The sequence below is a fragment of the Malania oleifera genome, chromosome 2 (assembly GCF_029873635.1).
Source record: "Malania oleifera isolate guangnan ecotype guangnan chromosome 2, ASM2987363v1, whole genome shotgun sequence".
In the NCBI taxonomy this organism is placed as follows: Eukaryota; Viridiplantae; Streptophyta; class Magnoliopsida; order Santalales; family Ximeniaceae; genus Malania; species Malania oleifera.
The window spans coordinates 146,681,925-146,754,013 of record NC_080418.1 but is presented as its reverse complement, the minus strand read 5'-3'; the positions used below and the strand labels follow the sequence as shown (position 1 = coordinate 146,754,013).

Below are 72,089 nucleotides of genomic sequence, written 5' to 3'. Positions count from 1 at the left end.
TATGATTTTTCTGGAGTGATGATTTTAGGAAAGCCATAGTAAACTATCGACAAGTCATGTGTTTAGATAGTAGGATTTGATTGGGGTCGGGTTCAGGGGGGATTGATAATAGGGAATCTGAAGTTCTAGCTGAGTAGAAAAAGTTAGGTTTGTATGGGAAATAGGATTTGGAAACGGCATTTTGTATATTGTAAGATGGACCCAGGAGGTAGTAGCGCTCATGTTAGTGGGGACGATGGTGCTGGGCCTTCTGACGTAGGAGATGCGGACTCAAATGCTGTGCTACGCAGTGTGGCTCAGTAAGTTATGGCTGAGATAGTATGGAGCTCTAGAGAGCAGGGAGGTCCATCTCCAGCTTAGGGATGTGCCATAGAGAAATTTATGAAGATGAACCCGCCAGTGTTCTCTAGAGCAGCTGACCCTACAGTTGCTGAGAACTAGGTGCAAGAGGTGGAGAAGATTCTGACAATACTTCACTGCATCGACGAGCAGAGAGTCTTATATGCTACGTATAGGCTGGCGAGGGAGGCTGAGAGATGGTGGTCAGCCACCATATTATTGGAGGAACAGAGGGCAATTCTAGTGCCGATGACCTGGGCGCGGTTCAGGGATGTGTTCTTTGATAGATACTATCCCGTCTCAGTCAGAGAGGCTCGAGTACAAGAGTTCCTGAGTCTGCCCCAGGGATCATTGACTGTCCAGCAGTACACGACAAGATTTATTGAGCTGTTGCGTGTCTGCCCCTATATTGTCCCAGATGAAGTGAAGAAGGCCAGAATGTTTGAGAGAAACTTGAGGTGAGATATTTATAAGCAGGTGGTAGTATTGAGGATCTAGGATTTCTTAGAGTTGGTTGTCAGGGTTATTATAGTAGAGGAAAGTTTGCTGAGGGAGATGGAAGCACAGAGTCAGAAGAAGAGGACTGCGCCCTTGAGTTTCCAGGTGGGTTCCAGTTGAGGCCCTTGGAGAGGAGGTAGATCTGGCGGAGGTCAGAGACAGATGGTAGAGCATGGGGGATTTCAGAGTGAACAATTTCCTACCATATGTCCTAGATGTGGATGGAGACACCCTGGTGAGTGACAGCTGGGGGAGAATGTCTGTTATCTCTGTGGAAGGCTCGATCATATGGCTCGATCCTGTCAAATGCCACCAAGTTATGTGTCAGCTCCTAGACCATTTCGAGGTGGATATCAGAGGCCCTGCGGAGGTCAGCAGAGGAATATTACGCCGGTGAGGGTCTATGCATTGACGCCGAGACTACAAGAGACGTGTAACGACCCGAATTTAAAATGATATTTAAATAATAAAAGAAAAGGGAATGGGAACCGGAAGCAGAAGGAGGCAGTCGACTTCGTTGACGACATTGCATTCTAGAAGGAATAACGGAAAAAGGGGATCATCAAGGCTTTGTTAATTAATACAAGGGATTCATCGATGAAGGCTTAAGAAGATTCATTGACGAACACAGGGGACTCATCGACGAAGAAATACCGAGAGGGGTTTTTGAGCCGACTGAATTTGGTCGATGAAGATTGAATTTCATTGATGAAATTAATGAGAATTCGTAGACGAAGGACGTGGCTCATCGACTAATCCTGTTATATAAATACAAAAAATCCAGATTTTTAACTTACAGAGGAAGCCACCTTTTTTTTTCTCTCTCTCTCTCTCTCTCTCTCTCTCTCTCTCTCTCTCTCCCTTCGGTTCTCCCTCTTTCTTTCGTCGATTTTGGGTTAGATCTTCACCGGATTGACAATCCAAAGTCACCACGACGCTCTTGGGGAAGTTCTCTCCAAATCTGCTGGAGCGGATCATTGGAGAAAGTTAGGTGGAAACCATCCCAAATCCAGGGTAAGGCCTTTTACTCAATATTTGGATTTGTGACAGTTGAGAAAAGTATTATACGCTTAGAAATACTAAACTTTAATACTGGAAGTTTTCATTTCTAGGGGTGTTAAATTAGGAACGTTGGAAATCATCCCTAAGTTAAGGTAAGGCTTTTTAAGCTGAATTTGACTTAACGGTAGTTATAAGAATTGTTATGCACATAGAAATATTGAAGTTTAATACTGGGGGTTTGCATTTTTAGGGTGTTAAGTTGGGAACCCTGCGGGTGCGGGGTAGAATTTTCTTAAGGGCTTTTCAGGAATCAGGTAAGGGAATAAACTAAACTAGTTATTTTTTAGAAAATGTATGTATATATATAGTATATGATTTTGGAAAGTATATATATATATGAGTTATATTTGGGAAAATACTGTTTAAATGATGTTATGTTGAATACGTGGAAAATATGTTCAGTGTGGCATGAGTATAAAATATTGGAAATACTATTTTCTAGGAATGTGAATGATACAGATTTTTATGATGGAAAACCAGCGTATGGGTCGAGGTTTTTATATGTTTTGCCGATGTATGGGCCGTCCTATGTGACTGTGCTTTGCCAGCGTACGGGCTGTGCGATGTTTTGCCAGCGTACGGGCCGAGTTATGATAAAATATATAATACCGACGTATGGGCCGATGATTTTCTTGATACACGTATATGCAAAATGATATGATTAATGTGAGAATAAATGATATGAAATATCTATGTATCACAGTTTTAGTATATGCTATATGATATCATAACCTGGTTGGCTTGGTCTAGGCTAGCACTTACACGGTACCGTTGCTATGTGTCCATGGTCTTCGTGATCATGATATCTGTGTTAACGCCGCAGTACGGAGTGGTCTAAGATTGGATGGTTGATAAGGTTATTAAAGAAGTGTGTTATGATTGCCCCTGGTGTACAGACCAGGTCTGGCACACCCATCGGACCTACAGACTACTGTTTGACTTGATAGTGGTCGGCCAACCATTGTCAGGTCCCGCCTTCGGGCCACATAATCCAGTCATGTGGGGGTAATACATGACAATAGCCAGCTAACCTACCAGGATGGTTTTTATGTTATTATTACTATATGAGATGAGATATGTTTATGAAAATGCAATACGTTCTGCCATGATTTGATATATTCATGTTTTCCCATATTTGACAAAACAGTTATTGAATATGTACAACACAGAATACTCATGTTGCCACCCACTAATATTAGTTTATTTCCCTTATTGAGAGGTGTCACACCCCTTAATCTTATAAACTTTTCAGGATCCCCTGATAGGAGAACGGGAAAAGCCCCGTTGACTTAGTGCTGGGTATCTGCCCTTTTTGAAGGGTAAGTTTCTTTTTGTAGGGATAATTAGATTTTGTGGGAAATGTCCCTAGATTTATTTTGGGATGTATATATGGAAATACTATGGACTATAGCAACTCTGGTATATTTTAATATATGGTATAGAGATGTACATTATTGTATGTTTTTTGCTGCAAGGGCTTCTGCTGTATGTTATGATATATCCCTGGTACCCACGGGTCCAGGTGGTTTGTGACCTGCCGAACTGGAATATGGGAAATGTGCAATTGATATTATTATTATTATTATAAAAAAAAATGAGGAAAAATGAGCAGGTCATGATAAGACGTGGTCACAAGTACCATTATTGCTTTATCATATAAAGTTATTATTTTATTTGATACAGGTGCCACTTACTCCTTTATATCGGTGGGATATGTAAGAATGATTGGTGTGTAGAGACATATCCATTAAATGTAGAACTATCTGTGGGTACGCCAATGGGTTCTGTAGTAAGATGCAGGAGGGTGCTTCGGAATTTTCTAGTAAGTATTTAGGAGAGGGTGTTGTTAGCTGATCTTGTAGTCCTTGATATACAGGGGTTTGATGTGATACTGGACATGGATTGGCTAGCAAGTCACCATGCCAGTATAGATTGCCACCAGAAGGAAGTGATTTTCATATCCCCGGGTGCGCAGGAATATAGATTTGTGGGTTCACGCGTTCATGCCTCACCACAGCTAGTGTCGGCTATTCAGGTGAGGAGACTGCTACAAGGTGGTTGCTAGGGGTATGTTGCATACATAAAAGAGTTGCCAAAAGAAGAATTAAAACATGCTGACGTACCAGTAGTGAAAGAATTTTCCGACGTCTTTTTGGAGGAATTGCCTGGTTGACCACCAGATCGGAAGATCAAGTTTACTGTAGATCTATTGCCAGGGTCAGCACTGGTATCTAAAGCACCGTACCGTATGGCTCTAGTTGAGTTGAAAGAATTGAAAGATCAGTTACAGGAATTGCTGGATCAAGGTTTCATTAGGCCTAGTGTGTCACCTTAGGGTGCGCCAGTTCTGTTTGTGAAAAAGAAAGATGGGACCATGAGGTTGTGTATCGATTATAAGGAAATAAACAAACTGAAAGTCAAGAATAAATATCCTCTCCCTAGGATCGATGATTTATTTGATTAGTTGCAGGGGACCCAGGTTTACTCTAAAATTGACCTGCGATCAGGTTACCATCAGGTGAAAGTTAAAGCAAAAGATATTTCGAAGACCGTGTTCCGTACCAGATATAGGCATTACGAGTTTTTAGTGATGCCATTTGGATTGACTAATGCACCTACAGTATTTATGGACTAAATGAATCGAGTGTTCCATCAATATTTGGACCAGTTTGTGGTTGTGTTCATTGATGATATACTGGTCTACTCGAGGGGTTTTGAGGAACACGAGCATTATTTGAGGCTGGTATTGCAGATATTGAGGGAAAGAAAATTGTATGCAAAATTCAAGAAATGTGTGTTCTGGTTAAGGAAGGTTACTTTTCTCGACCATGTGGAATATTGATCTGAGTAAAATAGAAACAGTGGTGAGTTGGGAAAGGCCAGGTAATGTTCAGGAAGTCAAGAGTTTTCTGAGGTTAGCAGGTTATTACTAGTGCTTTGTAGATGGTTTCTCTAGGTTGTCGGGTCCATTAACACGATTTATGAGGAAGAATGTCAAATTTGATTGGACTGATGATTGTAAGCAGAGTTTTCAGGAGTTAAAGTGGCGGTTAGTTTCAGCTCTGGTATTAGCTGTCCCATCAGAGAAGGACGAATTTGTAATATACTATGATGCCTCTTTGAAGGGACTTGGATGCGTGTTGATGCAGCAGGACAGGGTTATTGCTTATGTGTCTAGACAACTTAAAGAATATGAGAATAATTATCCTGTGCATGATTTGGAGTTAGCTGTAGTAGTCTACGCTTTAAAGATCTGGAGGCATTATTTATATGGTGGAAAGTGCGAGATTTTCATAGATTACAAGAGCCTGAAGTATTTCTTTACTCAGAAGGAACTAAATATGAGGCAAAGAAGGTGGCTTGAACTCATTAAAGATTATGACTGCACTATTAGTTACCACCTAGGGAAAGCGAATGTGGTAGCTGATGCTCTGAGCAGGAAATCAGTAGGACCCGTACTGGCAGCTATGGAAATTCAGCACTTAATTTTGATAGATTTGGAGCAGCTCAATATAGAGTTAATAGAGGAGAGTCCTCAGACAGTCATTGTCAGTCTAGCAGTTCAGCCTACACTATACAGAAGGATTAAAACAGCTTAGGGTGATGACGAGGAATTGACAGAAGTAATGACAAGAGTACGGGATGGTCAGGGTGAGAAGTTCAGCATATCAAATGACGGAGCCCTGCGTTTCCATACTAGGCTATGTGTTCCTACAGACACCGAGATCCGAAGAACTATATTGGAGGAGTCTCACAGATCCCTATACACGATTCATCCCAGCAGCGCTAAAATGTATAGGGATCTGCGAGAGTATTTCAGGTGGAGTGGAATGAAGAGGGAGATAGCTAAATTTGTGCAGCAATGCTTGATGTGCCAGCAGGTTAAGGCTGCGCACCAGAGACCGGCAGGGTAGTTACAACCATTATTCATTCTAGAGTGGAAATGGGACCACATTTCGATGGATTTCATTACGGGGTATCAGTGCAACAGGGACTAAATGCGATTTAGGTGGTTGTTGATCGTCTAACAAAGACAACTCATTTAATCCCTATTCAAGTCAGTTATTCCATAGACAGATTGACATAAAAATACATTCAGAAGATAGTTCGCGTCCATGGAGTACCAGTGTCTATAGTCTCGGACCGGGATCCTCGGTTCACTTCACGATTTTGGAAGAGTTTTTAGGAGGCTATGGGTATGCAATTAGCATTCAGCACTGCTTTTCACCCCCAGATGGATGGATAAATCGAGAGGACGATCTAGATAGTAGAGGATATGCTTCATGCTTGTGTGCTTGATTTTGGGGGGAGTTAGACCCAGTTTATGCCGTTAGTCGAGTTTGCTTACAATAACATCTATTAGGCTAGCATTGACATGACACCCTACGAGGCATTATATAGTAGGAGATGTCGTTCTCCTCTCTTTAAGGATGAGGTAGGTGAGAGGTGAGTGTTGGGTCCAAAGATTGTACAGCAGACGTGTGATAAAGTCTAACTAATTAAAGAAAGAATCAGCACCGCGTAGAGTCAGCAGAAAAGCTACGCAGACACTCACTTTGGGAAGAAGGGCAAGTTGAGCCCTAGGTATATTGGCCTTTTTGAGATACTAGAGAGAGTATGGTCAATTGCCTATAGGCTAGCTTTTCTGCTAGCTCTGGCTAGAATTCATGACGCGTTTCATGTTGCTATGTTAAGGAAATACGTCCTAGACCCATCCCACATTATTAGCTATGCAGAAATAGAGCTAAAAGAATCATTAGCTTATGAAGAGGCGCTAGTACAAATTTTAGATAGAAAGACTCAAACACTGCACACTAAAGAAATTCAATTAGTAAAAGTTCTATGGGAAAATCATACTACAGAAGAAGCTTCATGGGAACTCGAGGATGAAATCAGATGGAAATACCCGCAATTGTTCCAAGGGGTTTAAAGGTGACAGGTAAAGTATAAGTAGATAGAGAAAGTTTCTTTTGCAGGTACATGTAACGATTTAGCTAGTAGGTAGTCTTTCGATTTTATATATGTAATCTCCTAGAACATAGTATGTAACCATGGTATTCTTCCACCATAAGTGAGGGAAAATAATAAAATAAGTAGACCATTTGCCTTTATAGGATGATAGATGGTAATACAGAAAGTAAATTTCGAGTACAAAATTTTATAAGGAGAGGAGAATGTAATAACCCAGAAGATTTACATAGGGCCTCATCGACGAAGCTACACCTCGTCGAAGAGAAAATATCGAGAGGGGGTTTTTGAATGTTTGAAATTCATCGACGATGAGAGATGGTTTGTCGATGAACTTTGTTCAGGACTCGTCGACGAGGTTACGTGTCTAGTCGATGAATTCGGCTTTATAAATAGTGAAAACTCATATTTTTGACAGAATTTCAGCGCAAATCACGTCTCTCTCTCTCTCTCTCTCTCTAAAATGCACCCCTCTCCTTCTCTCTTCTATCCTGGCCCCGTCTTTCACTGGATTGACGATCTGAAACTACCACGATACTCCTGAAGAAGTTCTCTACAAGTCTGCTAGAGCAGATCGTCGGTGGAAGTGATTTGAAATTCTTTCCAAATTTAGGGTAAGATGTTTTATTTAGAATATGCTTTCCTTGTAGTTATAGGAAAAGTTTTATACAGGATTATACTGATGTTTTGTTCTGGGGAATGTTATTTTCAGGATGTTGAGTGGAGAACCCTACGGGTATAGGACCAGAGTATTGTAGGCGCTTTTCAGAGATAAGGTAAGGGAAATATGCTATGCTAGGAGTTTTACAATATTAGTAGAGATTTTATGTATACTAGTTTATTATCCAGCTTTTACAGAATAAGAGTTTTCAACGTTTGTGTGGCCTGAGTAGATATTTATTTAATATAGAACTTATATAGCTTTTTACAGCATATCATACTATACAGTATTTATAGATAAATATTGATGTATATCACAGTATATTTCAAAACAATTTATTATATATATTTATCTAGATCAGTATACATATACATAAGTTTATTCAAAATTAGTACGTTATAGTTTTTATACAGATCAGTTTATACAGTATTTACAGTATGCCATGTTTTTCCTAAATGCTATAACACCTAGAGTATATAGACAGATTAAACAAATAGATGACATAGACAGATTATATAGTATAGCATCAAGATGCTACAGTTATTCAGATATTACAGTATTTACAGTACATAATTATAGTGTTATGGTTATTTTGGAAACATAATGAAAACAACGAAGATAATATATATATGTATGTATTTATATAGTATCAGATTCTTGTGAAAATATTACAAATAAATACAGTTTACAGAGTACGGTACCATTGCTAATACAGATAGAGTGCAACCACATATCTCAAATAGTGTGTGAGTACCGTCAACCGTGCTCGGAGAGTTTGCAGTTCCCCAGTTCGCCGAGTTGAGGGGGCTGGTTTGACGAGGAAGTAGCCAGTCCCGCGCCTAGGAGAGTATGCAGTTTGGTTGGGTTATAGTAGTGTAGAGTATAGTGACTTATCTGGAGGGCCGACCAGATTAAGTCCCGCCTACGGGCCACACAACCATGTCATGAGGGGTCAAATCATGACATAGAGAGTCCTAGGGAAAGAGCATAATTATGTATACATGTACAATTTTTCAACTTATGTTAAATATAGTATGATATTAACAATATGAATGATAGAAAATTCAGATGATACAGTTATATTTTAAGCTACTATAAATGTGATAAATGTGTTTTACTGATCTATCAGATTATACAGTTTTTAAATATTATAACTATACAACTTGGTTGCCACACACTAGTAATAGCATATTTCCACTTACTGAGCGTCGACTCACCCAATTATTCTAACTTTTTCAGGTAAGCCAGCTAGGCGATCGGATCAGGCTCGCGGATAGAGAGTCCCTTTATTGCTCTGTATTTAGGGTAAGTTGGTACAAGGAGATTTGAATTTTGGGGAGGTGGTACTGGTACATGTAAATATAAAATGGAAGAATTTTTGGATTTTGGCATTGTACGTATATTTATGGTAATGTGATTTATGTTTTCTTCGCTGCATAGGTGTGCCCATTGCATATAGATATCAAGGTAATATATCGTTGTACACATATATAAAAAAAATATAATAAAATTTAGGTCATTAGAGTCTGCATCTCATACAAATAACATATATTCTAACAGCATTACTATCCATTCATGCCACACATTTTAGCAGAAAAAGTTCATACATTGCCTGTAAAATAAGTCAACCAACATTTAACATTTATATACTAAAAATATATATTCATTTCATACATAATTATCGTGGAAATATTTTCCACTTTCATCACTTCATTTTCACATATATGTAGCTAATTAGGCAACCTTAACTTCAGAAAATATAATTTACATGGTTGACATTTTATACATATATAACAAAGTCCATTTTTACTTAATTCATAAAAAAAAAAAACCTGATTTAATATATATAATTTCCCCTTTACCTAAACCCTCAAACTACACCAACAGGTGTCCCAAATTGACGCTTGTGATGCTCACCCAGACCCTAGTTTAGTTAAATAAATCGCAAATAAACTACTATTTCTACATTTTCTCAACTTATAAACCTTAAATAACTTATAAAACCCCAAAACTAAGAACCTAGACCCTTACCTCAACTTTGGAGCGTTTCTTGAAAAGCTCAATTTAAGAAACTGATCCGCTAGATGTGTAGAGAATCTTCCCTAGAACACCGTAGGGAGTTCCGTTTAGCGATTCTAGCTAAATCTGGGCCAGATTCTTAGAGAGAAGGGAGAGAGAACGATTTTTAGAGAAAGAAATGAAGAAAACTGATTTCTTCACAATGAAGCTTCCTTATCCCTTTTTATACACGCTATTGCCATGTGGATTCGTCGACGAGAAGGTAGGGTTCGTCGACGAACCACTGAAGGATCTTTGTCAATGAGAGGATGCATTCATCGACAAAATTCAGAGTGCAATTACTGCGTTGAGATTTCTTTGTCGACAACGGACTGGAGTTCGTCAACAATCTCTAAAGGAACACTTGTCGACAAAGACAGAACATTCATTGACGAGACCTACGATTCCTCCAATTAAAAATATTTCCTAATTATTTTATCATTAAAATTTTCCAAATCATTACTTTCTCCCCTCCTTAAAGAAATTTCTTCCTCAAAATTTTTTACCTACCAATCATCCTTTCACATCATTGGAATTCATTAACTCATATAGTTCAATATATTTATCACTATATACTTTTGCATCATCAATTATATAACCATCATATAAACTTCCTATTCGTCCATAACTAAATTAATTTATAATTTCCTTAATTATAAACCCATACCTGCTTCTCTGATGGCATCCTCCTCAGCATGAAGTGTATACAGTCGGGGTGGAGCACCTCTTTCAAGTGGTACTTGCTGTTTTCCCCGATCTTGGTTTTGAACAGAAACCATAGGCAATGGTTCCTAACAGTTTTTCTTGATATGCCCTGGTTTACCGCACCTGAAACAATTCAGAATCGCACCTGAAACAATTCAGAGTGTCAAACCAGCATTCGCCCCTATGCCTTTTCTTATATTTCTAGCATATGAAGTCCACTGCCTCTTTCCCTTTCTTCCCTGATCCCTGACTGACCTTGGTCGAAAAACTAAATGGTGCAGTCCTCTTCTTCTGCTTTGAAAGCTCTGAGCTACTCTGGATACTTTTTTCTAGTACCGAAACCTTATCAACTAATTCAGAGAAAGTATGAACCTGAAATCCCACCACCAGCTCATATATTTTGCACCTCAGGCCTTTCTCAAATTTCCTGGCCTTCCATGCCTCGTTCGAAATCAGAAATTATGCGAAGCGTGATAGCTCCACAAATTTCACTGCATATTGTGCAACGGTCATCTCCCCTTGGGACAGATTAGTAAACTCCTTAATCTTTTCCTCCTTAATAGATAAAGGAAAATACTTGTCAAAGAACAACTCCTTGAATCTCTCCCAAGTAAGAGCTATCTTTTCCACCCTCTGGTCCTCTAGCAACTTTGCAGAAAGCCACCAGCGTTTTGCCTCTCCAGTCTTCTTGAATGTAGCATAATGGACCCTCTGCTCGTCCGTGCAGTCGAGTACAACCATAAGCTTCTCTATCTCTTGTATCCAATTCTCTGCAACCACTGGATCAGGTCCTTCTACATAAGCTGGAGGGTTCATCCTTATAAACTCTTTTATGCTGCAGCCCTGACCTATAGGTGGACAGTTTTGTTCTTTAGGTTCTTTCATCATCTCTGCCCTAACCTGGTGAGTTATACCTTACAACACCTTGGAGGCATCAACTTCTTCTTCACTGGAAGTATCTGAACCTTCCCTTCCTTTAGCCTCTATATTCTTATCCCCAGAGTCCATCCTGAAAATAGGACATAAAAGAGATAAGAATTCAATATCATAACTCCAACCCACAATTATATAATTTAAATCCAATAAAAATCCAAAATATCCATATAAGGACCAGTCTCACAATTCATAAACAAAAACATCTAAGGCTTACCGTGGCTTTTTTGAGGCCATCAATTGGTTTAGAAAAATCACAGGAAATTGTCCCAAAAAACAAATCTTATACTTACCTACACCAAACCTACTTCTCAATACCTAACCTATTCATTTAGTATCCCTATCCAAACTGTTTCCTATACTTTGGTATAAATTATTTCCTAAGTTATCAAAATCCCAAAATCATTACTCTGATACCAAAATGTAACGCCCCGAACCCTTAAACCCGGTCCAGTGCATTGTTCCTGAAAATCTTGATATTCCATAAACAAATAAATACATTTGCAGTGGAAAACATAACTATTATCCTCAATCATAATAATAAATACCATAGTTTACTAATTCTATCCATAGCCTATAACAAAAATTTATCACCTGCATTCTCATATATACATATCTCCAAAACATTTTAGTATTCACAACACTAGTATGTTTCACAACCATCCATACCACAGAAGACTTAAAACATAAAAACATAAAACATAATTTGTATACATCCCATAATTATCATCAAAATGTTTATACCCTTTTCTCTTTCTATAACCCCAAAAAATGCTATTAACCTCGAGCCTCTCTAAGCTCGTTTACGTGGTGGTCCTAAAAAGATAAATTTGTAATCAGGTAAGGCACATCTCAGTAAGGAAAAGAAACAGTATATATTAAAACAGTGTGTGGTCAACATGAGATTATAATCAACATTTTAATATCATTTGCAAAACCAATAACATATATTCTGAAATCATTTTCTTGTTCCTGATCAAACACATGCAAAATATTTACCCACGAGACTACCCAAGGATAGGGTTGATTACCCGCCTAAACAAGTAGCATCCCTTTGCTCTAGTACATTAGGCAACCCAAAGGTCACCACTGAAGCATACCAGGGCACTCACCTTACTCAGTAAGACCTCAAGTGATAAATTAATCTCGTACTCACATAATTCATACAAAGTTTATCAGCGAAAACCCCCAAGAATAAGGAAATCTACCTGTCTATACAAGTAGTTTCCCTCTGCCCTAGCACGTTATGCAGCCTAGTGCCACATCTGATACAAACAGGGCACTTGCCTTTCTCACCAAGCCCTCAGGTGAAGAGTTTGCCCTGCCTTAAAGTAACATGTTCTACTAACATAAATACTTGATAATATCATAATACATTATTCTATTTGTTGTTATTCAATCATCCATATCTATTCATGTTCATAACTTTAGCATTTCTTGGTATATCACTTTATGTAACCTTTAAAATTTTACATCATTCTCATTTCACGTTTCATATCCATTTCATTTACATTTCTATTTCATTCATTTTCATTTCATTCGTTCGTACTACAACTCCTTTTAGTTGTACATCGGTTAGTCCACATAGATATGCACTAGAATTTGCTAACACAACTCCTTTTAGCTGTCATCAATTGATTACGCGTCAAAACTGCGTAATTAGGCATCTTAACCCGGGTTTTATGGTTTATATTTTTAATTAAATGTCCAAAATTGTCCAATATTTTAATAAAGTGCCAAAATCATCATTCTTGAACTTTATTGAATTATTTATGAAGTTTTGGTAATTTTTTGTTGCAGGAAAATTCCCGAAAACCAAAACCGACACCTGTTTGTATTTCATGCATAACTTTTCCGTCTGAACTCCGATCGAGACGATTCAAAATCTTAGAGAAATAGGAATGTATTATCTACAACTTTTGTGTTTTGAATTTTATGAGAAATGGGCTCCAGAAGAGTCATATTTGCGATGAATAGAGAATGAAAAAAATGAAAAAAAAATATAACAATATGGGTAAACCCTTTCCAAACGGGTTGGGTCGTGGCTTCACGGATCCTAGGGCAGCAGTCTACCTCTCCTATTTAATCCTCCCCTCTTCTCCTACGCAGGGTGTGCCTCCGGCACCCTTCTCTCTCCCTCAAACTCCTCCTTCTCTTCTTCCCCTTTCTCTTCTTGCTTTTCCCTTTGTTCTGTTTTTGTTTCTCTTATTACTCTTCCCTATTCTCGGCTCTTTCTCCCTATGTTCCTCTATTCTTTCCATTAATCTCTCCCTACTCTTCTCCTTTAAATTACTCTGCTCCCTTTCAGCCCTCTCCCTAGCAGTCATAACTTCTCGCAATTCTAGTACCGCAGCACCCCTTTGTTCCAGACCCGAGCCACAAAGCTAGCAGCTTGCAGCGGCATACCAGCTCCTCCAACCACAAGCCACTTCCATACCAGTTCCAGCTTCGCCTCTGCAAGTCTCCCCCTGGTTCTCAGTTGAACTCCACAGCATAACAGAGCACAACCAATCGAGCTTCTCTGTCTCAGCCACCAACAAACCAGCCCTACAGCCCATCTCTGCCTCTCCTTACAACACCACCACGACCGCCTCCTACAACATTAGAATAGCTCCGGCCAGTGTCCAACAGTAGCAGTCCATACCAGCCACCATCTTTAGTCCACAAGCCTCCTGTTTCGGCAACTCCGGCTACACCAAAATCCACTCTTGGCCACAGCACATTCCAGCACTCCCCAAGTAGTCCCATCTCCGGCAGCTTCCTTCATGAGCCTCCAGTCAACCAGCAACCTTCTTCTTCAGTAGAAAACCACCAACCTGAGGCTCCCATGCATAGCAACAATCTCCATGGCTGAATTCTGCTCTCTCTCTCTCTCTCTCTCCCTCTCTCTCTCTCTCTCTCTCTCTCTCTCTCTCTCTCTCTCTCTTTACTTTCATCTTTTGCTTTATTATTATTATTTAAGTGACAATGTTTTTGTAGGGTTTATCTTAAAGTTTTATTTTTTTTTTTACTTCCTTATTTATTTCTTGCAAACAAATAATTATTTAAGTATTGTTAATTTGGAGTTGTTTTTTTTTATTAAAGATTGAGTTTCGAATTCCTCTTGGGTTATTGTTAGTAGGTTTTATTTATTTATTTTTTGTAGGGTTTTAATTGTTTTAATCTTAGTTTAATTGGAATTTGAATTTTTAACCCGTTTTCGTTCATGGTTTAATTATTAAAGGTTTAATTTTGGTTCGAACTCTTATTTAGTTAAAAATTCGATTTTTATTACGCGTGTGTGTGTTGGGTTTAGCTTCCATTGTCTGTTTTTAATTTCATGTTCTAGATTTCCATTTTTAATTAACGCATGTCCCAAGGTTTCCTTAAGTAGGCTAGGGTTTCCATTGTTTGCTTCTTAGTTCCATGTATGTTAGTTTTAGGGTTTCACTTTGCGTGTTATTTTAATTAGTTTAAATAAATCTCAACAACTTTGAAAATCTTAAATCTGAACTAAGTTTAGTGCATTTTTAATTTCGATTGGAAGAACATAAAATCTAAGATTAAACGCATTCCTTGAGGAGACGATCTAGCCCTTGGGCTTAATATTACATGACAGAACTCCTATACTTGGGATAGCTTTCGAACTGCTCATTTTTTCGAATGAGTCAAGTTTTTGGCGCCGTTGCCGGGGAATGTCGTTCTTAGTCTCAAATTTGCTTTTTTCCCATCATTTTTTTTAGTTTTATGAAAAAAAAAATAGAAAACAAAAACAGAAAAAATTTTGAGTTTTGAAATATTACTGGACCTGCACTGCGCATGATAATGGATTTTTTGCAGCTTGAATATGCCACTGCATCATCTTCCGCTGTTTTGCCTTATGACGAGCTTAATTTCATGATGCAGCACGGGAGGACGTCATTGCTACCCGAGTTCTACCGGTCGGAATCTGAGTGCTCTTATCAGCACCTAACAGAGTTTGAGTTAACCTGCAACATGTTTTTCTCTCATGCTAGAACTGACGAATCTACTAGACTGAATTTATTTCTTGCTACTTTGCAGGATAGGGCACTGATCTGGTTTCATTCCTTGAGACCTCACTCTATCATTAATTGGGTTGATATGGAGCGTGAATTCATGCATGCATTTTGTCCCTCACAGAAAACTTAATTTTTGTAGGAACAGATTCTTAATTTGTGCAGCAGGATGACGAGACATTTTGGGCTTGCTGGGAGCGATTCAAGGATCTACTAAGAACTTGTCCACATCACGGGTTTGACTCATGGAGGTTAGCTGATTATTTTTATATTGCTCTTACCCCTGATTGTAAGTGTTTCGTCCAGACTATGTCTAATGGAGAGCCCGTTAGCGAGGATCCAGATCAGGTATTATCATTCTTTGATTACTTAGCTGACAATGTCCCACAGTGCAATACACGATACACTCAGGCACCCATGACTGCACACCCTACCAGCACAATTAGTGGAGGAGATGTATACAAGCCACCAAACTGCCCAAACAACCATCCGCCTCAATATCAACCACAACAGATCTCTCTGAGCTGTACGTCGTCAGACCTTTTTGAGGATAGCATAACACAGATGGCGAACATGCTCCAACAATTCATGCAAACTTATGTCGATCATAATAATGAATTGCGGGACACCATTAATGCAATAAGCATGCAGTTGGACATCTTAGAAAACGAAGAATTGCTTGTGGAACCTCAGCCTAGTCCTCAAGAGTACCAGCAGCCACACCAACAAATACATGATCTCTTTAAGGTAGCAAAGGCCACCACTACTTCGAGAAGCAAGAAAGAATTTCCCCAACCTAAGATGCTCATCATCGAACAACCAGTTGTCCCAGCACTAGAAGTCATGGCTGAACCAGAAGAGGTTAAAGAAAAATCAGAGGAAACGGGGCCACAAGTGGAGCAGTTAGTTGATGAGGAGACTGATACTCATACGGCAGTACCAACCTGTGGTACCTCATACTCCGAGCTCAGAAATCATGAAACCGTCACTCCTGCCTGAATCAAATGTTAAGGAGCCTAATGTGGAGGCAGACTCCTGCAGTGGTATGATAATGTGTACACCCGACAAAGAGGGTGACCAGTCTGGTGAGCATATAATTTTCAAAGAACTAGGTAAAACCTTTAATGTTAATGCTTTTGAAGAACTACAGGTAATTGCTCCAATAACTTCCCATCACATGTTAGTTCGTAAAGAAGCACATTTCTTGGACACAATGTTGAATAAAGACCCTTTCTTGTCCACACATGAGGGTCGACCTGCACACGTATTGTTTGGTATTTTGACACGCATTTATTCATTTGAGGCTGATTTTCGTGCAGGTATGAAGACTGATCAATTCTGGCGGCTCAAATTTGGAGAACCGCTGATGCAATTTATAGACCTGCGGCCACCAGACGAAATTCCCCCTGAGCCTCCGCCAGACAATTGTGATGTTTTTTTTTTTTTCCCTTTATTTTCCTTTTATTTTATCTTATTTTATTTTTAGTTAGTTTTCAGGACCATTTTCTCGTAGTTCGATTTTTGTTATTTCGCCACTCAGGTACACTTTACTTTTCCCGTGCACAGTCCTTTCTATTTCCCTTATGCTTTCACATTGAGGACAATATTCCACTTTAGTTGGGGGGGGGGATGAGCATTCGCATGTAACACTGTGCACGTATATGTACCGGGTTTTATATTTCAAAAACAAAAAAAATCAAAAATACAAAAAAAAATCAAAAATACAAAAAAAAAAAAATCAAAAAGAAAGAGAGAAAGAAAGTGGAGCACTAAGGAATTACACTACACTATGCCATGCTTAACACTGTGTATACCTTTCACATACTTGTGCATAACTTACGAATTACATACTTGAGTCAATCATACCTAGTTTCTCTCTATATGATCTTATGACTCAATGAAGAATCGATTGGTAGTACATTCGTGTTAATTTGGCTATATAATTTCCTGTATTTACACGACATCTCATGAGACTAAATAAACATATTCACGTGATTCATTGCACTTAGGGTTTCCTTGTGAGCACTGAGAGAACACCCGCGGCGACTATGACACCTTTGTGAGATATTCTTGCGCTATTATCGTCCTTTTGAGCGTTAATATCAAATTAGAGTTCATAGAACTCAATTCTCTTTTTCTGGATGATTCCTTGTATACTAGTCTCTGTCTTTGATTTGCTAGCCTAGAGGTGACACCTAGTGGGGAGATAGAAACCTAGGTCTTGTAGCCTACTCAAGATGTGAAGGCTGAGCCACCCCTAGAGATAGACTTAATTCATGAACTCCTATTCGAGCTTAATTCCCATTGATGGTATGAAGATTAAAAAAGAAGTGTTATGATTGTCCTAATTGATCAAGAAAAGACAGAAAATAAAGAATGCGCAAAATAAAGAATAAGCAATACACATGCGCATGAATGAGATGTCAGTGCCGGTCCACGTACATATCACAAAAAGTCAAGGACACGACACATGTTTTTCCACGTATTAAGATTCTTCAAGTGGTTAATGCCTCAGATGTATTCACGATAAGTTTATGAATGAGTTGATCTAGGGTGGTCTCAGTTGGACATGGCGAGTAGGTGAGAAGATGCTAGGGTGAAGGACCCGACACCTCATAGATAGGCTAGATCCTTTCTAGACTAGTCCACTCCATATACTTAGTGTTGTTCCTTTTAATATGTGGGATGCTTGATCACGACACTCCTCCTCACATATGATGAGTGAACCCATTTTCTTTGAGTGTTCTTAAGGGTATACCAATTAAGCCGAGTCAAAGCGACCGTTCTGTAGGTGTCCACTAGTGTCCTAGGTGTACTGAGTCACACACATCACACACACCTCGAGAGTTTACCTGTTATACTCGAACTTATATGATTGCATTAACTCTGAATGTGCCACTGATTAACTTCATGCGAGTATACTGCTCTCAAATCACCTATAAACAATGAAACTTGCATAAGTGACGTGCTCTGGAGTTGTGTGTACTAAATATGAACAAGCCTGTGTGAAATTCAGTTATGTTCTTGTATGTGAAGTGGTATAGTTATGTCGCATGTGGATTGATTTCATGATCACCGGAGTATATAGTTGTAGACACCACCCTGTGATTCATTCACGTCATTTGCTAGAGACTAGCAAAACGTTAGTTGGGGGGTGTGATTACGCGTCAAAACTGCGTAATTAGGCATCTTAACCCGGGTTTTATGGTTTATGTAAAGACCCAAAAATTTAAAAGGATTAAAATAATTTGGAAAAAATAAATAAACAAAATAACAGATAAATAAATAAAAGGAATGACGTGAAAAAATTAAAAAAAAATTAAAATTAAAGAAATTAAATTAAATTAAGATAAATTAAATAATTAAATAATTAGTTATAAAATTAAATATTTTTACATTGGATTTAAAAAAAAAACTAATTGAAATAAGAGAAATATATATATATATATATATATAATAATAATAATAAGGATAAGATAAGATTTATATATATATAAAGTAACTGCCACTGACAGGAAGATAAGAAGGAAGAAAAAAGAAAGAAGAAGAAGAAGAAGAAAGAAGAAGGAGGAAGAAAGAAGAAAGAGTCAGCAGACGCCCCCCCCCCCCCCTCTCTCTACAATTTCTTGCGGGCAGCACGCGTAGCCTCTCCTTCTCCGTCTTTCTTCTTCTCTCAATTACTCGGCGAGTTTGCGACGGATTGGGAAACGAAAGGTGCCGTTGGAATCCTGGTTCCGCTGCCGACATTTCTACTAGAGCAGATTTTTCATGAGAACAGCTTAGGCACTGCTCCTGGGGAACAGTAGTTTTTCCCCATTTTCTCAATTTCGCCGTTAATATGTGGTTAAATCGACGAACGGACACCACCAAGGGGTCCTAGTCATCGTCATCGTCATTGTGACGTATGTAATTTTCCAATTGGGGTTTTCTAGGCCCTACTCCAAAGCGAGAGTGGGATTTGGGAAAATTTGGCAATTTTGCTAAATTTAAGGGTATATTTATTTATTTAGGAATTATGACCCTAAGAAATATTTAAATAATATTTTATTCAAGAATAATTTATTGGAATTAGGAATTTAATTTCAGGGTCCGGGTGAGTACCGCAGGTATTTCTCGGAGTCCCTGTTGGCGTAGTTCAAGAAATCAGGTAAGGGAAAAAATATATATATTAAATCAGAATTTTTATGAATTTAATGAAAAAATAAATTGTTTTATATGTATGTATATATGTTTCGATATGGGTAAAATGTCAACTGTTTAAATTATATTGTTTCCAAGTTTAGGGTTGTTTATTAGATATGTATATGCGAAAATGAACTGATGAAAGTGCGAAATATTTTTAGAATAATTAAGTAAGAAATGAAAGGTATTTTCAGCATATAAACATTAAATGTTGGTTGGCTTATTTTATAGGCATTGTATGAATTTTATTGTTAAATTGTGTGGCATGAGTAAAATAGAATTTTGTGTGGAATTATGATATATATATATATATATATATATATATATGTACGAGATGCAAGATATACAGAAAATGAAATGAGCATGAAAATGATATATGAAATTGTTGCATGTGAGTGTTAATGCAATTATGGAATCAATCATGGCTAAAAAGATGCCGAAGCTAACAAACCACGGCTGAAAAGATGCCGACCATGGCTGAAAGGATGCCGAAGCTAACCAATCACGGCTGAAAGGATGCTGAAGCTAACCAATCACGGTTGAAAAGATGCCGACCACAGCTGAAAGGATGCCGAAGCTAACCAATCACGGCTGAAAAGATGCCGACCACGGCTGAAAGGATGCCAAAGCTAACCAACCACGGCTGGAAAGATGCCGAGTATTTATGAATTAAAATAAAAATGAGTATGAAATGAAAATGAAATGAAAAAGGAAATGAATGGAATGAAAATGAAATGTGCAATGTGAACAATGTAAAATAAGAAAGAGTCACTTAAAGTGAAATGCAATGCAATGTTAAGCCATGAATATGAACATATGTGTATGCTTGAATAATGATAGAAAAGAATGATGTATTATGATATTAGAAGTACGTATGTATGTAGAACATGTTACGATTGGGCGAGGCGTACCTTTCGCCTGAGGGCTTGCTGAGTAAGGCGAGTGCACTAGTAGCTACAGATGTGGCAGTAGCCACATAACGTACTAGGGCAAAGGGAACTTACTTGTATGGGCGGGTAGAATTCCCTATCCTTAGGGCCTTTGCTGATAAACTATTGTTGAATGCATGAGTACAAGATTAATTTATCACATGAGGGCTTACTGAGTAAGGTGAGTGCCCTGATATGCTTAAATTGTGACCTTTGGGTTGCCAAATGTATCAGAGTAGAGGGGTGCTACTTGTATGGGCGGGTAATCACCCCTATCCTCGGGAAATCTCGTGGGTTAAACATTTGCTTGTGTTTGATTAGGATCAGGGAATGCTTTTGAAAATTATGTTAAGGATTTTCAAATGTTAAATATTATGTTATTTATAAACTCATGTTGGCCACACACTACTTTAATATATGGTTTCTTCCCTTATTGAGATGTGTCTCACCCGAATATAAATGTATTTTTTTCCAGGATTTCCTCGAGATCGAGCTTTCAGAGCTCGAGGTTTTTATAGCGTTATTGGGGAATATAAAAAGAAAATGGTATATTTCTATGTTAATTATGAGATGCAAAAATTTATGTTTTACGTCCTTATATTTTAAATCTGTGGAGAAAAGAAAGTTTGTGAACATATTGAATTATTTTGAGAGTTATGTAGATTTATGGAAATACAGGTGTTGGATGATTTAATATAGATTATAGTTAGAATTAGTAAACTCTGGTATTATGTTATATGGAGGTTATGATCATGTTTTTCCGTTGCGTATATTTTGGAATATGATTTATGAGGATGTGATCAAGTATAACGTGCCGGACCCGGGTTTAAGGGTTCGGGGCGTTTCATTTGGTATCAGAGCAATGTCCAGCCGGAAATGTGATTAATTTCACATCGCCTGGATATGGAAATGTTAGCGTATTAGGTTAGAGATGATTTATACCAGAGTATAGGAAACAGTTAGGATAAGGATGCTAAATGGATGGATTAGGTTAGGTGTTGAGAAGTAGGCATGGTGTAGAAAAGAATAGGATTTTTTCTTATAGCTTGGAGGCAGAAATCCCTTGGCGGACTTCTGTGATTTTCTGATTCATTCGAAAGTTTTAGAAAACCACGGTAAATCCATCGACGGTGATGTTTCTTAGCCGTGAGACGGGTCCTTATATGGAGAACTTGGATGTGTATTAGATTTAAAGTATATAATTGTGTTGTTGAGATTATGGTGTGCGATATGGTGAATTGTAGAATTATGGAATGAAAGATCGGGTAACAAATTTCGAGGACGAAATTTCTTAAGGAGGGAAGAATGTAAACCCGGGTTTAAGGGTTCGGGGTGTTTCATTATATTTTTAATTAAATATCCAAAATTATTCAATATTTTAATAAAGTTCCAAAATCATCATTCTTGAACTTTATTGCATTATTTATGAAGCTTTGGTAATTTTTTGTTGCAGGAAAATTCCCGAAAACCAAAACCGACACCTGTTTGTATTTCATGCATAACTTTTCCGTCTGAACTCCGATCGAGACGATTCAAAATCTTAGAGAAATAGGAATGTATTATCTACAACTTTTGTGTTTTTAATTTTATGAGAAATGGGCTCCAGAAGAGTCATATTTGCGATGAATAGAGAATGAAAAAAATGAAAAAAAAAAATATAACAATATGGGTAAACCTTTTCCAAACGGGTTGGGTCGTGGCTTCACGGATCCTAGGGCAGCAGTCTACCTCTCCTATTTAATCCTCCCCTCTTCTCCTACGCAGGGTGTGCCTCCGGCACCCTTCTCTCTCCCTCAAACTCCTCCTTCTCTTCTTCCCCTTTCTCTTCTTGCTTTTCCCTTTGTTCTGTTTTTGTTTCTCTTATTACTCTTCCCTATTCTCGGCTCTTTCTCCCTATGTTCCTCTATTCTTTCCATTAATCTCTCCCTACTCTTCTCCTTTAAATTACTCTGCTCCCTTTCAGCCCTCTCCCTAGCAGTCATAACTTCTCGCAATTCTAGTACCGCAGCACCCCTCTGTTCCAGACCCGAGCCACAAAGCCAGCAGCTTGCAGTGGCATACCAGCTCCTCCGACCACAAGCCACTTTTATACCAGTTCCAGCTTCGCCTCTTCAAGTCTGCCCCTGGTTCTCAGTTGAACTCCACAGTAGAAAAGAGCACAACCAGCCGAGCTTCTCTGTTTCGGCCACCAACAAACCAGCCCTATAGCCCATCTCTGCCTCTCCTTACGGCACCACCACGACCGCCTCCTGCAACATCAGAATAGCTTCGGCCAGTGTCCAGCAGTAGCAGTCCATACCAGCCACCATCTTCAGTCCACAAGCCTCCTATTTCGACAACTCCTGCTACACCAAAGTCCACTCTTGGCCACAGCACATTCCAGCACTCCCCGAGTAGTCCCATCTTCGGCAGCTTCCTTCACGAGCCTCCAGTCAACCAGCAACCTTCTTCTTCAATGGCAAACCACCAACACGAGGCTCCCATGCATAGCAGCAATCTCCATGGCTGAATTCTGCTCTCTCTCTCTCTCTCTCTCCCCCTCTCTCTCTCTTTACTTTCATCTTTTGCTTTATTATTATTATTTAAGTGACAATGTTTTTGTAGGGTTTATCTTAAAGTTTTGATTTTTTTTTTACTTCCTTATTTCTTTCTTGCAAACAAATAATTATTTAAGTATTGTTAACATTTCATTAACAGTGCATTTTTTACATAGTCTGCATCTCATACAAATATCATATATTCTAACAGCATTACTATCCACTCATGCCACACATTTTAGCAGAAAAGTTCATACATTGCCTGTAAAATAAGCCAACCAACATTTAACGTTTATATACTAAAAATATACATTCATTTCTTACATAATTATCCTGGAAATATTTTCCACTTTCATCACTTCATTTTCAAACATATGTAGCTAATTAGGCAACCCTAAGTTCAGAAAATATAATTTACATGGTTGGCATTTTATACATGTATAACAAAGTCCATTTTTACTTAATTCATAAAAAAAACCTGATGTAATATATATAATTTCCCCCTTACCTGAACCCTTAAACCACACGAACAGGTGTCCCAAACTGAAGCCGGTGATGCTCACCTGGACCTTGGTTCAAAAAACCCTAGTTTAGTTAAATAAATCCTAAATAAACTACTATTTCTACATTTTCTCAACTCATAAACCTTAAATAACTTATAAAAACCCAAAACTAAGATCCAAGACCCTTACCTCAACTTTGGAGTGTTTCCCAAAAAGCCCAGTTTAAGAAATTGATCCAATAGATGTGTAGAGAATCTTCCCTAGAACACCATAGCGACTTTCGTTTAGCGATTCAGGTTGAATCCAGGATGGATTCTTAAAGAGAAGGGAGAGAGAACGATTTTTAGAGAGCAAAACAATGAAAAACTTATTTCTTCACAATGAAGCTTCCTCATCCCTTTTTATACATGCTATTGTCACGTGGATTCGTCGGCGAGAAGGCAGGGTTCGTTGACAAACAACTGAAGGATCTTCGTCGATGAGAGGATGTGTTCGTTGATGAAATTCGGAGTGCAATTACTACATTGGGATTTCTTCATCGATGAGGGATTGGAGTTCGTTGACGATCTCTAGAGGAACACTCGTCGACAAAGACAGAACATTCGTCGACAAGACCTGCGATTTCTCCTTTTAAAAATTTTTCCTAATTAATTTATCATTAAAATTTTTTCGAGTCATTATAAGCATGGCGTGGAGAAAGATCCTCAGGGCAGCCATGAGTTACAGACATGGGTGTATGGGTTACCGAGGCTACTCATGTGTTAGATATAGAAATGGAAATGGAAAATGGAAAAGAAATGGAAATGAAATGAAAATGAGAAATGAAATTGCATGAGCAAATAAATAATTAAAGCGAAGTAAGACACACTGCCTGAGGGCTTACTGAGTTAGGTGAGTGCTCTGATAAGTATCAGTTGTAACTGAACCCGGGTTAATCAGGCTAGACTACAAACGATTTCAAGGCAGAGGGAAGCTACTTGTATGGGCGGGCAAGTTTCCCATTTCTCAGGAACTTCGCAGGTAAACTTGGATTATGAATGAATGATTTCTAAAATGGAAGTAAAAGCTTATGAAAACTTGTGTTGTATATCTATATGATTATGATTATGGAAATGATATATTTTCTCAGAAGATACTATCACTGATATGTTATATGCTATGAAACAATGAATCTCATAATGCTACACACTGTAAATAATTTATTCTATCTTACTGAGATGTGTCTCACCCAGTCATTTAAATATTTCATAAAACCGAGATCGAGTTGGTGATAAAGCTCCCAGATAGAGTGGAGTTGGTACCTTGACATACATGGTAAATGTGTAAAATAGGGATGAATGATTCCCCTAGAGTTTTGTTAATTTGGGATGTACGTTGATGTATAAAATTATGGATGGTTGACACTATGGTATGTGTATTCACTATGATGTATGTGTATATATTTATTGAATTCTGCTGATAGGAATACTGGTATGATCGTTTTATTCGGTACCCACCCTAGGCCGGGTTATGTTTAAATGGTATCAGGGTAGTGACATGGCCGATATGTTATTTATGTTAATATATGGGAAAAAATGGTATGAAAAATTGGGGCGTCACATTTAAACCCGATGAAACAAAAAGCATATCACAACCACTACTCCATGAGTCTCCTTTTTTCACTACATTTGCAAATTTTGACGAACCCTCTTGATTTTCTACATTTCCCTTCTTCCACTCCGGAAATTCTGATTTTATGTGCCCAATTTTCCTGCACATAAAACATCGAATGTCCTTCCTCCTCTTGGGCTACAATTGAGTTTTATTATTACATGATCTGCTCCACGAGTTGCCTCTCCCATGATCCTGATTACCCTTTGCCACGAGCCTTTCACCTTGTGAACTCTCGTCAATGGCCTTCTTCCTCTAACGGAACCCCAACAATGCACTCATGATATCCTCCAACTCTAGTGTTTCTTTCCCCCACATCAAAGTCGTAACCAAATTCTTATATGTAAGAGATGTCAGTAGGTAAATCAATAGCATCAATGTCTTGTCTTCGTGCTCAAACTTCACATCAACCCGCTTCAGATTGGTGATATGATTCAATATGTTGATGTGTTGATTCAGATCCGAACCCTTTGCCATCTTAAGCCCATAAAGTCTTTTCTTAAGATACAACTTGTTCAATAAAGACTTGAATATATACCGGCTCTCTAGTTTCAGCTAAACTGATGCAGGTGATTCCTCATCCATGATGTGATACATCATGTCATTGGCCAGACAAAGCCTGATAGTAGAAACAACCTTCGCTTTCAACTCCTGTCATCTATGCCTACTAAATTCTTTCCATATAGTTCCTTCACTATACCTTGTTGCACCAACATATCCTTAACCCTCCCCTGCCAAAGTCTAAAATTTCTCGTTCCATCAAGCTTACCAATCTTGAACTTTGTACAAGAAATCCAAGCCATTGCAACCAACAACTCTGATACTAATTGTTGATACAAATGCACAGTAGAAACCTCGCACAACTCAAAACAATCCGAAACAAGTAATGCAAGCACTAAATGATGAATATATGGAAATTAACACAACTACAAAGGGAATAAAATCAAACAATAAGAACACACGACACAAGAAATTACGTGGTTTGGAAATTTGCCTATGTCTATGGAAGCAAGCTGTTGATTTTCACTATCTCATCAAATAAGGGTTACAAATATAGTTTATATACTAACCTTATGCATACATAAGACTAAGACTACATCTAAAGCACTCCTCTAGCAATTCCTAGAGGAAAATCCTCAGAAATCTCCTAATCTACTGATCTCCCGATTCAAAATCTGTGACTTGTGCCTAACAAAACCATCAACAGTTTTAGAGAAACCATCGATGGTTTTCCTTCTGTAGCCTCCTTCCTTGTTCTTTGCATCACTATGCTTCCCCGGTGCATGCATTCCACACGAATATGAGCTACATATCCAACATCTTTATAGAGAATTCTAGTGTATTAGTTAGGATTTTGATTATTTCAATGCATCTAGCAACAACATATAACAAGCATAGTTCATTAAATGTATTAATAAGCTAATATTTTAACATATTTATAATGAGATGCATTGTCACATTTGTTATTCCTTAATGGGTGCTAAATAATGTCTGGAAACATGCTTCTAATAAAAGTAAACTAATTTCTAATGAATGTGTTTATATAATGTTTTGGTGACAATATTATCCCACTATTTGTTCTAGTAATCTATACATTCAAAAATCATTCTCTCCTAAATATTTTTTGTATAAATATTGTGTAACTTAGAGAGTTTAGAATGGTCTAAAGGGAAATTGTAGAGGATAGTTAATTTCTACAAATTACATTTGAGAACACATTTTGAAATGATAATTCTTAGTCCCATTTGTCATTCTTGATTGAAAACATGCATAACACAATGAACTCACATTAGCTAGGTTGAGGTTAGAAATAACCTAAACTATTAATTTGACCTTTAATGCATTAACTATGTACTCAATTTGATCAAATCAAGGAGAATTAGGGGGTTTTTTTTTAAGTGAGGAGAAAACATTAAACTACCATATATAAAGTGGGAAATATAATTAATCGTGTGAGAATCATATATCATTATCCATGAAGCAAATTGAGTAATTATTATGTGTTATAAAATGATGCAAAAATTAATAATAAAATAAATCAAGATAACATAAAAATAAATGTAAATGAGATTGAATTTTTACGTGGTTTGAATTTGCCTACTTCACGGGCGGATGAGATCAGAACTTCACTATTTAGGAGGAATTACAATATAAATCTCATTATGTACAAAATATTTCTCATCAACCAAAATATTTCTCATCAACCTTTCCTCTCATTATTTTCTAACATGTCTCTTACTTACCTTCTGCACACAATTTCTTCTACGTCTTTCTTGTGTGTATTACTTTTCTTTCCTATAGCTCCTCCTTATATATATATATAGCAAAGGAAGGAGTGTGCATGATAGGATGGCATGGATTTTTCAAATGGGAGCAGGTGAGAGTTGATGAGAGATGGAGACATGAGGAGATGGGGGCAGGTGAAGATAAAAGAGAGAGAGAGAGAGAGAGAGAGAGAGAGAGAGAGAGAGAGAGAGAGAGAGAGAGAGAGAGAGAGAGAGACGACCGGTGAGGGAGATGAGATTAAGAGAGGGAGATAGGTGAGTGAGGGTGACATTCACTCCGCTCATTCATAACACTCCCCCTTGGCTGTCACTCATATGTTAACTCATCTGCTAAAATCTTTAAGATGCTTCATTCTAATGATGTGAACCAATTTCTTGAATATTGTAGTCGGCAAAGCTTTAGTAAATAAATGAGTAACCTGGGCAAAAAATAATAAAATAAATAAATAAATAAATATTAATTATTAATGAATGAATGAATTAAATATTATTAAAGAAATTAATTAAATTAGGAAATTTGAGGGTTATGTGTATATATATGTTTATATATATATATATATATATATAAGTATATAATAATGGATAAAGTAAATAAAAAAAAAAGAAAGAAAAAAAAAATTGGAAGCTTAATGTTTGAGCTTTTGGGAGAGTAACAGAACAGAAAGGAAAAAAAAACTCTTAGGCTCTCACGCTCACTCTCTCCCTCCTTACGCTCTCCACTTCCTCTCTCTAAAATTTCTCAGCAAATATTCGGCCGATCGAAAATCAAAGAATACCACTGGACTCTATTCTTCGCTACCGACATTTCTACCAGAGTGGATTTGTCGTAGGAGCGACATAGACATATCTCCTGGGGTAAGAAAAATTCTCACTCTTATATTAATTTTTCTTAAATTTTAAGCCAAATTGATGATTGGACACTACCACGAGAATCTAGGGATGATTCTCTCCAAGTCTAACAGAGCGGATTTCTTGTGGGGTCGTTGTAGGCATAGCCACAAAACTATGATAAATGGGTTATTTAGAGATTAATTGTTATTTAATTCTTGTAGATTAGGAAATATTAAAATAGTATTTTATTGGGGTTGATTGATTGAATCAGGATTCGAGTGAGCGTCGTGGGTATAATTTTGGGAACCCTGTAGACGTAGTTCAAGAAATCAAGTAAGGGGGAATAAAATTATATCCGTATTTTATTAAGGTAAACCGGTTATTTACGAGCATATGAAACCTAGTATTTACCTATATGATTTTTAAAACAGCCTGAGTACTGGAAAATGATGGTTTTGTTTAAGGTTATATTTGGGATAATTGCGTATGACATTAAATCCATGTGGCATGAGAACAAATTTTCCTAGTGAATTGAATATGAATTCCTATGGAATTTGAGTTTGCTTGTGGGGGATGTGTGGAATGATTATTACGTGATGAATGAATTGTTATGTTTGACTCCTATGTAGAAATGTATTGATCTGTTGGACTCCTATGTGGAAATGTATTGATCTGTTGGATTACTGTGTTGGAATGTATTGATTTATTGGATTACTATGTGGGAATGTATTGATCTGTTGGATTCCTATGTGGAAATGCATTGATGCGTCAGTGTGAATTGACTAGTGTGGTTATTCGTATGCATCTTAATATAACGTTGACATGAGGAGGTTGTTATATTATCTAGATATAAATCATGATATGACGTTGGTAGGTCGAGGAGCTCGTCATATTGTCATTTATATGGGGTAGGAAATTGGAAGGTCGAGGATCTTGTTCTACTGATGTACTACAGGTAGGTCATGGGGATTGGATACTGGTGAAAAGTGGTGCATGTGTGGGCCATGTGTCGCGGAAGCCAGAGTGGTGCTTGTGTGGGCCACGTTATATCCTGTGTGGATGATGGCGCATGTGTGGGCCATGTTACATATCCTGTGTGGATGGTGGCACCTATGTGGGTAATGTTATGTACCCTGTGTGGATAGTGGTGCTTATATGGGCCACGTGTAGATAAGAAGTATGTAGGTGCCTATGTGGGCCATGTACTGATATGTACGCAATTGCTTTGTGTGAGCCACATATTGAGGACATTGGAAGATGAAGTATAAGTTGCATGATTCTTGTGTGGATGTGTTGTGCGCATGTGAATTTAATTAAAACATAATAGAATGGTATAGCATATTGTGAATGCATGTGTGTGCATGCGGTAAGATAAACATACTGTCGTGGGCTTGCTGAGAAAGGAGAGTACTCTGATAGGTAGTTTCTTGGCATCAGTGCAAAGGGATGCTACTTGTATGGGCGGGTAGACATCTCGATCCTCGGAAACCTTCACCTTTAAAAGAAATATATAAAGATGTGTATACTGGCGGCGAGGTAATTCTTCACCTGAGGGCTTACTGAGTAAGGTGAGTTCTTTGGTAGGTGTCTTTTAGGTACCAGAGTAGAGGGAAACTACTTGTATGGGTGGGTAATCTTTCCTATCCTCAGGGACTTTCGCCTGCATAAAAATTATGTACTTGTACATATTTGATGTGTATATGATATCAAATGTTAGTGATGTTATTAATGATGCGTTTCTCTCAACTGTTATTGATATTATATGAGAAACAGTTTATTCCGATATATATATATATATATATATGTATGTATGTATGTATGTATGTATGTATGTATATATTAAAACTCATCCGCCACACACTGTTATAATTTATTCCACCCTTACTGAGAAGTGTCTCACCCTAGTGGATTATCAACTTATTAAGTTCTTCTGGAGATCGGGCTTGAAGGCCTGGGTTGGGACTGTTTTTGGTAGTTTTCTTTTTGGGGTATTGTGAGATACTGGTAAATATACAGATATATTTGTACAAGGTTATGTTTTAAATGCTGGTTGTAGATACAGATATTTGGGTGTTGTAGTGTTCAATTTTTGGATGTGATATAGAACTCTAGTATTTATTTGGGTTATTTATTTATATTTCGCTGCGTGTATATTAATTATGGTATCAGAGACGGGGATTGAATAGCATGGCACGCAGGTCCCACCTAGCAGGCTCGAGGCGTCACAATAAATCTGCTAGCTAGATTGTCACTTGAACTGATATGCTCAACTTCTATATCATCATTCTTCCGAAGTTCATGTGTATAGAAGAATTTTGGAGAGATATGCTTCATTCTGTCACCCTTTATGTGTCATCCTCTCAGTTGAGCTATACATGTGGCTTTGTCTACATATAAAATTGTTGGAATATCCTTGATTGATTAAAGACCGCAAATTTCTTAGATATGAGAAATCATTGATCTGAGTCATGCGCATTCTTTACTATCTTCATGAATAGTTAGTATTTTAGAATGATTGGAGGATGTTGTTGTAATTGTTTACTTTACTCTCAAATAGCATTGAATGTGTTTAATTTCATTCTAGTGTCGCCGAGTAGATTTTTCTATAAATCACTTGTATAGAGAAGGGAATAAAGTGGCAGATACTTTGGCTTGATAAGGTGCTATGGGAAGGAATAGTTTGTTTACAAATAGTAGTCAACTTCCCAAAGTTATCAAAGGTTTGTATAAACTGGATAAGATAGGTATGACTTATATGAGGTTTGTTTAGTTGGTTTCCTTTTGCTTGGTTTGATGCATGGGGTGTTTTATTGGTTGTTATGTTCTTGTTTAGCTTTGTTTGAATTTGTAGTCCTATTTTGGTTGGATGTTAGTGTTGTTTTTTTTTTTGGGAGGCCTTTAATTTTTTCTATTTGTAATCTCCTAATACTTGTCTTATAACCACGGTATTCCTCCGCCAAAAGTGAGGGTATATCAATAAATAAATGGAGGTGCCGCCCTCCTTTAAAAAAAAAAAAAAAAAGAGTAGGAGCAGGGCTATATCTTGCTAGTATATTTATAGCAAATGCAATGTCGGGTCTAGTACAATTTGTCAGATACATCAAATAGCTGATAGCACTTAAATATGGTACTTCAGGACTAAGTAATTCCTCCCCCTTATCATGAGACTTAAATATGGTACTTCAAGACCAAGTAATTCCTCCCCCTCATCATGAGGTTGAAATTTGATCTTTCGTAACATCAGTGATCGCACCATCATTGGAGATCCCAAAGGATGAACTTTATCCATATAAAAATACCTTTTCAGTATATTCAGATGGATGAACAAGAATTCCGCCATTTGCATGTTAGGCCAAGACAATATTTCGTCTTTGCTAAATCTTTCATCTTATATTCCACCATTAAATAATTAAAAATTTTAGTGAGCTCTTCAAGAGTCTCAACTAAATTCAAATCATCAACATAAATCTCAATTATAGCAAATCTGGATTCTGATAAAAAATGCATGGACAAATTGGATCATTTATGAATCCTTCTTTCATAAGAAACTCACTTAATCAATTGTACCACATACGTCTAGATTGCTTTAATCCATATAAGGAACGTTGGGGTTTGACTAAATATAAATTACTGGATTTTGCTTCAAGCAATTCAAATCCTTCAGGGATTTTCATATAAATTTCATTATCCAACGATCCATATAAGTATGTTGTTACTATGGCCATAAGACGCATTGTAATGTCCTGCTATTTAAATGGGGTTTTTTTTTTTATACTATTGGATTAAACCCAATCATCAACCTAAGCAGTGAGAAGTAGAAATCAAATAAACATAACCATATATAATTATATACAATACCAGAGTACTAAATTATTTCCCAAAATATACATATATAACTGTTCCCCAGAAATATCCTCAATTGGCTAGGGCTATACAAAAATACTCCCAAAAAATACTTATTCTAATATCAGGGCAATACTGAGGCCCCTCTATCCACGAGCCTGATCTGCTCGCTTACTTGGATCACTTGAATAAATGTTAAAGTAATTGGGATGAGGCAACGCTCAGTAAGACGAAATATGCTATTTCTAGTGTGTGACAAATGAGTTACAATACTATGAAAATTTGTTTCTATATAATCATGTATAAATAGATTTATGAATAATATACAAATAACAGAAACCACCACCAATTCCATATTGCTTAACATATTTGTAATTTTAGGTTACTAGTTAAAATACTTCTAATGTACATAAGTATATTCTCTGTCTTTACAAATCTGTATATACATAATAATAACTAAAAACTTCCCTGTGGATAACTGCGTGTCATGATTTAACCCCTTATGACAGGATTGTGCAGCCTGTAGGCGGGATCTACCCTGACTGGCCGACCAGGGTAAACCACTATACTCCCTCGGTCTGATCTACCCTCCTTAACCTATATCTGATGGGGAGCCTATCCACGTCAGGCCACTATATGATCGACCTACTACCACATATTATCTCAATAGGTGGTTGCACTTTGTAAACTGTATGTAGCTACGGTACCATGCTTTGTAACTGTATGGTCCAACAGGGTCTGATACTATATAATACATCTCTATATACAACTATCTGATTTACCATGATTCTAAAATAACTGTCTTAACCATGACTATGAAATAAACTATACTGTGTCAACTGTATTTCTGAACTGAACTGTAATCCGTAAGTCATGGTACTGGAAACTGTATAAACATGATACTGAAAACTACATAATCATGGTACTAAAAACTACATAATCATGGTATTCTGTAATTACAATAAAACATATTTACTGAATTTTTATTTTGTAAAACATGTCCTGAAAATACTGTAAAACATGTTTCTTTACTATATCCATATTCTCAAGCCACACAGTAATTTTAAGCATATTATACATAAATGATAAATTGTATAAATTTCTATCGTGAATAACCATTTGATAAAAACGTATAGTTTATACTGAAACGTAGTAAAATTGCCTAACATAGCATATTTCCTTTACCTGACTCCTGCTAAAATCCCCTACTGAGACAGGTCCTACACCCACAGGGTTTCCTACTTGACACCCTGAAAATAATTTTCGCCAGAACAAAATGTCACTATTTCTACTTCTACAGCATTTTCTATAACTGCTAAAAAGCCTAATTCCGAATGAAAGACCTTACCTTGGATTTGGGATGAATTCCAACTTTGCCCCATTGACGACCTGCTCCGGCAGACTTGAAGAGAACTCCACCAAAAGCATCGTGGTGGCCTCAGATCATCGATTTGGCAACTGACGGGGCCAAAATAGAAGAGAGAAGAGGGAAGGGCCGTAGGAGAGAGAGAGGAGAGGGTTTGTGGCCGAATTTCTGCGATTGAAATCAGTTTAGGGCTATTTATACTGCGAGATTCGTCGACGAGCCACGTGACCTCGTCAACGAGTCCTTCAATAATTTCGTTGACGAACTTCCTCCATCGTCGACGAATTTCAGTTTGTCCCAAAAACCCTTCTCTGTATCTTCTCATCGATGAGGCGTAGCTTCGTCGACGAGGTCCCTTTATGCACTCGTCGACGAACTTCCTGTGTTTGTCGACAAGGCCCTATGGAAAATCTTTCGGTTTATTCCATCCAAAATGCAATGTCGTCGACGAACGCTTCGCATTCATTGACGAAGCCTACTGCCTTTTTCTGTTTTTGTTTCCATTTCCCTCTCTCTTAATTATTTAAATACCATTATTTTTTGGGTCGTTACACGCATGCTTAGTCGTTCAGCGATTGTTAGTCCAATTAGGAATCTAAAAGTGATTCCATCCATTATAGGAGAATATGTCTCCTCATAATCAATTCCAAATTTTTTCAAGAAACCTTGTGCCACAAGGCTTGCTTTATATCAAGTAATTTAATTATTTTCATTTCTCTTGCGCACAAATACCCATTTGTACCCAACAGGCTGGACATCTTCTGGTGTCCAGATTTCAAGTCCAAAAACTTCTCTTTTTGATAAAGAGTTTAATTCTGATGTGATAGCCTTTTTCCATTTTGTCTAATCACTTCTATATCGATATTCATTGAAAGATTTAGATTTAGGATTCTCATTACTTCTGGTAATGTTATTACTTCTGGTAATGTGATTACTTCTCGTAATGCTATTACTTCTGGTAATGCCATGATTACTTCTGGTAATGCCATTATTACTTCTAGTAAATGTTAGTACCAGATCCTCATTACTTCTGGTAATTTAGTTCAAGATCCTTATTACTTCTAGTAACATCAGTAGCTACTACATATGCAAATGTATTGTTCACAACAACTTTATTTCTATCCCACATTTATCCTATGTAATGAATTGAAATCTCATTATTATTATTATTTCTCGGTACCTGCCCCTTTTCAAGAGATGTCTCTTCAGGAGGAGTTTGCTCTTTAGGATAAGGTTCCTCTTTAAGAGGTGGTTCCTCTTCTAGAGGTTTCATAATAGAAATTTCATTTTCAGGAGAAATAGGTTTATGAATATCAAATGGATTATCCACCTTTGCAACTTCTTCTAAAATATTTACAAATTTTAATTTTCTCCTTTTGAGAATTTTATCTTTTGCACCAACAGGCCTTCCACGCTTAACTTGCAGTTTAGGTTCATTAGCCGACTATTGTCCTTCATGGACATCAATACGTACTAGAATATTTGCAGCAGGTATATGAAATTTTAGTATGACCTTGGTATTTGCAAAAGAATTTGGTAACTGATTTTCAATCCCTTGCAAATGTATAATCTTTTGAAGTTCAAGTTCATTTTGATCTATGCGAGAATCTAAAAGAGATAAATTCATGGCATTCCATGTGATTTCATGTTGTGTTTCAGGCACTTATTTTGCTTCCCCTAATATAGGGAATACTGCTTCATTAAAATGGCAATTAATTTCCTTTAAGAATAAGCAAAGCATATGACTCAATTAATAAAAGAATCTTCTGGTTCTTTAGTGAATGACCATGTGAATTTTTAATGATTCTTCGCATCATTACATCTTCATGATGTCCAAGACAATCATGCCAAAGTGTAAATAACTTTGAGTCATTTGCACTTTTGGTACAAGACATAATATGATTTTCCGCTGTTCTAAGTACAGGATCCATCACAAGTATGGTTTGAAAGAGAGCAACGTCTGTCTTGGGAATTCTAAATTTTGATGATGAACCTTGGAGGGTGAAAGTCAATAGATGGTTTAGATGTGCCAAAAAGTCAACCCTCAAAGGTACGATCATTGGTTTGTTACCTACTATAATTTCTTGGAGCATATGGCTCAAACGTTGTAAAGCTCGCATGGAAGATAAGTATGAGTTAGGGAATGCAGTTGGGTTATTAGTGAGGTTTTGGCTTGCAAAAATTGCAAAAGGAGTGAAGGGATCTCTGCCTGCTATCAATAAGAATTTATTGGAAGAGTTCCAAGTGAAAACAATATCTCAGAAGGTTAGAACTCCTCGAAAAGTAGTTTAGGAAAAACTGTTTGTAGGTTGATTGAAACTAAACATAGATGGCTCTTGTAGAGGAAATCTGGGTTCTTGTGGTGGTGGTGGTGGTATTATCCGCGACTCTTTAGGTAATATTAAGGCCGCTTTCCCTAAAAAATTTGAGTTAGATACTAACAATGGAGCGGAGTCACAAGCACTTATTAGTGGTGTTCGGATCTGTAAAGAGTTGGGTTATTAGAATATTTGTATTGAAAGCGATTTGAAATTGGTGGTGGGTTGGATTACTTCTGGAATTTGCTCTTCCTGGAACTTATGGGACTTTTGGGAATTGTTAGAGGAGGAGCTACAAGACATTCATTTCTTTGTAAAGCACCAATTTAGAGAAGATAATTAGGTTTCAGATTTCTTGACTCATCAAGGTGAGGGAGGCAACACGAGGAGATATTTTGTAAGTGATGAGATATAGAGTAAAATGAGAGGTCTAATTTGTATGGATAAGATGAGTATTCTAAGCCTTTGTCTTTAACTTGTCATCTTTTGGCTCTCCTTTATTTTTCTCGAGTTTTTTTTTACAGGTTTTTGTCTTTAGTTAGCAGGAAATTTGTTTTTATATATGTTTGTTTGTTTTGAATTCTTTTGGGCTTGTTTTGGTTGTTTTAATTGGTTAATGATTCAAGTTTTGCTAGGCTTGTTTTGATTTTGGTGTCTGAGCTGGTTTTTTGTTAGGTTTTTGTAAATCCCTTGTGGCATATTTGTAATCACGGTTTTCCTCTACCATAAGTGAGGGCTATCAATAAAGTTGGGTATTTCATTAAAAAAAAAAAAAATGATTTTACCGCTTCTTTAATCTTTGGATACTATAGTCCAAAAGATAGAGTTATCAATTTTTTTTTTAAAACAATATGTTTCTTTCCATAAATAATAGAAGTAATATAACGAAATTCTTTATTGTCTTCATTTATAGTTTTAATATGATATCCATTGAATTTTAAATCTTTAAAGCTTAATTGATTACTTCTAGATCTACTAAAATATAAAGCTTTATCGACTTGTATTAAAGTACCATTGGGTAACTTTATATTAACTCTTCCGGAGTCTTTAATCAAATTTGTAAAATCAGATTTTATATTAACATTTATTGAAAATATATTCAAGTAATGAAAATATTTTCTATCTCAAAGATTTGTATGTGTTGTATTTCTATTAGCTAAACAAACTTTTTCCTTAGAATTGATCAAAGCAATGATAACTTCATACATAATATTGCTTATTTTGCATCATTGTTTGATTTGCAAGAAATTTAGTAAAATTTATTTATTTTTAACTTCTTTACTATTTTCCTTTTCATTTATAAAAACTTGGTATAGATCTACCAAGTGCTTGGGCATACGACATGTATGCAACGAATGATATTCTTTTACTCTGCATCCATAGCATTCATTTTCATGATGCGTATAATTGATTATCCCGCTTCTGGGGGACATCCCTCTTTTGGAGGTTATTCCTCTTATAGGAGTTATCCTCTTTTGGGGAATCGTAACCACATATCACGTTTCTATGCCAGTGATTATTTCAACCACGGCCACAACCGTGCCCACTACCATACCTTTGACCTCGTCCTCGACCACAAAATATGTTCATATTCACTTCAAGGAATAGGGTCGAACTAGTTGAACGAGTTTGATGATATTTTATCAAAAACTCGTTATTTTGCTCAACAACAATAAGACATGATATGAATTCAAAAAATTTACTAAATTTCCTATCCCTATATTACTACTACAGGAGCATATTAGTGAGATGGAAAGCAGTAAAAATCTTTTCAAGTATGTATTTGTCAGTAATATTTTCACCACATAGTTTTAGTTTCGAATTTTATGTAGAACTGAATTATATTTACTGATTATTTTAAAATCTTGTAACTTCATGTGCACCCATTCATATCGAGCTTTTGGTAAAATCTAATGGTCAAATATATCCTTTAAAAATTTTTCGTATAATAAGTGAGTCTTTAACAATGAGATATTCAATTTTTAATTCTTCCTCTAATTAGAGAGATCATGGCTTTTATGTGATCATGTGGAGATGCGGTATTTCCATCTAAAATAGTATTTACCAATTTCATTCCATTTTGACATCAAGAATATACGATATATAATTATTGCCTTTTATGTCAAAGTAGAACAAATTTAATTTTGCTTATAATCGACATTTAAATAAGTTAACAATAATAAGACAATTTGTAAAAATCAAATGTAAAAGTTGAAATAAAACTACGATAGTAATATAGTATTATTTCACACTTTCGGGGTTACTTAAATATGTTTCTTTAGGAATATTATTGATTACGCGTCAAAGATGCATAATTAGGTGTTTAAAATTGTTAATTAAATACTTACAATTTCACTTAAATGCCTGATTATGTCTCGTATCTTAAAATTGAGCTCATTTGATAAATTTTAAGATAATTATCCTAATTTTTCGAAAATTTATAAATATTCGTGTTTTATTATTGTAGGAATTTTTGGAAATTAAATCCAGAATTAAAAATATTAAAGAGCTCATGCATGATGAGTTCGAAGAATTGGATTTTGAAATTGTAAGGCCGGATGGGTTTTTAATTGGAAGCAAATTGAAAGCTGTGTGTGCTTGTGTGTGAGAAGATTACGTGGGTTTCATGCACATGAATCCGTGCAATGCAATAAAAAGTGGGTAGCAATCTAAGTTCGAAATTCGCTTGGGAACAACTTGAATGTATTTTGGTATTTTAATTATAACTCCCTCATCTGATATCGGATTAGTGTGATTTAAGTGGCATTGGAAAGCTTACAAAGATATCTACAATTTATTCTGAAATAGTCTTTTGCTAATCTAGAGGTTTACTAGGTTAAAATTGAGCTTGACAGCTGAAGCCCAATTAAGATGAAAAAAAAAAAACCCATGTACCCTTGATTTGACTCGGGCCAAGCAAGAGACCTGAAAGGGGCTTTGACTTTGGCAGAAGGCGCTGGGTTCATGGGGCAGCTGGGTTTAAAAAAATGAAGGATCTTGGGTCATGCTGAACTTGCGCACATGGAGCCGCGTGGGAGCCAAACAAAAGGCTGAAAGCCTAGGGCAGCTTTAACATATAAAGGGGGTCTGCCTCTCCTCTCTCTCTCTCTCTCTCTCTCTCTCTCTCTCTCTCTCTCTCTCTCTCTCGTTATTCTTTAATACTTGTACAAGTTATTATTAGTGATAATTTCAGTTTTGTTTATTTAAATTATTTCTTTGGAATTTAAATAGTTATTGGGTTGTATTTATTTTTAATTTTAATTTATTCAAAATCTTAATTATTATTTGTTTTAGTTTGTTATTTTCAATTGAAATTGTTAAGGTACTAAGTTTATTTGTTTTGATTGGGTTCTATTTATTTGTCTTTTTTTTTTTTATATTCAAAGTCATTGTTGGCATTTCAATTTGGTTGAGTTATTTTGAATTATTGAGTTTAGATTTTTTTTTTAAAAGTCTCCTTTTGAATCTTAAATATTCGTTTGGGTGATTATTTATTATAAAAAATCACTGTGTTTCTCTTATTCGGAGTCTTTATTAAAATTTAAATCGTTCTTAGGTGTTTTTATTATTAAAGTTAGTGATTTTATCTTGTTAGAATTTAATCTTGTTTGGGCTTGTGTTTAAAGTTAGAATTTTTATTTAGTTGGATGATTGCAGGGTTTACTTACTTCAATATTTTGGTATTGAATCTAGCGTTCATTTAGTTATCTTCTTGCATGTTTAATTTTTAGTTAAAATTTAAATTTTAGTTCAAAAAATCTCAAAATTCCCAGAAATCGAATTTGAACTGTGTTCAGTAATTTGTCTTTTTCTAATTTCTTTTGGAATTAAACTGCATTCCCTGAGGAGACGATCTGATCCTTAGGCTAATTATTACATGACTTAACTCTTATACTTGGGATAGCCTTCGCGCTGCTCATTTTTTGAGTGAGTCAATTATTTTATTTTTCTCAATTTGTACTTTTCAGGAGTATAATCTCAATTTACAATATTAAATTGGGTAATAATTTATCACCTCTTGTGGAGGTTAAATATATTATCTCATTTGCAGGATAAAAATTTCACCTCTTCAGGAGGTCGATTTAAACATTTATTCAGGAGGTTAAAATATACCTTCCGTAAGAGGTAATTTTTTTTTTTACTATCTCTTATACAGATTAAATGTATACATAGGAAATTTAAATATTTAGAATCTCCTCTAGAGATTAAATATATATTTTACAACCTCTTCTAGAAATTGATCTTTTCAAGAGTATAATCCCAATTTACAATATTAAATTGGGTAATAATTTATCACCTCTTCCGAAGGTTAAATATATTACCTCATTTGGAGGATAAATATTTCACCTCATCAAGAGGTCGATTTGAACATTTATTCGGGAGGTTAAAATATATCCTCTGTAGGAGGTAAATTTTTTTTTTTACTATATCTTATAGAGATTAAATGTATACATAGGAAATTTAAATATTTAGAATCTCCTTTAGAGATTAAATATATATTTTACAACCTCTTCTGGAAATTGATACTTTAAATATATATATATAAGCAGTGCAAAAATAAAATTATCTATTAAGGCGGTATATATATAAATATGTTAGTTGATTATAAAATTAAATAAATATGTCGGTCGGTTAGAAAATTAAATAAAAATATCAGTTGGTTAGATTCTTGTGCTGATAACGTGTTATAAAATGATGCTTAAATTAATAATAAATTAAATAAAGATAACAGAAAGATAAATGAAAACGAGACTGCATTTTTACGTGATTCGGATATATCTACTATAATGCCCCCAAAAATAAAACCAGCTATTATAAATATAAATAAAATTATGCTATGATACCATCAGATCCGTGATACCCTAAACCCAGTGGAGTCCAGAGTGCTATACTCCATATTTGATCTCCTTAAAATGCATTATAGTATCCTGATACCCAAGGTGGGGCACCACATACATCTATTCATAAACTCGTATAATGCAGCACAGTGGAACAACCATATACACGCCCAAAACAATACCAGAGTACTACCATCTCCAAAATACATACATAAATCCCCAAAACATAATACATCCATATTCCATTCCCAAAAACATCCAAAGTTCATCCATATAAAATACTATGTCTCACTAGAACTCACCCTGGGCAATACAATCTAGCCCTGCCCTGAATGCTCTAAGCTTGATTCCTTGGATTTCATGAAATGTTCAAGATTAAAGGAGTGAGACACCTCTCCGTAAGAAAGAATAAATTATGTCAGTGTGTGGCTGTAGAGGCACGAAAAAATAATTGTTGGCCTAGCAAGGTTTTTCAATTGATTTTGGTGATAACAAACAAATGATGTTTTAACTTAAAAAAAAAGTTGAGTTTTAATGTTTCAGGAAATATGAATCAAGTGTGATTCAAAGCAAAACTCAAATTTAGATCAAGTATGATTTATGAGAAGAATAAGTGTAAGTCAAGTATGAAGATATCTTCTCAAAGATTCATGAAGGGTCTGATATTGTTGAAGCTCAAGAAAATTGTTTAAAATATCTCAAGAGATGAGAGGACTCAAGCTTGAAGGCCTAGGAAACATACATGTAAGTATTTCAAAAGGCAAAATATCTTTGAAATATATTTTGAAGCTTTTTCTAAGAGATCATTAATATTTAAAGACTTATTTAATCAAATATTTATTTCATGAGAGAATAAAAGAGTTTTTTTTTAAAGAAAGTAAAGAAGACTGAAGAAGAGACTTCAGTTGACTGAACTTTTCAATTCAGATGACTGAAGTAAAGACTTCAGTTGACTGAACATTGAGTTCAGACATCTGAAGAATTACTTCAGTCAACCGAAGAATAAGTTCAACTGACTGAAAAATTTTCAGAACAGGCAGAGAGTTGCAGCAGTAAGTTCAGTCGATTGAACTTGTGACTTCAGTCAACTGAACTTGCGATTTCAGTCATCTGAACTCTGACTTCAGTTGACTGACCCTGTATCTTGTTTTAATTTTTAAAAGTATAAGACACTTCAGTCGACTGAACTTGTGACTTCAGTCAACTAAACCTGCGATTTCAATCATCTGAACTCTGACTTCAGTTGACTGACCCTGTGTCTAGTTCAAATTTTTAAGGGTTTAAGGAACTTCAGTTGACTGACCACGATACTTCAGTCAACTGAACACTGTTCAACGGACAAAATTTTTAAATTCTTATTTTTAAAATATAGCCGTTTGAAACCCAAATTTTCTAAACAACTTGGGAAACTTTTTATGGAAACTCTTACAACAAGGGAACTTACTTGAAAGCCTATAAATATATGGTTCTTGTGAATAAAGAAAATCATTCAAGTATTGAAAACTCTCTCAAAGCTCTCTTGTTCTTATATCTCTTACTCAATCTTTTGCAAAGTTGAACGTATTGTTGTTCTGATATTTTGTTCATCAAATCCTGAAGAATTACTCATTTCTCATCTGGAGAAAAGGATTTTGGTGAATTCTTTGAAAAGCTTCAAAAGTTTATTTCATTGTTGATATTTTATCTTTTGGAGTACATAATTCTTATCTGTACTAATCTGCTCTTTGAGTGATCTTCTCTTGTACATCAGGTTTTGATATTTCTCTTGTAGATTTTGAATGTTTCCAGGCTGTTGGAACTTTGACCAAACAAGGATATATTGTTTCGAGAAGGCGGGCTCTAGCCTTGACCAAAGGAGTGATTGTAAACAGGTTTTGTTTCACCCGGTAACGGAACTACAATAGTGGAAATCTTTGGTATTGTGCCAAGGGCGAGGACGTAGGCTGCGTTGAAGCCGAACCTCGTAAAAATCTTGTGTCTTTCTCTTTATTTTATATACGTTATTTTCTGTGTTGTATGATTTCAAAGTGCAGGTAATAAGTTTTAAAGAGAAAGAAATAAAGATTCTTGGTATTTTAGAAAGTATGTTTTTGATTAACCGTTTGCGGAAACCCAAAAGGGAGTACATTGGTTAATCTGCGGAAATCTTAATCAAGAAAGGTACATATCGGAAGTTAATTCAAAGCATGTGGTATATATTCACAGGTAAATCAAAAAAATATATATTACCCTTGATTAAGTGATTAAATTGTTTAAACTTTATTGATTATCTTGTTTGTTTGAATTACAAGTATTCTAAGGTGTGTCTATATATTTTTTATTGTGTTCTATCTAGTATCTAAAGAACTAGATTAAAAAGTATTAAAATTAAAAAGATTCCAATTCACCCCCCCTCTTGGGAAGTTATTCATAATTTCAATAATAATTAAAATAAATAAGGAAAAGAGGAAGAAGGTTTGGGTACAACCCAAACCGTCGATGATTTTCTTTTTACCTCGGAATGGTTATAGGTAAAACAGTTAAAAAAGGACGGGTAAAACCCAAACCGTCGACAGTTTTGTGAGAGGAGAAGAAAACCGTCGACGTTTATCTCAGCAGTGAGGATTATAAAGAAAAAAATCCCATGAGCTTCATTTGAAAAATAAAATCTTCTTCTTCTTCTTCTTCTTCTTCTCTCTCTCTCTCTCTCTCTCTTAAAAACCCTATGGCCCTACCTGTAACGACCTCAATTTTTAAATATAAAATGTCACATAATAGATAAAATGGTCAACCCGAACCCGTGGGTAATGGGGACACCTGTCAGTCATAGCGGAAACCTAAGCAGCAGTAAACATAAAATCTCAAATATCCAACCATAAAACATAATACCATAAGCATAATACCAGAGTTATCTACATTCCCAAAATACTGTATTTATTTACGTTCTTCCAAAATATTTCAAAATGCATCTAGGATCTCATAATAAAAAACAATTCTGATCCTAGTACGTTGCTTACCCTCCTAACGGGGTAGCTTAGCAAACTCAACGGCGGTCACGACCCGCCGGTCACTCAGGGTCTCCTGAAAAATTAATTAATGTTGGAGGTGAGACACATCTCAGTAAGGAAAAATAAACTAAATACAGTTATGTGGTAACATGAATATTTAATGCAATTATACATATATAGTACCTTTCATATTTTCATAAACATTCATCATATCGTACTGAAAAATCTTATACTTTCATATTTACTAATAAATCATATTGTACATAAACATTTGTTATAACTGATAATATTGAAAACATACCCAGAATGAATAGCTAGTTAATGTCATGTATTACCCCCCATGACGGGTTGTGCAGCTCGAAAGCAGGACCCGACAATGGCTGGTCGATAACTGCTAAGTCAAATATATATGTAAGTACGATGAGCCAGCCACACCCTGGTCTGGACTGCCAGGTGGACGTCCACACTTTACTGAAAGCCATATTGACTTTCCATCTCCCATCTCCTCGTGGGATGATTAGCACTAATCTGAACGTAGATATCTGATCTACATATAGTTACGGTACCGATCTCCTGAAATTGAACTAAACTAACATCCGGGTTTTGATAACATATAATACATGATATAATAGCGGCCTCGTGCCAATCATTTTCATAAATACGGCCTCGCGTCAAAATCATACATAAATATGACCTCGTGCCGATATCATAAATATGGCCTCGTGCCAATAACATAAATACGGCCTCATGCCGATAGCATAAATACATGACCTCGCGCTAGAATTGTTTCAGGTATATACATTATGAAAATAAATCATTTATCATATATTCATCAAAATCATCACAACATAACTCCTCTTTTCATAATACCTGAAACATGTTTTGCTCGTAAAATCTCTCATATCATAATACATTTCATGTAAAATAATATTCATGCCACACATGTGCTATTAAAAGTCATACTTCCTATTTTAAAATCGTGGTTTTCTAGCATCTCATACATATATATACATTTTAATTATCATAACAGTATTTTCCCAATCGTACATTTCATTCGTAATAAACAATATAACATATGTTTTTCTGAAAATAGATTTACTTATAATTAATAATAATTTGCATGGAAAATAACTGCTTTAGTTTATTCCATTACCTGATTACTGAGAAAGCGCTTAAAATATCCTAACTTAACCCTCGTAGGATTTCCTGATCAATACCCTGAAATTGAAAACTCATAGTATTAAATTTCAGTATTTTCATGCATACATCATTTCCTATAACTATCGCAAGACCAAATTTGGTTTAGAAAGCCTTACCTCAACTGAGGGATGATTTTCAACTTCGTTTCCTCAACGATCCGCTCCGGCAAACTCGTAGAGAACTTTGTCAAAAGTGTCGTGGTAGCCTCGAATCTTCGATCCGGTGACTGGCTGGGCCAAAATCGAAGAGAGAAGTGAGAGAGAGACGTATGAGAGAGAGAGAGAGAGAGAGAGAGAGAGAGGAGAGAGAGAGAGAGAAGTGTTAAAAGTGAATAAAAATCGGATTTTTAGCTATTTATAGGGCCAGATTCATCGACGAGACACGTCACCTCATCGATGAGTCCTTCATTAAATTCATCGACGAGACCCTATATTCATCGACGAAATTCAGAGTAGCCAAAAACCTCGCTCGGTATTTTCTCGTCGACAAAAATTATTTTTATCCCCCATATGCAATGTTGTCGACGAATGCGTAGCTTTCGTCGACGAAGTCTACGACCTCCTACTGTTTCTGTTTCTATTTCTCTTCCTCTTATTCAAATTCCATTTTTATTTGGGTTGTCACACTACCTCCTTCTTTCTTCAATTCTCCATCCGTTAAACCCTGTTTTGACGATCAGGAACCACCACGAGGTTCGTGGGAAGATTCTCTACAACTTCACCTAAGCAGATTTTCAGTTTAGAATTTCAGGGTACCCTTCCAAAACTAAGGTAAGAGTGTTAAATATTAGATTTAATTGTTAAATTAGAGTATTTGGGGCCTAGGGAATATTAAATGATAATGTTATGGAGATTGGGTTGATTAATTTGGGAAAAAAAATATAATTTTAGGGTTTTGAACTTCGAACGTCGCGGGGCGTAGATTTAGAGTTTTAGCAGGCTTAATAGGAAACAAGTAAGGGAATAGATTACGGAAGGTATTTTCAGAAAAAATTATCATTTATTATACAGTATTTGTTTTAGAAATTATATATATGAATAATGTAATTTTAGGAATACTGATGTTGAATTGAGGAAACCTTGATTTTAGATTTAATATTATTTTGTTAGTAAAATATGCTTTTAGGTTAGATAATATAGAATGGTAGTGACTCACTCTAAAAATGAGCAGCTCGGAAGTTATCCCAAGTATACGAGTTCAGTAGTGTAATAATTAGCCCAAGGGCCAGATCGTCTTATTAGAGAATGCAGTTTAGTTCCAAATTTTGTGTAATTCCAAAAGAAAATAAGAAAAGAAATTTTTACTGAACACAATTCATATTTAGTTCTTAGGATTTTTGAGAATTTTGTGACGAAATTAAAAAAAAAAACGTAAACTTTTATTTATGAACTTAAAATTAAAACATAAAATGAGAACCTAATACGCTTAGAATAACAAGAAATGAATGATGGTAATTAAATCTTATTTAGACAATAAATAAATCCTACGTATGAAATTCTAGACAAAAGCCGAAAGATCAAAACTTTATTAATTAACTGAAGCATTCAACCATAAAATTAAACACCAACTAGACAATTGAACTTAACCCAATTAATTAACGTAAACAAAATTAAAATTAATCCTATAATAGATTCAAAAAAAAAAAAACCTAAACTTAAATAACAGATTAACAAATTTTAATCGAACTTAATATCTAAAACGCAATAAAAACTCAGACTTTAATTAAACTAAACTTGAAATAAACAGAACCCAACAAAATTTAAATCCTAAAGAAGATTTTTTTTAAGAGACCAAACCGAATTTTAACAATGAAAAATAACCTAACCAAAATTAACTCTAATAATGATATTAAATAAGAAGAGAAAAAAATTGCATCTAATAATAATAACCCAACATAAATTTAAAGGTTAGAACTTTAATTAAAATTCAACTAAAAATTAATAATGATTAATCAAGTATTTAATTGCAAAAAAATAAAAAAATAAAAAAATAGAGAACAAGAGGAGAAGGAAAGAGAGAGAGAGAGAGAGAGAGAGAGAGAGAGAGAGAGAGAGAGAGAGAGAGAGAGAGAAGAGAAAAGAGAAAAGAGAAAACAAACTCCCAGCCGTAGCAGCCCTCTCTTGCTGCCCCCTACGCATCCCAAAAAAAAGATAAGAAAAAAAACTAGCTAAACCCTACATGCTCCCCCACACTCACAAAAGCTATCCCTTTTATATCTAAAAGAAACTAATAAAAAAAACCCTCGCCATTCCTCAGCCCCAGCACCTTGAAGACCCAAGACCAGCGCATGGGCCATGCGGCCATTACGTGGTCACGTCATTTTTTGTTTTTTTTTTCTTTTTCCTTCTTTCTTCCTTTTGTTAATACATAATCGATTCTGTACTTTCAAGGCCAATTTTGACCTAGTAAACGTCCGTATCTCTCAAAGTTCGAAACATGAAAGTTATAAAGCTCTTTCTCAGCTTTCCCAAAAATTTTGAATCATCTCGATTGAAGCTCGAATAAGAAAATTATGTACAGATTATGAAGTAGCGTCGGTTTTAACTTCTAATAATTGCCCTATGATAAAAAATACCAAAAATTCATAAATTACTCAATAAAACCCAAATGTTATAAATATGACACAATTTTAATTTATTGAGAGTAATTAGGCATTTAATTAAAAATATAATTTGTAATGCATGAATTAAAACACCTAATTACGCAATTTAAGCACATGATTAGATAGTACTCACTTGTGTGGCATGAGTATAGATAATTTTACTGCAGACTTGTAACATATCAGAATATTTTATGTTTTCATAGAACAAGCATGATATGACAATATTTTTAGAAAGATGATAGTCAATATGGGAATTAAGACATCATTCAGTATATAATGATAACACAGCCAATGTAGATGCCGTGATAATACATTCAGCGTAGATTTCGTGATAATACAGTTGGCGTAGAAGATGCTGTAATTGTAACGACCTGCTTAATAAACTGAGTTTTTTTTTTTTTTTTTTTTAATACTATAATATTCTACATGCTCTGATACCATACTGGGGTAAACCCAACCATAAACCTAAGCAGTAAGAAGCAGAAACTAAACAAACATATCCATATGTAAATATACACAACACCATACAACACAATACTAGAGTGCTATATGCTTCCCAAAAATACACACATATCTCCGTTCCCAAAGTACCCTTAACTAGCTAGGGATATACAAAAATTCTCCCAAAAAGTACTCACTATCTGACAGGGCACCATTGAAGCCCCTCTACCTACGAGCCTGATCTGCTTGCCTACCTGGATTACCTAAAAAATAATTCAACACTGGGATGAGCCAACGCTCAGTAAGAAGAAATATACTATTACTAGTGTGTGGCAAATGAGCTACTATATATCCTGGAATCTGTTTTCATGTAAACATGTATAACTGAATATGTAAGTACGGTATAAGTAATAAAATTCACCACCCCTATCCCTATTGCTTAACATGACAGTATTGGAGTTTATTATTCAAAATACTTCTAGTATAAGTAAGTATGTTCCCTGTTTCTGCAAATCTATACATACGTAATAATAACTGAAAATGTTCCTTGTGGCTATCTGTGTATCATAACTTACCCCCTTATGATAGGGTTGTGCGGCTCGTAGGCAGGAATAAATCACTATACTCCATAGGTCGATCTGCCCACCTCAACCTATATCTAGATGGGGAGCCTAACCTCTTCAAAGGCCTAGGTGAACGACCTTACCACGTATTATCTAAATAGGTGGTTGCACTCATAAAGTAACATAGTATCTGTAGCAACGGTACCGTGCTCTGTAGCTACAAGCCCAACAGGGTCTGATATCATATAATATATTTATATATATATATATATATCTGATTTACCATGATTCTGAAGTATTGAAATAACCATGATGCTGCATAATTGTACTGTAATTTATATGTTGTAATACTGAGAACTGTTTAATCATAACACTAAAACTGTATAATCATAATACTGAAACTGTATAATCATAATATTGAAACTGCATAATCAAAATACTGATATTCGTGTAATTATGGTACTGAGATTCATAAAATCATGGTACTAAAATCCATAAAATCATGGTACTAAAATATCGTAAAATTAATATACTGAAATATCGTAAAACTTATATTCGTACTATATTCATATTCAAAAGCCACACGATACTGTAATACATAATTTTCATCATTAAATAAACTGTACAATATTTTAAAATACCTAACATAGCATATTTCCCTTACCTGATTATTAGAAAGCTCCTATGAAATACTAGCCTAACATCCGCAGGACCTCCTACAAAACACCCTGAAAATAATATTTTCTAGAACTAAATATCAGTATTCATTGCCTACATCATTTCTTATAACTATCATAAGGCCAAAAATAGACTAAAATGTCTTATCCTGAATTTGAGATGAAATCTAACTTCGATTTCCCAACGATCCGCTCCGGCAGAGTTGCAAAGAACTTTGCCAGGAGTGTCGTGGTAGCTTTAGATCTTCGATCCGGTGACTAATGAGGCCAGAAACGAAGAGAGAAGGGAGAGAGTGACGTAGGGAGAGAGAGGAGAGAGAGAGAGAGGAGCGTGAAAAATGGGTTAAAAATCTGGTTTTTAGCTATTTATAAGGCCAGATTCGTTGACGAGACACGTCACCTCGTCGATGAGTCCTTCATTAAATTTGTCGACGAGACCCTATATTCGTTGACGAAATTCAGAGCAGCCAAAAATTGTCTCTTGGTATTTTCTCCTCGACGAAGCCTTGTATTTGTTGATGAATTTTCTTCTGCACTCGTCGACGAACCCCTGTATTCGTCAACGAGTCCTGGGAGTTTCCTAAAATTAAAATTATCCCCAAAATGCGATGTCGTTTACGAAGTCTACAGCCTTCTTCTGTTTCTATATCTATTTTCTTCCCTCTTTTTATTATTAAAATGTTATTATTCTTCGAGTCACTACAGTAATAGTTCAGTCGATGCAAATGTCGTGCTAGTTCAGCCGACGCAGATGCCATGATCAATGATAGTTCATACTATAATATTCTGCTGAAAATATTGGTATAGACATCTTTAGGGTTTTACATAAACTCAATAACCCAATTTTTCTCAAAACATACAAATATTATTTCTGCAATTACATACTATAATTTAATAGGTTAAATTTCTAAAAATGTCTAACATTATCTATTCCCTTTACCTATTTACTAAAAATGAGCGGATCTTAAAACGATGCCTGCGGCGTTCGGAACACAAAATCTTGTAGTCATATATTTTAGTTTAATTAGCTCAATACCGGAATAATAACTATTTTTAACATCCCTAGGTTCACCACTCCCATTAACCCGTTAAACTCTTAAAAAAAAACAACTGACATACTTCAGTTTCCTTATCTCAACCTTGGAGTGGTGTTTAGGATCCCCAAACAGCTAATTTGTTCTAATTAAACTGTAGAGAATCAACACCGGGATCCTAAAATGATGTCTGATCGTCGATTCAGGCTGCAATTGGGGGAGAAGCGGAGGAGAGAGAGAGATTGAGACACAACTTAGAGAGATAGAGAGAGAGAGTTTTAATTTTTCTAAAGAAAAATGAATTAAAATCCTTTTTATAAGCTGCTGTGTTAGGGAAATCGTCGACACTTTTCCTGACCTAATCGATTTTTACTGTTTTTACCTTTACTAACCTTTGGTAACACAAAACTGTTGACGATTTTCCTGAACTCCACAAAACCGTCAATGGTTTGGTCCACATGAAACCAAATTTGCTCTTTTCTTAATTATTTTTTTTTACTTCTATTTTTCGGGTCTCTACACCTACTCCATGGGCGGATAAGATCAGAATTTCACTATTTAGGAGGAATTATAATATAGATTTCATTATATACAAAATATTTCTCATCAACCTTTCAACTCATTATTTTCTAACCTATCTTTTGCGCACAATTTCTTCTGCGACTTTCTTGTGCGTATTACTTTTCTTTCCCGCAGCTCCTCCTTATATAGTAGAGGAAGGAGTGTGCATGATAGGATGCTATGGATTTTTCAAATGGGAGCAGGTGAGAGTTGATAAGAGACGGAGACATGAGGAGATGGGGCAAGTGAAGATGAGAGAGAGAGAGAGAGAGAGAGAGGCGGTGAAGGAGATGAGATTGAGAGAAAGAGGCAGGTGAGTGAGGGTGACAGCCATTCCCCTTAGGCTGGGCCTCAAACTAGGTTAGGCTCACTATGGGCCTCATTCAAAAAACCAGGCTAGCATGGGTTTGATGGTGGCACAGGCCCACAGTAAGCCTCAAAATGCCAAATAACTTCAAATTAGGCCTTAAAATGAACCAAATAACTTCAAATTAGGCCTTAAAATGAACCCAGACCCACAATGGGCATAAGTGCAATGCTGGGCCCAAGATTGGGTCCTTCATTGAGCTGCAACTAACTGGATTTTCCTTTCTTTTGTGTGTGCAGGTACAGGACTTTGGGAGGTCGACCCAGTGAAGCCAAGGCTACTGAAGCTATTTTTTTTCTCTGTTTTTTTTTTATGTATTTATTTATTTAGTGTACCAATAAAAATGAATAATTGTAACATGGTCTAATGTATGCATATTGGAACCAAACAGTGAGAACGAGGGGAATGAGTGACAGCACTTAGGAAAATACCTTAGGCGACACCAAAGTTAAACTAAAAAGAATTAAAAATAAATCAAAAAGCAAACCCTTGGATTTTGCTATATAAAGTTATGGACAAAATGGAGTCTCTACACTTATGAGATAAGATTAGTCGATTCATCTCTTAGTTTGGCTAAATGAGAAAAAGGTAAATCATAAACAAAAACCTAAAAAGTTATTTCTATTAAAAGATTAACAATTAAATATATAAAAGTAACGACAATTTAATGAGTTATAAGTCAAACTTTTGTGTTATTATTTTATTAAACTTATAAATAAATATATTCACTAACTTACTATGTGCATAATGTATTTTCATAAGAGAGAGAGAGAGAGAGAGAGAGGCGGTGAAGGAGATGAGATAGAGAGAAAGAGACAGGTGAGTGAGGGTGACAGCCATTCCACTCTTAGGTGTAAACTTATCAAGCACACTTAGAAATCAAGTTTTCTTTTTTAAATTTTCTTTCAAAAAAAAATTGATGAAGATAAAATGTTCTTATCTTCATGCTGAATTTAAATGTATGCAATTGGTAGGAGTTTGAATTCCACATTAATGTTTTATCCTACTTACCCATAAAGTCTCTAGGTTATTGACTCTTTAATCAATCAATCAACAAAAAAAAGAAAAAAAGAAAAGAAAAGCAGTTTGATGCACAAAAGCTCTTGTGTATGTGGGGTTTAGGGAAGGGGCCGATCACGATGAGTTTATAGTATACAGTGGTATCTTATACTTTCGTAAGAGACTATCTCCACGACTCAAACCCATAACCTCTAAGTCACATAGCGACAACTTTACCGTTATGTCTAATCTATCCTTCACTCTTTAATAAATCAAATGGAACTCAAATGTCAAATTTCAACACCTTATTTAGACTTTGCTTGAATTTCAATGTGTTCATATTGTATATAAGTTTGTTTAGGCCATAACTTACTTATTAGGTATAAGTTTCAACTCAATTGTCTGTTTGATTTCTCAATGATTTAAAAAAAAAAAAATTCTATAGTGTTCTTCAATCTTTTATTGTCAATTTTGATATTTTTTCAAAGAAGGGTGGCACCTCCATTTATTTATTAATATACTATCACTTTTGGTGGAAGAATACTGTGGTTACAAGACAAGCAATGAGAGATAATATATAGAAAAAACTTTAAGTGTTGACCTTATAGGTCACATCCGGTTTTGATTATGACAAATATTTATTGTTTCTAATGAGTGTTTGAGACTTTGTGTAGGAACCTAAACTTGTCAAGATCAAGATGCACGTAAAGCAAGTGAAGATTGAAGACCATATCTCATTGTATTGTAAAATATAATTCAATCATTTGGTCTGTAATAGTAATTAGGGTTTTAGTTGTAATAATTGCATGCATCACTTGCATGATGTAATGTGTAAGCGCTAAATGAAAATGACCTTAGAAAGACCTTAGGGGAAGGTTGACCGACACCAGATTTTTTCGATGTCTTCAAAGGACTTAGGAATTGACCCTAGGACACTCACTCTTGCACTCATATATGTTAAGCACATTGAATAGGGTGTTTGTAAATCAAAATAGGACCAAAATGCACACTTTGTGCACTTTCGGTCGACCGGCCCATGCAATTCATTCTGCCCCGGTCGACCGAATTCGGTCTGGGTCAACCAGTTGACCACAGCTCGATCGGCTGAACCCTTATAGTTCATTTGACCCCGATTGACCGAACTTCCTGGGAGTCAACATTTTGACTACCTGGTTGACTGAGCACAAAATGAACTCCAATTCTCTATTCGACCAAGGGTCCTCGAGAGAAGTCCTAATGGTCTGGTTGATCGAATCACCCAGTTCAAATATCCTTAGTCGACCGAACCGCGCAAGTTGGAAAAATAGCCTCTCTCGGTCGACCGACCTTGAAGTTCAAAGTTGGCTCGGTCGACCGAGCCATATGAACTTCGGTCGACCGAAAGTCTTCTGGTCGACCGGGTCTCTCGGGTTGCTCGAAATTTTTTACCGTGGTTAATTTTTTAAAACATGGTTAAAATAATAAAATCATCATTAATCTTTTCTAATAATCCCAATCTTGTCCCCAACGGTTATAATTATTGAGGTGTCTATAAATACCCCTTCATTTGGGAAAATTAACAACTTGATTAGCATACAAAAATAAAAAATCCTCTCTCAAGCAAAATACTCTCTACTACTCATACTATTTCTCAAATCACTCAAACTTACCTTCTCAAGTTCCTAAATCCTCTGTAAGTGTCTTGAGTGTTTGTGCAAAAGATTTGCTCTCTCATTATTGTGTGATTGAATTGATTTTTTACGAGAGCAAAAGTTAAGTGTTCTTAGGGGACTTTGCTCATAAGCCTATCTTAAGAAGACTTGCCAAAGCTTCTGAGTATTGCACTTGTATTACAATATCTTAGGAAGCTTGTATTCGTTTTTGGGTTGCAAAAACATTTTCAAATCTTACTCAAATATCTTGTGGAATTTACATTGATATATTTGTGAAAAGATATTTGTGTTAGTGATATTAATCTTTGTTGCAATATTTATTCAAGTATACAAATCATTTGCTGAATACAAAGATTACATCTCTTTTGCAAACCAAACATATATTCTATTTATGTAATTGATATATTTTGCTCTTTGGAATATTTGAAACCGCGATATCTTTGTTTGAGCACCTTGATTGAGAATATTCTAAAATACAAAGATTGCTTGTTGGTACTCTCACGCATTCACTACATTGATAGAAAATACATTTGAGAGTAGAACTATTGGACTACACTGAACTTACATATTAAATCATTTGTGGTGTTTGTGATTGAACGCATTTGGGTACAAATTTGCTTTACATGAAAGTACTTTTCCATTGTACCATTTGATTGTAAATTTTGAGTGTTTCCAGGCGTGGATTGAGGGGGCAGTAATTCAGTCTGGTAAGGATTGGTGTAAAGGTTGAGGTCAGCCCTGTGCTAATTGACTTGGTTTGTATTGGTGCTGCTCCACCCGTTTAAGTGAGCAAGTTATAGTGGTAATCTTTGTGCTTGTTAGCCAAGGTGGGGACGTAGGCAATTAACCGAACCTCGATAACATCTCTGTGTGTACTTTTACTTTACTGTTTTCTAGTGCGTGTGGCGTTGATTAAATTATTTTATTTAAATTCTGGTATATTTACATTACTTGCACTAGATTGACCATAGAATTGTGAACATACTGGTGTTATAATATTTACCTAGGGATTAAATTTTAAAAATACTAATTCATCCCCCGCTCTTGGATCACGGTAAAGCTAACATAAAGGCCTCCCAAAAACAACACCAACATGCAACCAAAACAGAACAACAAATTCAAACAAATCAAAACAAGGACCTATTAACCAATAAAACATCCCAAACAACAAACCAAACAAAAGAAAAAAAAAAAAACATATATCAAAAGAAATCAGCTAAATACACCTCATATAAGCCGTACCCATCTTATCTAGTTTATATAAACCATTGATAACTTTAGGAAATTGGCTATTATTTGTAAACAAACTATTCCTCTCATAGCACCTTGTCGAGCCAATGCATCTGTCACTTCATTCCCTTCTCTATACAAATGATTTATAGAAAAGTCTATTCCTTCCAATAAACCAATAAGCTGCTCCAAAAAATCCCACAAATACCACAAGAAGCACTTATTGTCAATTTTGATATGCATTACCATTCAAAGTCCCAAAATTTAGTAAAGATATTTTTCTTTAATCCTATGTCTTGATAGTGAAATAACATTGTCAAGTTTCTTTCCTTCAATTATTTGGCCTAAGAATTCACCTCTCTACTGTAAAAATACGTTCAAGGGAAGGTTCCGTGTGGAGGGCGAGAGCTCTCAAGGTCCTCAAGATGCAGAGTCGTGGCGTCGTGTATACGAGGATTTGGAGTTTTCACGGTGAGGCAGATGGTTGAAGGCAAATTTTGCAGGTGAAAAAAGGTATCCATAACCACTGCATAGCCTAACTTTTACATTAAATAAGAAATGCCATTTCCGTACTCCGCACATTTGATTTGTAAAGAATCCTCTCCCTCGGACCAACAAAAAATTGATAAACTGGTTTGTGATCTTATAGCAGATACAAAAACAACTGGATGCTGCAGCAAGACCATTGATAAATGAGCAAAGAGAGAATAAATGTCACATTTGATTTGCAGAAGGAATGGTCTGGGAATGGAGTAAATATAAAGAAATCAAGTGATAAATTCAATTATATTCCATCGATCCTATCAATCCTATTCTATTTCCGCATACCAAAACATGTCGTTATAAAACATTTGTTAAGATGATGAGATCACTCCCATTCCTGTTGACACAAAGAACAAGAAGGGGAGGGGGGGGGGGCTAGCATGTTCTAATTCTTGTAACTATATGGAAATGGACATGGGGGTGAAGGAACCTCAACAATTCCTTCAAGCATGAGCAGAACTCTCTTCATGGTGGGTCTCAGAGATGGGTCTTCCTGAATGCACCAAATGGAAACCATCACTAGCCTCTCCAGCATCCTCCTGTCATTGATGGCGGCCTCATCATTTTCAACTAGAGCTTCTAATGTACCCTCCGAGTAGCAGTCATAAGCCCAGCCGGTCAGAATCGCTCTCTCTTCTCCACCAATCTCCATATCGACGCTTCTTCGACAGCATATAATTTCCAGCAGCAAAACCCCAAAGCTGTACACATCCACCTTCACAGTGATGGGCATGTTCCTGAACCACTCAGGAGCAACATACCCTTTTGTTCCTCTAATGGCAGTGTAGGTTTGGTTCTGATCCACGTAAAGAAGCTTTGCCAATCCAAAGTCCGAAATACGAGCATTGTACCAGTCATCGAGGAGTATGTTCTGAGGCTTTATATCACAATGGATGATCTGGGTACTGCACTCTTCATGCAAGTAAACTAGTCCTCTTGCAATGCCGCACGCAATTTGGGTCCTTTGATGCCAAGTGAGCTTCAATTCCCCTAAGAGGGAGCTTGCAAGAGTTCCGTTGCTCATAAATTCATATACCAACAACCGGTGAAGTCCTTCATCGCAAAATCCAATCAACCTCACCAAGTTCTTATGATGAGTCTGGCCGATAATGTTCACTTCAGTTTTGAACTCCTTGTCCCGTTCTTGAACCACTCTGTCTAATTTCTTGACTGCAACAAGAGTGCTAGAGCCAAGTTCTACAACCCCTCTGTAAACAATGCCAAAAGCCCCTCTTCCCAATTCTTCTTTGAACCCGTCTGTGCCATCTACAAGCTCTTTGTAAGTAAAATTGTGTAAAGTTTTCTCAATACCTGAGTCACTTTGAGGAGTTCTTGTTACTTTCTTGTGGTAGATGAAGAAAAACCCCAAAAAAATTGCTCCCATCAATACAAAGTTGAGGAGCACAGAACTGCCCAGGAGCACTGATATTGCTAGGATCAAGCCGTTCTGGTTTTTTCTGTCTGGAGCTGAAGGTTGCGGATTTTGTGTCGGAGAATTCTCTTTCTTGAATTTGATGAAAGCCTTTCCATTGACACTCCTGTTTGATCTCCCATTCGAAAGCGGTAGCTTCTTCTTCCAGCATCTATTGTCTCTCAAAATGACAACAGCACACATGCAATCCTGCAAGCAGGATTCTTTACACTGTTGTTCATTATAAGGAGATAAGAGCTCATAATCCGAGGTAGGCCAATCGATATCCGTTATGGTGTCCATGCTGTAAAGATTTTCTGCAGAGCTAGCCCCTTCTATGCAGCCTTCCATGAAATCTGGTTTGCAGCCTCTGTACTCATCCTCGGGATCGGTGACAGAAAACCCTCGAGGGCATGCACAAGTTGGCCTCTGATCAATTCCAAGACTACAGATTCTGTTGTACCCACACTCTCCACTTCCTGTACTTACTTGGCTGTTCATGCAAATATTGTCCGGTATGGACCAGAGGGCAGTCCAGCTTTGATTCCCCGTATTGGAAGCCATAGGGCGATAGAATTGAGTAAAGACTCCATCAAAATTGAGAGTTGCTCTGTGATAAAAGTCCCTAGATGAAGGAACCTGCCCTGTTGTGAGATCAAACCTTCCACCATTCCTTCTCAAAATGAATAAGTAGCCCGATTCATTAAACACCACTTTGTTACCAGAATTTGATGAATTCTGTTCATCTTTTGTGCCACTGAGATAGTAAGGTTCATTGACATACTCAGTGGGAACATTTAAGGTTGCAAGCGCGAGATCACCATCTTCGCTGCGCAAGCGAAGTCGAAACCTTCCTTGGGTAAAGTTGGTCTCAGTTTTCCTTGAATAAAGTCGATCATCCCTTTCCATTGCCTGTCCAGGTAGGAGAGTATCAGTAGGATGCTTGAAGCTTTCCCATAGTCTTTCAGAACTTCCACCTTCAAGAACAAAGTTCCCTGTATCATTCATAACACCTCGCAAGACCCTGGTAATAATGGGATCAGAATTCCATAGCTCTTCGCCTTGAGGTCTAGTGAGCACCAGTCCTCGGTCAGAAGTAAGCTCCACTTTTGACCCTCTCGGAGAAGGGACATAATCCTCTTTGCTCGCAAACCAGACTACCGTTTTCTCAGGTATCTTGTCAAACCATATGGACTGCAAGAATATATCCTCATTGTCATCAAGTTGGCGAAAGCCAAAGGCAAAATTTCCAGAAGGGTGTTGTGAAACTCGAGATTGTTCCACCTAACTTTACCACAGTTACAATTGTACAGGTAAATAGAGAGTGAATAATTGTGCAAAATTACACCAGGTAAATTCCCAGGGAAGTGGGGGGTCACAACGGACTGCTTAAATCCCTCTTTCCTAGACAGAATTTTCCTTAGACATGTAATTAACACAATATATTACTACAACTATACCCGACAAAAGTTAACTACTGAATAGATAAACGGAAGAACACCAGAATTAACGAGGTTCGGCTAATTGTGCCTACGTCCTCGGACACTATCAATCAATATTTCTCTATTGTAGAAATATTACAAAATGAGAGAGAGAAGAGAGAATGTGCCTAAGAGAGAAGTAGGCAATTTTGGGGATGAGAATACAAATGGAGGTGATGGGTTTATATAGGCTAGGAAAAACCACTATTACAACCACTAATCACCTACCTTTGAAAAAAATAGCCCACCATTGAAGACTTCAATGGCAATTGTAGGCTTCTAGAATGAGCCATATTTCAACAAATCTCCACCTTGGCGAAATTCCATCTCTTAACATCTCTCATAGATTCCATAATGTCTTCAAACGCGCTTGTAGCGCAAATATTTCAATTTTCAACAATGTTGATCAAGTTCAAGCAATGTTGAAACTTGATCACACTCACCACTTTTGTCATCATATCAGCAGGATTCTCAGTGGTTCGAATCTTCTGGATTACTACTCCACCTTCTTCCAGAATTTCTCGAACAAAGTGATATCGAACGTCGATGTGCTTTGTCCTTGAATGGTAGACTTGGTTCTTTGCTAGATGGATAGCACTTTGGCTATCACAATGCACCTTGATGTGCTTCTGTTCAATTCCCAAATCTTTCATCAATCCTTGAAGCCAAATTGCCTCCTTCACAGCCTCTGTGACTGCCATATACTCTGCCTCTGTAGTGGACAAAGCAGCTGTTGACTGTAAAGTAGACCTCCAACTAACTGGCGCTTTTGCAAGAGTAAAAACATAGCCAGTAGTTGATCGACGCTTATCCAAATCACCAGCGTAGTCGGAATCACAGTATCCAACAATACTATGATCATCTTGCTTATCCTGCTCAAATATTAGGCCAACATCTACCGTATACAAAATGTATCGTAGAATCCATTTCACAGCTTGCCAATGTTCCTTTCCAGGATCATGCATATACCTGCTCACAACTCCAACGGCTTGTGAAATATCGGGCCTTGTACACACCATGGCATACATCAAGCTACCAACAACACTTGAATACGGTACTTTTGACATGTATTCTCGTTCTGCTTCAGTTTTTGGAGACATAGATGCATTCAACTTGAAATGAGGAGCAAGCAGAGTACTAACAGGTTTTGACTTCTCATCCATACCAAAACGCTTCAGTACTTTCCTCAAATATTGTTTTTGAGTCAAACAAAGCCTCCCCAATTTCCTTTCTCTACTTATCTCCATACCGAGAATTTTCTTTGCTTCGCCTAGATCCTTCATCTCAAACTCCCTATTCAACCGAGCCTTTAGTTTGTCAATTTCTGTCTGACTCTTGGAGGCTATCAATATATCATCAACATAAAGAAGAAGATATATGAAAGATCTATCTTGTAGCTTGCAAAAATACACACAGTTATCATATTTGCTTCTTCTGTACTTTTGCCCCATCATAAACTTGTCAAATCGTTTATACTACTGCCTTGGGGATTGCTTTAATCCATACAACGATTTTTCAAGTTTGCACACCATATTTTCTTTTCCAGCAACTTTGAAACCTCCTGGCTGAGTCATGTAGATTTCCTCTTCCAAGTCTCCATGTAAAAATGCAGTTTTTACATCTAATTGAACTAGTTCCATATCCAATTTTGCTACCAAAGCCAATAAAATTCTTATGGAGGAATGTTTTACTACTGGAGAAAATACCTCATTGTAATCAATTCCCTCCGTTTGTGCATATCCTTTAGCCACCAACCTTGCTTTGTAGCGAACACTATTCTTGTCAGGAAATCCATCTTTCTTTGTATATACCCATTTACACCCAATTGCCTTCTTTCCCTTCGGAAGACTAACAAGCTTCCATGTTCGATTCTTATGAAGGGACTGCATTTCATCATTCATGGCTTCCCTCCACTTTTCTTTTTCCGAACTTTGGATTGCTTCATTGTAAGTAACAGGAGTATCATCGTTTGCAATTGGAGATGCGTAAGCCACCATGTCAACAAAGCGAGCAGGCTTTCTAATTTTTCTCTTTGGCTTACTCAATGCAATAGATTCATGTTGCTGTTGAGGTTCTTGGGTTGAAACCTCTTCTACAGGCGACTCTTCTTCTACCATAGGAGAGTCTTCATTTTCTGGGTAAACAATTCTTCTATCAAACTCCACCTGTTTTGGAGCACCATCCTTTTGCTCAACACTTTCTGTTGTCACCTTTCTTAAAAAAGTAGATTCATTAAAGGTAACATCCCTGCTGAAGATTATTTTCTTTGTTTCTGGACACCAAAGACGATATCCCTTTACTCCAGAGGTGATTCCCATAAAGATTGCTTTCTTAGCTCTCGGATCCAGCTTTGATTCCTTGACATGATAGTAGGCAGCGGAACCAAATACATGTAAGGAATCATAATCTGTAGCAGGCTTTCCAAACCATTTCTCCAATGGTGTTTTCCCACAAATAGCAGTAGATGGTAGGCGGTTGATGAGGTGGCAGGCATATGTCACAGCCTCAGCCCAAAATTCTCTACCCAACCCAGCATTGGATAACATACACCGAACCTTCTCCAACAATGTTCGATTCATACGTTCTGCCACTCCATTCTGTTGTGGTGTATTTCTCACTGTGAAGTGTCGTATAATACCTTCATCTTCGCAAACTTTAAGAAATGGATCACTTCTATATTCTCCACCATTATCTGTACGGAGGCACTTGATCCTTCTGCTTGTTTGAGTTTCCACCATATTTGTCCATTTGAGGAAGACTCTTAACACTTCATCCTTAGTTTTCATAGTATACACCCATACTCTTCGAAAAAAATCATCAACAAAGGTCACATAGTAGTGTTTTCCTCCCAGTGACGTTGTCTTGGAAGGTCCCCACACATCAGAGTGAACATAATCCAAAATACCCTTGGTATTATGGATTGCAGTACCAAATTTCACTCTTGTTTGCTTCCCTTTGATGCAATGTTCACAGAAATCTAGCTTGCAGGTCTTTGCTCCCTTCAATAATCCTTGATTTGTAAGAAGTCCCAAGGATTTTTCACCTGCATGCCCCAAGCGTATATGCCATAACCTAGTTGCTTCTATGGCTTTATCATCAGAAGAAACTGTTGCTGCCGTCCCAATAACTGTACGACCTTGATAGTGATACAAGTTATTGTTCTTCCGAATTCCCTTGATTACCACGAGTGCACCAGAGATGATCTTCATGACTCCGTTTTCTGCTGTTACTTTGAATCCCTTTGATTCTAGGGTTCCCACAGAAATAAGATTCTTCATCAAACTTGGTACATATCTAACGTCCGTCAATATTTTGATTGATCCATCTTGATTCCTCAAGCGGACTGAACCAATCCCATGTGTGGTAAGAGGGACATCACTTGCTGTGTAGACGACTCCACCTTCTAATTCTTTAAAATCAAAGAACCAATCCCGATTGGGACACATATGATGGCTACACCCAGAATCGAGTAGCCATATACTCAAAGAACTAGTTGATGGCGTAACAGCAAGCGAAAGATCTGAGCTCCCATCTTCGTACTCAGCCACATTTGAGATGGCCTTTCCTTTATCAAGTTTGCCTTTATTCTTTAGCTTCGGACAGTCTTTCTTCCAGTGCCCCTTTTCCCGACAAAAGGCACATTCATCTTTGTTTGGTCTGGACCTTGACTTGGATCTCTCTTTCTTTCTTCTATTCTGGCTTTGTGAACGGCCTCGAACTAGTAGAGCCTCGTTGGCTCCACTTGTGCTTTCAAGCTTGTCCTTCTTCCTTAGTTCATAGCTGTACAAAGCAGCACAAACCTCGCCAAGAGACACTTTATCCTTTCCATGGAGCAGAGTAGTTTCAAGAAACTCAAACTCCTCAGGAAGGGATCCCAACAACATCAAAGCCAGGTCTTCATCTTTAAAAGTCTCATCCAGATTAACTAGATCAGTAACCAACCTATTAAAGTTGGTGATATGATCATTCATAGTGGTACCCGAGACATAAGTGAAACGAAATAGTCTCTTCTTCATATGGAGTTTGTTCTGAGAGCTTTTCTTCAAAAACTTCTCCTCCAGTGCCTTCCACAACTTGTTTGCAGAAGTTTCCTTACAGAATGCATACTTCTGCTCTCTTGAAAGACACGATCGAATTGTACCACATGCTAACCGATTGATGGTCCCCCATTCTTTCTTCTCAATATCTTCTGGTTTCTCTTCTTCAATGGCAATGTCTAGACCTTGCTGAAAGAGAGCGTCTAGAACCTCACTTTGCCACATCCCAAAATGACCGGTGCCGTCAAAAATCTCCACTGCAAATCTGGCATTTGTCACAGTAGTTCTTGCCAAAATAGACGAGTTTGATGTGGATGCTTTTGCACTATCTGCCATCTCTGCCATAAATGCTATTCAATAGCTGCCGATGCGGAATGCCAATAGCCCAAGGAAAACTTTTCTGATGTGGAAGATCAGACTAAGCTGGAACCACAGAGCATACTAAGAATAACCTTGTCTCTGATACCAATTGTTGTGAAACTCGAGATTGTTCCACCTAACTTTACCACAGTTACAATTGTTCAGGTAAATAGAGAGTGAATAATTGTGCAAAATTACACCAGGTAAATTCCCAGGGAAGTGGGGGGTCACAACGGACTGCTTAAATCCCTCTTTCCTAGACAGAATTTTCCTTAGACATGTAATTAACACAATATATTACTACAACTATACCCGACAAAAGTTAACTACTGAATAGATAAACGGAAGAACACCAGAATTAACGAGGTTCGGCTAATTGTGCCTACGTCCTCGGACACTATCAATCAATATTTCTCTATTGTAGAAATATTACAAAATGAGAGAGAGAAGAGAGAATGTGCCTAAGAGAGAAGTAGGCAATTTTGGGGATGAGAATACAAATGGAGGTGATGGGTTTATATAGGCTAGGAAAAACCACTATTACAACCACTAATCACCTACCTTTGAAAAAAATAGCCCACCATTGAAGACTTCAATGGCAATTGTAGGCTTCTAGAATGAGCCATATTTCAACAAAGGGGACCGCCAAACGGAGGCCTCTTCTGTTGCAGTGAGGGACGAGCCGATGGTTATCGTACCATTGGCTTGTGCAGTGGCAAAGCATGGCAGCAGCATAAGCAAGAAGAGGACTGCTTGAAGAGGAAGAGAAGGGGCCATCGGTAGAGGCATTAGTCTTACTGCATGCAATTACGCGAAACAGATGAGATTAAATAAGCTTAGCTGACAGGCAGATCCACATCAAATACTAATTGCTAACCATAGCGCTGCTGCCTTGCAGTTTCGAGGAGCAATCTCCAAATGGGCATTTTGTTTCTGGTTTTCAAATGAAAATTCCATTTGAATAGCTCTGAAATGAATGAAGGGTGATGAGAAGGTTGCAGGGCATGGACTTCTCAAGGACAAATTAAATATAGGTTGAAATTTGAACTAACTGAGAAAATTTTGGTGAAGTCCAAGTGCACAAGCCTTGGAAATTGTTGCAACCAAAAATTGAACGACCTTCACGATCCATGATCACGACCACCTGAAAATAGATAAATAAGCAAGGCTTGGAGGACCCGGGGTGTACTCCGGGGGATCGCTCCGATGCCTAAGTCAGGGATTGACTTGAGAGGTTTTTTATGCAACAGTAAAGTAGAGTTTAGAATAAGATACCTTAACCTCTTCTCTGAATCCCCATTTATAGTGATGGAGTTTGACCCAAGGGTGATGTGTCATTTATTAGCGAATTATGGCGCAAACGTGAATCGCTCCAGTTGTTATAACGTTGGCGTAGATTGCTCTAATCATCATGGAGCTGGCGTCAATTGCTCTGTCTGAGCAGTTGACTTAGGTGGTAATTGCCCTCATCAATGCTGGGCTCTAGTCTCCTTTGGATTTATGGTAAGTGATATATTTGAGGTATATCAGTTGTCCCCCCATTAGTTTTCGAATTTTTGAAACTGGCTTCCAAAGTTCGAAAATTGTATTTTTTTTTTATTTTTTTATTTTCGAGCAGCTTTTCTTGAGGTATTTTGGGCTGCTTGTGGTTTCATGAGTCGTGCTCTTCTTTTTTGTCATTTCTGGCCTAATGAGCTGTGCTCATATTTTGGGTTGTTTTTGGGCCTCACGAGCATTACTCGTCAGTTGGGCCGATTCTTCTTTGCCTAATGAGTTGTGCTCATTTTTTGGGCAGTCTTCTGGCCTTACGAGCATTGATTGTCAGTTGGGCCGATTCTTCTTTGCCTAATGAGATGTGCTCATTTTTTGGGCAGTCTTCTAGCCTCACGAGCGTTGCTCGTCAGTTGGGCTGATTCTTCTTTGCCTAATGAGTCGTGCTCATTTTTTGGGCAGTCTTCTAACCTCACGAGCGTTGCTCATCAGTTGGGCTGATTGTGGAGAAGAGATTGTGGAGGTTCTTGATGGTAGTGTCCCATCCAATTCCGTGAATGAAGAGTTTGCACTAGGTAGGATCTCAATTGGCGATGGATCAGACGGCATCGAGTATGTCTAGGTGTCAGACGGTGGTATTTCGGACGATCTTAATTGAGCCAATGCATCGACCTTCAATTATCTAATGTAGTCATGATCAAGGATTGAAAGAGAAAACCTCTCAAGAAGTTCCCACAGACGGCGCCAACTGTTGCAACCAAAAATTGAACGACCTTCACGATCCCTGATCACGACCACCTGAAAATAGATAAATAAGCAAGGCTTGGAGGACCCGGGGTGTACTCCGGGGGATCGCTCCGATGCCTAAGTCAGGGATTGACTTGAGAGGTTTTTTATGCAACAGTAAAGTAGAGTTTAGAATAAGATACCTTAACCTCTTCTCTGAATCCCCATTTATAGTGATGGAGTTTGACCCAAGGGTGATGTGTCATTTATTAGCGAATTATGGCGCAAACGTGAATCGCTCCAGTTGTTATAACGTTGGCGTAGATTGCTCTAATCATCATGGAGCTGGCGTCAATTGCTCTGCCTGAGCAGTTGACTTAGGTGGTAATTGCCCTCATCAATGCTGGGCTCTAGTCTCCTTTGGATTTATGGTAAGTGATATATTTGAGGTATATCAGTTGTCCCCCCCATCAGTTTTCGAATTTTTGAAACTGGCTTCCAAAGTTCGAAAATTGTATTTTTTTTTTAGTTTTTTATTTTCGAGCAGCTTTTCTTGAGGCATTTTGGGCTGCTTGTGGTTTCATGAGTCGTGCTCTTCTTTTTTGTCATTTCTGGCATAATGAGCTGTGCTCATATTTTGGGTTGTTTTTGGGCCTCACGAGCATTACTCGTCAGTTGGGCCGATTCTTCTTTGCCTAATGAGTTGTGCTCATTTTTTGGGCAGTCTTCTGGCCTTACGAGCGTTGCTTGTCAGTTGGGCCGATTCTTCTTTGCCTAATGAGATGTGCTCATTTTTTGGGCAGTCTTCTAGCCTCACGAGCAGCGTTGCTCGTCAGTTGGGCTGATAATTCTTTGCCTAATGAGTCGTGCTCATTTTTTGGGCAGTCTTCTAACCTCACGAGCGTTGCTCATCAGTTGGGCTGATTGTTCTTTGCCTAATGAGTCGTGCTCATTTTTTGGGCAGTCTTTTGGCCTCACGAACGTTGCTCGTCAGTTGGGCTGATTCTTCTTTGCCTAATGAGTCGTGCTCATTTTTTGGGCAGTCTTCTGGCCTCACGAGCGTTGCTCATCAGTTGAGCCGATTCTTCCTTACCTAATGAGCTGTGCTCATTTTTTGGGTTATATCTTCAGTAACATTTTGATAATTTATGATGCTGGGATGGTTGTTTAATTCGACAGGTTCTTGCAGTTTTGATTTCATTGGGGTTAAAGATGTGAGTTATGGTATTTTCAATATCAGTTAGGATTCTTAATTGGTTCGAGATGGATTTGTTTCAAAGGGTTTGGATGTGTATGCACCAATTGTTCGATCATTTATGGTAAAGGGAACTGCAAGTAAGCGTGCAATGTTATAAATTTCGCAGACTATTTTTGTGTTGTCTGTGTCATATGTAGGGTCTATAAACTCAGATTATTCAATTGTATCCCAGTTGATTTGTGAGTCCCATGTTGGGTGGGGTTGTGAGTGCAATGGTAGATTAAAGTTTGAGATTGAGATCTGCGAGATGTCTACCATTGACGACGGTGATTTTGTTACTGTTTGTTTTGATTATGGTGTGGATTGTTCAGCTGATTGGACTCCAAGTGCTCGATAGAATGTCACTAAGGAGCTTGATTTTTCTGTTTGAGGTTTTGCCAATTGCAGTTGCTACAATTATGCAATTTCAGTGTGCATTGCAATTTCAACTCAAATTTCCAATTGTAATTTCAGATTCACTATTTAGAGTACTGTTCAGTGCACATGAATGTGCAAGAGTCATTATCGTTGATCCCATGGTACATTCGGCTAACCCATTGGAATTTTAAAGTTTGGCTTTGTTGATTTGACTGGCAGTGTGGCTGTCATGACCCCACTATGCATTTAGTGCATAGGTCACTGTTCAATCAATTAAATATCTTGAACATCCTATTAATTATTATTAGTCATTAAGGCGGAGATCTTCAAGCATTGAAACTATGACATCTATTTATTTTATTTTTTTTTAAAATTATTATTGTATGATGGAGAAAAAATCATACCTTGAGAATAGGCACGTTGGCTACATAAATCTTGTGCATAGAAACATCAATTGTAGTCGAATTCGTATTAGATCCGGAATTTTCCAATATCGCAAGCTGGGTCCCGGTTATTCGTCTGTCAATTTCAGTACTTGGCTTTTTCAATGCGAGTAAAGCGTCATTAATGTGCTTGAACATAATAAACCCGTACCCTTTACTTTTCCCGGTGACATTGCCAAGGATCGCGATGGCTTTTTCGAGGTCACCATAGGTGGAGAAGAGATTGTGGAGGTTCTTGATGGTAGTGTCCCATCCAATTCCGTGAATGAAGAGTTTGCACTAGGTAGGATCTGAATTGGCGATGGATCAGACGGCATCGAGTATGTCTAGGTGTCAGACGGTGGTATTTCGGACGATCTTAATTGAGCCAATGCATCGACCTTCAATTATCTGATGTAGTCATGATCAAGGATTGAAAGAGAAAACCTCTCAAGAAGTTTCCACAGACGGCGCCAACTGTTGCAACCAAAAATTGAACGACCTTCACAATCCCTGATCACGACCACCTGAAAATAGATAAATAAGCAAGGCTTGGAGGACCCGGGGTGTACTCCGGGGGATCGCTCCGATGCCTAAGTCAGGGATTGACTTGAGAGGTTTTTTATGCAACAGTAAAGTAGAGTTTAGAATAAGATACCTTAACCTCTTCTCTGAATCCCCATTTATAGTGATGGAGTTTGACCCAAGGGTGATGTGTCATTTATTAGCAAATTATGGCGCAAACGTGAATCGCTCCAGTTGTTATAACGTTGGCGTAGATTGCTCTAATCATCATGAAGTTGGCGTCAATTGCTCTGCCTGAGCAGTTGACTTAGGTGGTAATTGCCCTCATCAATGCTGGGCTCTAGTCTCCTTTGGATTTATGGTAAGTGATATATTTGAGGTATATCAGAAATAGTTGAAGTTCAACAAACTCCAGCCCTCAATGTTGACTTAAATGCGAAAAATATGGAGGCGGCTCTGCCTCACAGTTTCATGCAACATGATAAATCTGAGATTTGAGAATTTGAGGGCTGCTAGGATAATATGAATTGGGGAAATCCAAGAAGGAAATTTAAAAAACTGGGCATTTAAAAGCTAGACATTAGTTCATCATAAAAACATTATTATTATTACAAGTGTAGGAGAAAGGGCCTGTTCAATTTCGGAAAATAGTTTTGTTTTTCATTTCTACTTCTAAGAAAATTATTTATTTTCACAAAATTTGTGTAGAAAATTGAAAAATATCTTCTTCTTTTTTTGTTGTTTTCTAGTTTTTATATATAAATTTTTAAAATTAAAACACAAAGTGTTATTTTTATATTTTTTTTAGAAAACTAGAAATTGAAAATGAAATTTATTTAAATTTGAATAGACATTACCACTGCATTTGGGAGTATTTGGATTTAGATTTAGGTGGATTTGAACAAATTTTTATATAATTTTATATTACATCTTATACCAATCTAATACAATTCAAATTTAAGGCCTCTCCAGACATAGGGTAATGTTTATTTTGTTCTAGTTGTAGCTATTATTTTTATTATTAAAGGGATTAAACATTAAAATTGTTGCAATTGACGTCAAAACTCCATTACGTCTCCATTACTTGTGTAACAGGAGATGGGTCTTCCTCAATGCACCAAATGGAAACCATCACTAGCCTCTCCAGCTTCCTCCTGTCATTGATGGCGGCCTCATCATTTTCAACCAGAGCTTCTAATGTACCCTCCAAGTAGCAGTCATAAGCCCAGTCGGTCAGAATTGCTCTCTCTTCTCCGCCAATCTCCATATCGACGCTTCTTCGACAGCATATAATTTCCAGCAGCAAAACCCCAAAGCTGTACACATCCACCTTCACAGTGATGGGCATGTTCCTGAACCACTCAGGAGCAACATACCCTTTTGTTCCTCTAATGGCAGTGTAGGTTTGGTTCTGATCCACGTAAAGAAGCTTTGCCAATCCAAAGTCCGAAATACGAGCATTGTACCAGTCATCGAGGAGTATGTTCTGAGGCTTTACATCACAATGGATGATCTGGGTACTGCACTCTTCATGCAAGTAAACTAGTCCTCTTGCAATGCCGCACGCAATTTGGGTCCTTTGATGCCAAGTGAGCTTCAATTCCCCAAAGAGGGAGCTTGCAAGAGTTCCGTTGCTCATAAATTCATATACCAACAACCGGTGAAGTCCTTCATCACAAAATCCAATCAACCTCACCAAGTTCTTATGATGAGTCTGGCCGATAATGTTCACTTCAGTTTTGAACTCCTTGTCCCGTTCTTGAACCACTCTGTCTAATTTCTTGACTGCAACAAGAGTGCTAGAACCAAGTTCTACAACCCCTTTGTAAACAATGCCAAAAGACCCCCTTCCCAATTCTTCTTTGAACCCGTCTGTGCCATCTACAAGCTCTTTGTAAGTAAAATTGTGTAAAGTTTTCTCAATACCTGAGTCACTTTGAGGAGTTCTTGTTACTTTCTTGTGGTAGATGAAGAAAAACCCCAAAAAAATTGCTCCCATCAATACAAAGTTGATGAGCACAGAACTGCCCAGGAGCACTGATATTGCTAGGATCAAGCCGTTCTGGTTTTTTCTGTCTGGAGCTGAAGGTTGCGGATTTTGTGTCGGAGAATTCTCTTTCTTGAATTTGATGAAAGCCTTTCCATTGACACTCCTGTTTGAGCTCCCATTCGAAAGCGGTAGCTTCTTCTTCCAGCATCTATCGTCTCTCAAAATGACAACAGCACACATGCAATCCTGCAAGCAGGATTCTTTACACTGTTGTTCATTATAAGGAGATAAGAGCTCATAATCCGAGGTAGGCCAATCGATATCCGTTATGGTGTCCATGCTGTAAAGATTTTCTGCAGAGCTAGCCCTTCTATGCAGCCTTCCATGAAATCTGGTTTGCAGCCTCTGTACTCATCCTCGGGATCGGTGACAGAAAACCCTCGAGGGCATGCACAAGTTGGCCTCTGATCAATTCCAAGACTGCAGATTCTGTTGTACCCACACACTCCACTTCCTGCACTTACTTGGCTGTTCATGCAAATATTGTCCGGTATGGACCAGAGGGCAGTCCAGCTTTGATTCCCCGTATTGGAAGCCATAGGGCGATAGAATTGAGTAAAGACTCCATCAAAATTGAGAGTTGCTCTGTGATAAAAGTCCCTAGATGAAGGAACCAGCCCTGTTGTGAGATCAAACCTTCCACCATTCCTTCTCAAAATGAACAAGTAGCCCGATTCATTAAACACCACTCTGTTACCAGAATTTGATGAATTCTGTTCGTCTTTTGTGCCACTGAGATAGTAAGGTTCATTGACATACTCAGTGGGAACATTTAAGGTTGCAAGCGCGAGATCACCATCTTCGCTGCGCAAGCGAAGTCGAAACCTTCCTTGGGAAAAGTTGGTCTCAGTTTTCCTTGAATAAAGTCGATCACCCCTTTCCATTGCCTGTCCAGGTAGGAGAGTATCAGTAGGATGCTGGAAGCTTTCCCATAGTCTTTCAGAGCTTCCACCTTCGAGAACAAAGTTCCCTGTATCATTCATAACACCTCGCAAGACCCTGGTAATAATGGGATCAGAATTCCATAGCTCTTCGCCCTGAGGTCCAGTGAGCACCAGTCCTCGGTCAGAAGTAAGCTCCACTTTTGACCCTCTCGGAGCGGGGACATAATCCTCTTTGCTCGCAAACCAGACTACCGTTTTCTCAGGTATCTTGTCAAACCATATGGACAGCAAGAATATATCCTCATTATCATCAAGTTGGCGAAAGCCAAAGGCAAAATTTCCAGAAGGGGACCGCCAAACGGAGGCCTCTTCTGTTGCAGTGAGGGACGAGCCGATGGTTATCGTACCATTGGCTTGTGCAGTGGCAAAGCATGGCAGCAGCAGAAGCAAGAAGAGGACTGCTTGAAGAGGAAGAGAAGGGGCCATCGGTAGAGGCATTAGTCTTACTGCATGCAATTACGCGAAACAGATGAGATTAAATAAGCTTAGCTGACAGGCAGATCCACATCAAATACTAATTGCTAACCATAGCGCTGCTGCCTTGCAGTTTCGAGGAGCAATCTCCAAATGGGCATTTTGTTTCTGGTTTTCAAATGAAAATTCCATTTGAATAGCTCTGAAATGAATGAAGGGTGATGAGATGGTTGCAGGGCATGGACTTCTCAAGGACAAATTAAATATAGGTTGAAATTTGAGAGTTTTTTCCCGTTTTAACTTTTTTTTTAAAAAATATATTAAATAATACCTCATTCTGGGAAGTATTTCCCAGAATGACTCTGACGTAATCTCGCTAGTCCAAGTAGCGATTTTTAACCAAATCTTTACACGTGTCACTGGGGTTTATTTTTCGTGAAGAACAAATCTCGCTACTTGGAGTAGCGAGATTTGGTTAAAAATCGCTACTTGGACTAGCGAGATTACCATGTGTCAGTGCAGAATATTATTTGTAAAAGACAAATCTAATTATGTGTTGTAAAAAAATATTATTTAATATATATATTTTAAAAAATGAAAAAAAAAAAAAAACTCGGTTCCTTGTGCTGTAGTGTTTTTGGCTCGTTGAATGGATTGTCTCAGGTGGACAGCCCCAAAAATGATAAATAAAGATGCAGTCATCAATTCTCCCGAGAGGCCGTGAGTAAATATTGATGACAAATGACGCATTTTTTATACTAATACTTGTACTTGCTCCGCTATTCAGCCCAAGCCTGGCTGAGGAAGAGTTACTAGACGTAAAACAAAAAAAATATGCAGATTGGCCCGTGCATACTATATTGAATATAATGATTCCATCATTCATGATAAGATCAATAATAAGATAAATAAGTGTTGGAATATTGCTTCAAGAATTGAACAGTTGGAACTGAAATCCAAAGCTACGCAAGTTAAATTAGAAGAAGAGAAGATTAGCTAATTAGTTAGCCTGATTAGTTAGTTTTCTTTATTCTTGATTCTTGTATTATATAAATACAAACATATACTCTGTATTTGAAGCAGATTATAGAGAAAAATTTTTCAACTTATGTAAAAACTTCACATGGTATCAGAGCACTTGCTTCCCTTCCGCAATTTTTTTTAATTTTCAAGAAACCACGAAAGCTCTGTTTTTAGCCAGACTGCGCCTCAAAATTCTGAGCAGTACGAATATT

General features: G+C 37.1%; 1 protein-coding gene and 1 pseudogene across 1 annotated transcript; both read right to left on the bottom strand.

The window, feature by feature from the left end:
- Window positions 1-55,684: 55,684 nt before the first annotated feature.
- On the bottom strand, window positions 55,685-63,624 carry LOC131148448 (G-type lectin S-receptor-like serine/threonine-protein kinase LECRK4). The gene is made up of 3 exons (XM_058098146.1): window positions 63,545-63,624; window positions 63,311-63,464; window positions 55,685-58,073 (listed from the first exon to the last, which is right to left on the bottom strand). Exons 1-3 carry the CDS (start codon window positions 63,622-63,624, stop codon window positions 55,764-55,766), a joined length of 2,544 nt encoding a protein of 847 aa, XP_057954129.1. The 3' UTR covers window positions 55,685-55,763.
- A 4,891-nt stretch (window positions 63,625-68,515) lies between these two features.
- On the bottom strand, window positions 68,516-70,866 carry LOC131148447 (G-type lectin S-receptor-like serine/threonine-protein kinase LECRK4; annotated as a pseudogene).
- Window positions 70,867-72,089: the final 1,223 nt, after the last annotated feature.

Coding starts and splice junctions, on each gene's coding strand:
- LOC131148448 (XM_058098146.1), bottom strand. CDS start 63,624: ATGGAATTTTCATTTGAAAACCAGAAACAAAATGCCCATTTGGAGATT. Junction 63,465..63,544: donor TGCAAGGCAGCAGCGCTATG/GTTAGCAATTAG, acceptor AATTGCATGCAG/TAAGACTAATGCCTCTACCG. Junction 58,074..63,310: donor GAAGAGGCCTCCGTTTGGCG/GTCCCCTTTGTT, acceptor TGGTAAAGTTAG/GTGGAACAATCTCGAGTTTC.